Below are 69,452 nucleotides of genomic sequence, written 5' to 3' on the forward strand. Positions count from 1 at the left end.
AAACTTCTAGGTTTAATTTAAAACATGTTTTCTCATGACGAGTTTTAAAATTGAGCGAAAGTCTCCAAATAATTTCCCCAAAATGAAATTTTTTGTTCAAAAGATCTTATGTTACGTGTTTAGGATCTCGTTAACAGAAACAAAGAAAAATTGGAGAAAAAAAGCTTTGTAAAATTTAACAAGCAATTTATTTCCTAGGAAAAACGGTGAAAATGTAATATGAATAAACAAATACGGTTTTAAGAATCAAATCCAAAAATAATTCAAGAATAATCCACGAATTAAGTTTTAGAAGTCCTAGTAATAAAATGTTCTAATGAAATTTGAGCTCGAGTCCCAACGAAATATCCAAATTGGAAGGCGATGATTTATTCTCTAGCTAATATAGTGCTGTTGTGTCTACAGTTCTTTGTTATTCCACAGACAATAATATTGCGGTGTTTGAATTCCAATACAATTTAAAGAAATGTCTTTCTCAGGAATTCTATATGAGCATTCAAATATTTCCAGGGAAACAAAATAATCTTTTAGAATACAAATAATTTGAATAAAAATTAAAATGTAACTCCAAACTGGTCACAAAAACGAACACCTTGACATCAAGTGTTTAAAGCTCAAACTGACTAAATTCTCTATAAACATCGGAATTAAACATGAGTACTACGCAATTCCGGTAAAACCAGAATTTCGAAATAGAGGCTGTTTACACCTAAAGTCTAAAGTCACGTATGACCCTGACAGAAGTCAATCATTTTACTCCAATAATAAAATAAAAATAGAAAGTTGTTTACTTGACTCACTGGTTTCTGAATCAAGGTCGGGGACTAGGCCAGTATTAAGTGTTTACGGGAAAACATTCAGGTCAAACTAATTTCTAGAAAATGTCAAATTCCAGTAATCAAAATTACATTACACTAACATGCAATGAAATAATATTTAAAAAAAACAACTTATAAACAGACAAATAATTTAAATCAAATATAAATTAAAACAAATATACATAACACAGAACAAATTGAACAGAATGGTTGTTAAGCTGTAATCACTTGCACATCAATACTGTCAGGCATTCATTACATTCATTATTACGAGGCTTCATTACATTCATTATTACGAGGCAAGTATCGAAAGATGAATCTTTAAGACATTCCGTCTGATTATTAGCAGCTGCTGGATTACAGGAATAAAACGGTATCGATCACCTCCACCCTTTTCGTTGTTTCGGCTTTAACTATTATTTTCATTGCCGTTTCGTAGAAATGTTGCCGGTTTTAATTGGCCATTATGACTATATAATATGTATACATTTAATATTTAGTAACGTTATTACATATCATTCGAATTCAATGAATTTGTCTCTTATCAACTAAAAGTATATCTCTACTATAAGTGATGACATTTGCACACACAAAAAAATTTAAACGACGTGGTTTTGTTCTTTATTGTACTGAGTTTTGTTGATAATTGCAAGACATATTGACGGATATATACACATATAATTTGCATGTGAACGAGCTAAGCTATAGGTATAACAACAATTCTGAAAAATAGACTTCAGACGGGATTGATATGTGGGAAATGTTTACATAGCTATGTATATCTGACCAGAAAATGCTGCTTTATCTCAATCATGTAAGTTTCAATCAATAAAAGAGCGAGGAATAATCTCTGATACATGGTATCGTTACCTTTTACATTACTTTAATTCACTTTCATATATGATCAAGTTGTGGTGTTGGATAGGGTGGGTGTTTGCGGTTGACTGTTTTCACATTCTGTTCAAAGTTTTTATTCCATGTAAGCTGAAAAAACCCCCACCAGAAACCCCTACAAAAAAGCAGGGATTTTGTTCCCAAATTAAATCCCTTTTCAGGTTACATGAATTAGTATATAGATACATCTTCTGGTTTAGATTTTAATTTTAATTTTTTACTGTAAGCAGCGCTAGTTTATAAAATAAAATATGTTCGTCACTTCTAGATTTTGCATGGCTCCCCAATCACTAAATTTGTATATTTTGCAGTCAGTTGTAAGTAGAAGGTAGGTATTTTATTGATCATATCTTGATTTTTCCAGTGATTATTATTCCTTACGGCACGTCATGGATATACTTCTATAGAAAGAGAGTGAAAAGAACGTATATATATCTTGTTAAATGAAAATGGTGGTCGAAAGTAACGTGTAAGTATCATAGCCTGTTTAACATAAGACTTAAGAAGCGCTATAGGTACCCGTCAGGGTTGTATGATCAGTTGTCTGTATTTGCTATTTAATAGCAATTTTAGTATACAATTTTTAGAGACACCGTCTAAAGATAAACAACATTATTATGTCAAACAGTAAATCGGAATGAACCATTATAAAATAAATCGATCTTATTGAAATTATTTGTAACAATACTGAAGTGAATGCAAACCATAACAAAACAAAGATCATTGTATTTAGGACTGGTGGTACAAGGTATAAATGTGGAAGATGGTTGCATTAGGTACTTAGGACTGGTGATTGGATGAGTAAATGTCGACGATGGTTACATTAGGTATTTAGGGCTAGTGGAACGATGAGTAAATGTGGAAGATGCTTGCATTAGGTATTTAGGACTGGTGGTAAGATGAGTATATATGGACGGTGGTTGCATTAGGTATTTAGGACTGATGGTACGATGAGTAAATGTGGAAGATGTTGCATTAGGTATTTAGGACTGGTGGTACAGTAATTAAATCTGGAAAATGGTTGCATTAGGTATTAGTACAGATGGTACATTGAGTAAACGTGGAAGTTTGTTGTATCAGATATTTTGGACTTTTGTTACAATGAGTACATTTGGACGATGGTTGCATTGGGTATTTAGGACTGTTGGTGCGATGAATAAATGTGGAAGATGGTTGCATTAAGTATTTAGGAATGGTAATACAATGAGAAAATATTAAAGATGGTTGCATTAGGTATTTAGAACTGGGAGTACCGTGAGTAAATATTGACGACAGTTTCATTAGGTATTTAGGACTGCTGGTAATGTGAGTAAATATGGATGATGGTTGCATTAGGTATTTAGGACGGGTGGTATAATGAGTAAATGTGGAATATGGTTGCATACGGTATTTAGGCCTGTTGGTACAATAGATGAACGTGGAAGATCGTTACAATAGGTATTTAGGACCAGTGGTACTGTAAGTAAATGTGGACGATGGTTCTACTAGGTATTTAGGACTGGTGGAACGAGGAATAAATGTGGAAGATAGTTGCATTAAATATTTCGGACTGGTGGTATAATTAGTGAATAAGGAAGATGGTTGCTTTAGGTATTTAGGACTGGTAGTAATGAGTGAATGTTGAAGATGGTTGCATTAGATATTTTGGATTGGTGGTACGATGAGTGAATGTTGACGATGGTTGCATTAATTGTTTAGGACTGGTGGTACGATTAGTAAATATGGAAGAGTGTTGCCTTATGTATTTGGGACAGGTGGTACAATGAGTACATGAAGGCAATGGTTGCATAAGGTATTTAGGACTGGTGGTACCATAAGTGAATGTTGAAGATGGTTGCATTAGGTATCTAGGACTGGTGGTAGCAAGAGTAAATGTTGAAGATGTTTGCATTAGGTATTAGGACTGGTGGTATTGTGATTAAATGTGGACGTTGATTGCATTCCTTAATTAGAACTGGTAGTACGATGAGTAAATGTGGAAGATGGTAGCATTAGTTATTTAGGATTGTTGGTACTCTGAGTAAATGTGGACGATGACTGCATTGTGTATTTAGGACTGTTGGTACAATAAGAAAATGTGGAATATGGTTTAATTAGGAATTTAGGACGGTATTTTGGACCTTTGGTGTAATGAGTAAATGTGGACGATGATTGCATTCTATGCTTACATAGAGCTCGTGGTACAATGAGCAGATCTGGAAGATTGTTGCATTATGTATTTAGGACCGGTAGTACGTGGCGTAAATGTGGAAGATGGTTGCATTATATTTTTAGACTGGTGGTATAATGAGCTCATGTTGAAGATGGTTGCATTAGGTATTTAGAACTGGTGGTATGATGAGTAAATATGGTAGATGGTCGCGCTATACATTTAGGTCTAGTGGTACGATAAGTAAAGCTGGAGATGGTTGCATTAGGTATTTACTACTATTATTTAGGACTGGTGGTACGATGAGTAAATGTGGACGATGGTTGCATTGGTACTTAGGATTGGGGCATAATGAGCAAATGTGGAAGATGATTGCATTAGGTATTTGGGACTGTTGGTAGGATACTGAATGTTGATTATGGTTGCTTTATATAGTTAGTACTGGTATTTAGGATGGGTGGTACGATGAGTAAATGTGGACGATGGTTGCATTAGGTATTTAGGACTGGTGGTAAAATGAGTAAATGTGGAAGATTGTTGCATTAGGTATTTAGGACTGATGGTGCGCTAATTAAATGTGGAAGATGGTTGCATTTGAAATTTAAGACTGGTGGTACAATGAGAAGATCTGGAAGATGGTTGCATTTGATATTTAGGACTGGTGGTACGAGGAGTGAATGTGGTGGTACTGTGAGTAAGTATGGACGTTGGGTGCACTCGGTATTTAGAACTGTTTTGTACAATGAGTAGATCTGGAAGATGGTTGAATTAAGTATTTAAGACAGGTGGTAGGATGAGCCTATGTTGAATATGGTTGCATTAGGTATTTAGAACTTGTAGTATGAGGAGTAAATGTGATAGATGGTTGCGCTATATATTTAGGACTAGTGGTACGATAAGCAAAGGTGGAAGTAATGTCCTTCAACTGGTGGAGATGTTGCATTAGATATTTACTACTAGTATTTAGGACTGGTGGTACGATGAGTAAATGTGGACGATGGTTGCATTGGTATTTAGGACTGGTGGTAAAATGAGTAAATGTGGAAGATGGTTGGATTATGTATTTGGGACTGTTGGTAGGATAAGTGAATGTTGAAGATGGTTGCATTAGGTATTTGATACTCATGGTACGAGAATTAAATGTGGAAGATGGTTGCATTAGTCATTTACGACTAGTGGTACAGTGAGTGAATATAGAAGATGGTTGTAGTAGGTATTTAGGACTGGTGGGACTGTGAGTAAATGTGTATTTAGGACTAATGATGCGAGAATAAAATGTGGAAGATGGTTGCATTAGACATTTAGGACTGGTGGTTCGATGATTAAATGTGGAAGATGGATGCATTAGTTTCTTTATGACTTGTGGTGCGATGTGTGGTACGAAGAGTGAATGTTGATGACCTTCACATTAGATATTAGGACTGGTGGTACAATGAGTAAATGTGGAAGATGGATGTATTAGGTATTTAGGACTGGTGGTATGATAAGTAAATGTGAAAGATGGTTGCATTATGTATTTAGTACTGTTATTTAGGAATGTTGGTACGATGAGTACATGTGGACGATGATTGTATAAGATACCTAGGAATGGTGGGGAAATGAGTAAATGTGGTAGATGATTTCCTTATATGTTTAGTACTGTTATTTAGGACTGGTGGTGCGATGAGTAAATGTGGACGATTGTTGCATTAGGTAATTAGGACTGGTGGAACGATGAGTGAATTTGAAAGATGATTGCATTATGTATTTATGACTGGTGTTACGATAGTTAAACGTGGAAGATGGTTGCGATAGGTATTTAGACTGGTGATACGATTAGTAAATGTGGAAGATGGTTATTTGGTATTTTAGACTGGTGGTACGATGAGCAAATATGGACGATGGTTTAATTAGGTATTTATGACTTGTGGTTAAGTGAGTAAATGTGGAAGATTGTTGCATTAGGTATTTTGGACTGGTGGCACTGTGAAAGAAATATGGACGCTAGTTGCATTCGGTATTTTGATCTCGTGGTAGGACGAGTAGATCTGGAATATGGTTGCATTAGTTATTTAGGACTGGTGGTACGACGAGTAAATGTGGTAGATTGTTGCATAATATATTTAGGACTGGTGGTACGATAAGCAGAGGTGGAGACGATGGCATTAGGCATTTGCTATTGGTATTTAGGACTGGAGGCAAAATGAGTAAATGTGGAAGATAGTTGCCTTAGGTATTTAGGAATGGTATTTAGGACTAGTGGTACAATGAGTAAATGTGTACGGTGGTTGCATCATGTATTAGGGACTGGTTGTAGGATAAGTGAATGTGGACGATTATTGCATTAAGTATTTAGACGATGAATAAATGTGAACGATGTTTGCATTATTTATAAAGGACGGGCGGTACAGTGAGTTGTTGTGGAAGATGGTTGCATTAGGTATTCAGGACTGGTGGTACTGTGAGTAAATGTGGACGTTGGTTGCATTAGGTATTTAGAACTGGTGGTAAGTTGAGTTAATCTGGAAGATGGTTGCATTACGTATTTGGGACTGTTGGTACAATGAGTAAAAGTGAACTATAGTTGCATTATGTATTTAGGACTGGTGGTACGATGCGTGAATTTGGAAGACGATTACATTATGTATTTAGGAATAATGGTGCGAGAATTAAATGTGGAAGATGGTTGCATTAGGCTTTAAGGACTGGTGGTTTGATGATTAAATGTGGAAGATGGTTGCATTAGATTTTTTATGACTGGTGGTGCGATGTGTGAATGTGAAAGATGGCTGCCTTAGGTATTTAGTACTGGTATTTAGGACTATTGGTTCAATGAGTAAACGCGGCCGATGGTTGCAGTAGATATTTTGTACTGGTGGTACTGTGAGTAAATGTGGACGTTTGTTGCATTCAGTATTTAGAACTGTTGTTAAATGGGTAGATCTAGAAGGAGGTTGCATTAGGTATTTAGGACTGGTGGTACGAAGAGTGAATGTTGACGATGTTCACATTAGATATTAGGACTGGATGTAGGATGAGTAAATGTGTAAGTTGGTTGCATTATTTATTTAGGACTGGTGGTACGAAGATTATTATTTAGGACTGTTATTTAGGACTGGTGGTGCAATGAGTAAATGTGGACGATTGTTGCATTATGTATTTAGGACCAGTGGTACAATGAGTGAATTTGAAGGTTGATTGCATTATGTTTTTATGACTGGTGTTATGATAGTTCAATGTGGAAGATGGTTGCGATAGGTATTTAGACTGGTGATACGTTTAGTAAAAGTAGAAGATAGTTATTTGGTATTTAAGACTGGTGGTACGATGAGCAAATGTGGACCATTGTTTAATTAGGTATTTATGACTTGTGGTTGAGTGAGTAAATGTGGAAGATTGTTGCATTAGGTATTTTGGACTGGTTGCACTGTGAAAGAAATGTGGACGTTAGTTGCATTCGGTATTTTGAACTCGTGGTACGACAAGTAGATCTGGAATATGGTTGCATTCGTTATTTAGGACTGGTGGTACGATGAGTAAATGTGGTAGATTGTTGCATAATATATTTAGGACTGGTGGTACGATAAGTAAAGGTGGAGACGATGGCATTAGGCATTTGCTATTGGTATTTAGGACTGGAGGCAAAATGAGTAAATGTGGAAGATGGTTGCCTTAGGTATTTAGGAATGGTATTTAGGACTAGTGGTACAATGAGTAAATGTGTACGGTGGTTGCATTATGTATTAGGGACTGGTAGTAGGATACGTGAATGTGGACGATTGTTGCATTAGGTATTTATACCTGTTTTACGATGAGTAAATGTGGAAGTTGGTTGCATTTGGTATTTAGGACTGGTGGGACGATGAATAAATGTGAACTATGTTTGCATTGTTTATAAAGGACTGGCGGTACAGTGAGTTATTGAGGAAGATGGTTGCATTAGGTATTTAGAACTGGTGGTACATTGAGTTAATCTGGAAGATGGTTGCATTAGATATTTCGGACTGGTGGTAAGATGAGTAAATGTGGAATTTGTTTGCATTAGGTATTTATGACTGGTGGTACGATGAGTAAATGTGGAACATGGTTGCATTATGTATTCAGGAATGGTGGTATGCTGATTAATTGTGGAAGATGGTTGCATTAGGTATTTACTGGTGGTACAGTGAGTAAATGTGGAAGATTGTGTCATTAAGTATTTAGGACTGGTGGTACTGAAAGTAAATGTGAAAGATTGTTGCATTAGGTATTTAGGAATGGTGGTACGATGAGTAAATCTGGAAGATGGTTGCAATAGTTATTTAGGACTGGTGGTACGATGAGTAAATATGTACGATGGTTGCTTTAGGTATTTAGAACTGGTGGTACGACGAGTAAATATGTACGATGGTTGCACTAGGTATTTAGGACTGGTGGAACATCGGATAAATGATGAAGATGGTTGCATTAGGTTAGGAAAGGTAGATGATGTCATTTTACAGATATATGGAATTATTTTTTAGCCCAAAATTAGCATGGACAACACTAAGGAAATCTTAGCAACACAGCCAAGTCAATGATCGTATTGAAATATCAAATTAAGTTATGGTAATTTGATTTTAAAAACTCTATCAAAATATTTTATGTAACGACAAATAAAATATATTATCATTAGTATTCATAATGGAAGTAATACTATTATTCGTCATATTATTATTTATTCACTCTCCAAGCTTGTGTTCTTGATGGCAACGTTTGATTTGCTCTCTTTACAATATTGTCTTCCGGTCTTATTTTATGACATTCTATAATGTTGATTCTACAGGGTTTATTTGTCTGCACAAGGATCAAAACATATGTTCAAAACGTTTACCGTCAATGATCTATCTTCAGGTATTTGAGGAATGTATGATTATATCACCTGTGACAGGTAACGGTACATCAATCGTTTTCATGTCTACATCTTATAATACCCTCCGCTCAGGGGCTCTTAAATCCATCAAAAAAAGTATTCCGCGGTATCCCATTCATCTCTACAACTGTACATTTTCTCAATCATGCCCTTCTTTTATGAATTGGATGCCCCTCGGGGTTCCTATGTATGTATGTATGTATGTATGTATGTATGTAGGTACGTACGTACGTACGTACGCATGCATGTATGAATCGCATTTTACACAAAATAATCATTAGTTTATCATTGTAAAAGTTAATGTAATTTGCTATAGAGAGACGAATGTCGCTGGAACAAGTCACTAAATTATAATAACGTGCTTGGAATATAACACAGTAGTTACAGTATATATGTATCCCATAGTCTCCGGACGGAAGCACAGTAACAAGTAAATATTTTCTTGTTAATTATCCACAGAAGACTTTTGAGCGTTATTTAAACAATTATATTTTTTTGGAGCTACTCCTCGCAACAGTGGACATACAATACGTTACATAAAAGTTGGAGATGGGTTGTGAAATGCTTACGGCAACAATCGCTGCTGCGCTCATCGGTATCCAGTCATCAGGCAATAATGTTAATACGGCAATAAATGTAAATCGTATTGACTGATTATAAATTATATTGCAAGACACACGGATTTGGTACCTCAGACTAAAACTATCACAAAATCAGCATTTATTCTGTCGTCCCTCCATCTCAAGTGTCAGATATAGGCGATCAGCTTCTGTAAGCCATTAAAGGACAGTACCAAATAAACTTTTTTTTTTTTTTACAAGGAGGTGTTTATGAGAAAGAAAGAAAGAAAGAAGTAGAGCGCTAGAACACGACAAGCTCTCTCTTTTCCTTTTCATCCAAAACCTAGTGCAAAATACGTGTTTTAAGTGGTATTTTTATTATTGTTGTTGTCGTGATATTCGTCATAGTTTTCACCACAGCAATTGAATTTTAATGCTCATGTTCTCCGGCCCGGCCCCGCGCGTTAGTAATTTTATATATATATATATATATATATATATATATATATATATATATATATATATATATATATATATAGAGAGAGAGAGAGAGAGAGAGAGAGAGAGAGAGAGAGAGTAATTTTAAAGTGATGGAAGAAAATTTCATGTTCAGTATCATATAAACTTGTTTGTAATTTTTTTCCAAATGCAGTTTTCATAGGTCGCCCCGCACGTAAATCTCGGATGTGGGGTGGGGGTGTGGTGTGGGCACCAAAATGATCAAAATCGGGCCTCGCGTTTGCTAAAGCCTCTACTGCATGTACTACAATGCACTTAAAAAATGCATGGGTGACCGAGTGGTCTAAAACGCTCGCCTTTACCGATCACTGCTTTCTTACGTCTGTCCGCCTGGGTTCGATTCTCAGGCTCAGACAATATGCGTATGTGATATAGCTTGACAGAACCATCCCGTGGGTAGATGGTTCTTACCGAGCTTTTCCATGGTTCTTCTTCCACCAGTTATGCTGGCCGCCATGTATAGTCTATCCTGAGCTGAAAATGGCGTTAAACTAACAACAATGCGCTCATTACTTTCATTGTGCAAACGTGGTCATTTGCATTGTTATAATAATTCAGCTTGAAATCTCTAGCCTTACCGTCTTTACTAGCGGGTCACAGCAATGCTTAAAAGGGAGGAATCAGGATCAGAGAAATGGAGATAGGATTAAATTATATATAACTTCCCATCTCTGATCACATTGAAACAACGAAACAAGAACCTACTGAAGAAAATAAGTTCTTGTTTTCATGTCAATCATCAATCAAGTACCGATGCAAATCTCTCTCATAATTTACTAAATGTGGACCAAATTTACTTCATAAGAGTAATCTTGATTCAATTGTTATATTTTCTACCATTTCTCTAAATTTTAACTTTTAGTCTTTAATTATGGATGAAGAGGTTCTACTATTTTCTTGATATTAATTTTACTACTTAAATCAACATCTTAGGTTAGCAACATATTATTGCATTTAATCTACAAACTGCGTTACTTGTAGTGTGTGAGCGCGCCCGCACAAGCGTGTATTTGTGTATGTGTTAAAGCCTTGGAAGATTCATGACTGATAATCTATGACCCATGTATTTGTTTAATATCCATGGAAATTTATGACTGATAATCTATGACCCATGTATTTGTTTAATATCCATGGAAAATTCATGACTGATAGTCTATAACCCATGTATCTGTTTAATATCCATGGAAAATTCATGATTGATAGTCTATGACCCATGTATTTGTTTAATATTCATGGAAAATTCATGACTGATAGTCTATGACCCATGTATTTGTTTAATATCCATGGAAAATTCATGACTGATAATCTATGACCCATGTATTTGTTTAATATCCATGGAATAGTCATCAGTAAGGAACTGTATGACCCATGCATTTGTTTAATATCCATGGAAAATTCATGACTGTTAGTCTATGACTCATGTATTTGTTTAATATCCATGGAAAATTCATGACTGATAGTCTATGACCCATGTATATGTTTAATATCCATGGAAAATACATGACTGTTAGTCTATGACCCATGTATTTGTTTAATATCCATGGAAAATTCATGACTGATAGTCTATGACCCATGTATATGTTTAATATCCATGGAAAATTCATGACTGATAGTCTATGACCCATGTATATGTTTACTATCCATGGAAAATTCATGACTGTTAGTCTATGACTCATGTATTTGTTTAATATCCATGGAAAATTCATGACTGATAGTCTATGACCCATGTATATGTTTAATATCCATGGAAAATTCATGACTGTTAGTCTATGATCCATGTATCTGTTTAATATCCATGGAAAATTCATGACTGATAATCTATGACCCATGTATCTGTTTAATATCCATGGAAAATTCATGACTGATAGTCTATGACCCATGTATCTGTTTAATATCCATGGAAAATGCATGACTGATAGTCTATGACCCATGTATTTGTTTAATATCCATGGAAAATTCATGACTGATAGTCTATGACCCATGTATTTGTTTAATATCCATGGAAAATTCATGACTGATAGTCTATAACCCATGTATATGTTTAATATCCATGGAAAATTCATGACTGTTAGTCTATGACTCATGTATATGTTTACTATCCATGGAAAATTCATGACTGTTAGTCTATGACCCATGTATTTGTTTAATATCCATGGAAAATTCATGACTGATAGTCTATGACCCATGTATTTGTTTAATATCCATGGAAAATTCATGACTGTTAGTCTATGACTCATGTATATGTTTACTATCCATGGAAAATTCATGACTGTTAGTCTATGACCCATGTATTTGTTTAATATCCATGGAAAATTCATGACTGATAGTCTATGACCCATGTATTTGTTTAATATCCATGGAAAATTCATGACTGTTAGTCTATGACTCATGTATATGTTTACTATCCATGGAAAATTCATGACTGTTAGTCTATGACCCATGTATTTGTTTAATATCCATGGAAAATTCATGACTGTTAGTCTATGATCCATGTATCTGTTTAATATCCATGGAAAATTCATGACTGATAATCTATGACCCATGTATCTGTTTAATATCCATGGAAAATTCATGACTGATAGTCTATGACCCATGTATCTGTTTAATATCCATGGAAAATGCATGACTGATAGTCTATGACCCATGTATTTGTTTAATATCCATGGAAAATTCATGACTGATAGTCTATGACCCATGTATTTGTTTAATATCCATGGAAAATTCATGACTGATAGTCTATGACTCATGTATTTGTTTAATATCCATGGAATAGTCATCAGTAAGGAACTGTATGACCCATGTATTTGTTTAATATCCATGGAAAATGCATGACTGTTAGTCTATGACCCATGTATTTGTTTAATATCCATGGAAAATTCATGACTGATAGTCTATGACCCATGTATATGTTTAATATCCATGGAAAATTCATGACTGTTAGTCTATGACTCATGTATATGTTTACTATCCATGGAAAATTCATGACTGATAGTCTATGACCCATGTATTTGTTTAATATCCATGGAAAATTCATGACTGATAGTCTATGACCCATGTATTTGTTTAATATCCATGGAAAATTCATGACTGATAGTCTATGACTCATGTATTTGTTTAATATCCATGGAATAGTCATCAGTAAGGAACTGTATGACCCATGTATTTGTTTAATATCCATGGAAAATGCATGACTGTTAGTCTATGATCCATGTATCTGTTTAATATCCATGGAAAATTCATGACTGATAGTCTATGACCCATGTATTTGTTTAATATCCATGGAAAATTCATGACTGATAGTCTATGACCCATGTATCTGTTTAATATCCATGGAAAATGCATGACTGATAGTCTATGACCCATGTATTTGTTTAATATCCATGGAAAATTCATGACTGATAGTCTATGATCCATGTATTTGTTTAATATCCATGAAAAATTCATGACTAATAATCTATGACCCATGTATCTGTTTAATATCCATGGAAAATTCATGACTGATAATCTATGACCCATGTATCTGTTTAATATCCATGGAAAATTCATGACTGATAGTCTATGACTCATGTATTTGTTTAATATCCATGGAATAGTCATCAGTAAGGAACTGTATGACCCATGCATTTGTTTAATATCCATGGAAAATGCATGACTGTTAGTCTATGACCCATGTATTTGTTTAATATCCATGGAAAATGCATGACTGTTAGTCTATGACCCATGTATTTGTTTAATATCCATGGAAAATTCATGACTGTTAGTCTATGACCCATGTATATGTTTACTATCCATGGAAAATTCATGACTGTTAGTCTATGACCCATGTATTTGTTTAATATCCATGGAAAATTCATGACTGATAGTCTATGACTCATGTATTTGGTTAATATCCATGGAATAGTCATCAGTAAGGAACTGTATGACCCATGTATTTGTTTAATATCCATGGAAAATGCATGACTGTTAGTCTATGACCCATGTATCTGTTTAATATCCATGGAAAATTCATGACTGATAGTCTATGACCCATGTATCTGTTTAATATCCATGGAAAATGTATGACTGATAGTCTATGACCCATGTATTTGTTTAATATCCATGGAAAATTCATGACTGATAGTCTATGACCCATGTATTTGTTTAATATCCATGGAAAATTCATGACTGATAGTCTATGACCCATGTATTTGTTTAATATCCATGGAAAATTCATGACTGTTAGTCTATGACCCATGTATTTGTTTAATATCCATGGAAAATTCATGACTGATAATCTATGACCCATGTATTTGTTTAATATCCATGGAAAATTCATGACTGATAGTCTATGACCCATGTATTTGTTAAACAGCCATGTAATATTCATGACTGATAATCTATGACCCATGTATTTGTTTAATATCCATGGAAAATTCATGACTGATAGTCTATGACCCATGTATTTGTTAAACAGCCATGTAATATTCATGACTGATAATCTATGACCCATGTATTTGTTTAATATCCATGGAAAATTCATGACTGATAATCTATGACCCATGTATTTGTTTAATATCCATGGAAAATTCATGACTGATAGTCTATGACCCATGTATTTGTTTAATATCCATGGAAAATTCATGAGTAAGAAAATGTATGACCCATGTATTTCTTTCAACAAAGTTGCAATAAAATATCCACTGCACAATGCATCGCGATTCATTCTAAGACAAAGATCAATAAATAGTATCACACGTATCAATACCAAACCAATCTTAAGCTGTAAAAATCCGTCGCATGCAATCGTTTAAAAATTCAAAACAAATTTGCGGTCGAGAATCAGTTTAATTGTCGAACACGTTTTTAATAATTTTTTCAACCACACGGAACTTCGAAGAGATTTTAAACAATACATCAGATTATAAAACTCTAATGTCAATAAGACATATCATACGTCAGACTGAACTTTTGTCTGTCATTCTGATACCAATCTATATAACGATTAATCTCTCTCTCTCAATTGACAGGTGTCATGTATACTATTATTGACTAATCTCTCAAAGTTGGGCCCTTTTACTATATATTATATCTTAATTTTAATTTTCAGTGCCTCAGTTAAAGTCCTAAAACCTTTTTGTATAAATATTTGACGATTGATGCTCAACAATAATTGCAATTAAAAGGGTTAATTAAAATTACAGAAAGAGGTTTCAAATCATTTTATTGATGATGTAATGAATAGGAAATTCCACTAGCAAATGAACATACTCTAGAGCAGCCCATCTAGTATGCTCTTTGCAATGTTAAATGTAGGTGATAAAGGGCTATAATTGTAGCACTGAAAAAAAATCATGAAACCTGTTTAGATTAAGAGAATGTTCACTAGCTCAGCAGCTGACCCTTGAGTGAAGAAAACATTTAATCGAATGAAGGCTTCCGCTAAACATAATGCACTAAATGCAGCATAGGGTATAGGTAAAACATCATTTTGTAACAGTTATAGTAAATTATGTCGCTTGGTCTACGCGTAACGCATGTGTTTACAGATCGAAAGGTCTGTGGTTTGAAACCAGACTAAAGAAACAGATTGAAAACGGTATATTACAAATTCTTTTCATCATAAGAAAAAGTGAACACCGTTACGATTTTTTAGTTAAACATCAAATAAATCTTCGGCATATTTCATGATTCATTGAACCGTTAACACTTGTGATCATATCATAATAACGTATATTTAAGCCTAAAATGGGAATGTAAAACACTGCAACTTATGCATATGCAAAATGGTTAAATATATATACAAAAATCCATGCATATACATGTTTTGTTCGGAGTCCAATTTTGATATGACGCAGGGAGATATCGAAACTTCGGGCCGAGACGTATTCGTATGCCATATCAGAGCTAATTCTTTCCCCTGACTCAGTATAAAACACAACTGCGGTCTTGTATTTATTACATATCCCCTATTTTGCGCTTTCTAAATGTTTTTAGCTCTACAGTATGAATGAAAATTATAACCAATTGGGAGTTATACAAGTTCACTCCATTGTCTCTAAAAATATCTACGTGTGGATATCAAAGAAGATACCTAATGAGTTCGAATCTGGCTATGCGATTCGTAAATATGGACTGAACAGCTGTCTCAAAAGCCAGATCAATTATTTAAGGTTTAATGGATCCAGTACTTGCGTTGAAAACAAATGTTGATATCTGAAGGGTTTCGTACAGTCGGTATGAAAATTTTCAAACTATACTCTGCTAGTTTTTACAGTTTTTCCGGACCAGTACATATGAGAAATTTATAGTTTTGAGGTATTGAATTATATCTGTTGACATATTCCTGACTTGAACACGCGGTGGAGCTAGCATGATTCTGACAAAAGATAAGCAAGAATTCTATTTTGACATAGATAGACAAAGTGTAATGGAAAGATAAGTTCAGAGTGTGCGTCATCCATTATGTATCTAGATTACAACAATATTTACTACGAATGATGTTCCAATTAAAGAGGTTTTTTTTTAAAAAAAAATCTCTGCGGTAAGCTCCATTTCTTTAAAAGTGACCAAGATGCAATGTAAGCATACTAAGTATTTTTAAAATGTGCTATTTAAAATAATTGAAAATTCGAAATATACCAAAAATGTCCGTTTGATCAGATCAAATAGAATGAAATGAATTAACACAGGTCCAATATACGTGTCTGACCTCACCCATAAGTACACCCCATCTAGAAACTCATGCTCCTCTTTCGCACAGTTAATACGAAATCACACCGAAAGCGTTCTTTTGCGTACCAGGGCCCAGCAACGTGGAACGAATCGCCCATAGATCTTGGACAAAATGCCATTGTGATTTCATTCATGAGTGATTTTGAAACTCACCTATTTCGACTACATGAACAGACATATAGACTTAATGTTTACATCCTTAAGTATTGTCAGCATGTTTTTATTTGTAGTTTTGTGTGTTTGTTTGTAATATTGTCGTTGTATATGTTTTCCTGTCTAATACAATTTTGTACGGCACTTAGAGCTTCTAAAGATTAGACACTGTACTCAATCCACATTATTATTATTATTATTATTATTATTATTACATGCCCATAACAAGCTTAAGATGGGCAGCTGATGAACAAAGGTGATGGCTAGAAGAATATCTGTTCAAAATGGGAGACTATGATGAAACCAGTTGCATTTCAGAAGTGGGTTGTTGAATTCATTACATTTACATGGCTGTTTTACAGACTACCCATTGTTCCAAGAAAATAATTCCATATCAAAATGATTTTTTAGATTGACAGAGACGTTGATAAATGATTATAAGCAAAATTACCAAATTTTCAATATACATTGAAATAAGAACCAAACAAATACTAAATAAAACCTATCAAACAATATGCATTTCGCTTAATAATGACTTCGACCTTTACATACATTTAAATTGCAATTAGAAATACAAAATACCCTACTGAAAAATAAAAAACAGCGCTCTATTTAATACACGGATGTAATATCTCAGAAAAAGAACAATATTTAAAATATATGCAGATAAAAATGCATGCTTTTAATGCCAAATATATCAATTCTATGCAAGGATAACAACAACTGACTACCAATTTGTACTGGTCAAAAATAAACCAATTTAAGACGGATTTACTATGTTAGAGTTAACTAACTGGCCAAGGTGTGAATGTTAATATGAAAGAACTTGCATGGTGATGGAAAGAGACTTATCATGACTGATGATGATTTTTTTCCATCAATATTGCAACATAATGTTTCATCGTTGACAAGAAGGATAACAACAAACATTTCACACTACCCTTTGGAAATATGTTTGGTATTCCACAAATCATTTACTAGATACACTGCATTTCCAAGGATGAGCTGAATGTGATCCAGTCAGAGATTATTTTAGTCTCCTTTCAACTGACAAAGATGCAATGTAATTACGCTAAGAATTCTTAAAGTGTTATTTAAAAGGACTGAACACCAGAAATATACCGGAAACGTCGTTTTGAATAGAAAAATAGCAAGAAATGAATTTACATTGGTCTTAGAAAATTGGTATCTTCAGTATCAAAATTAACAAGGCTACATTTGTAATTTCGGATTACATTTCTTAGGTGAGTTTCCTTAAAAATACACATTATAGTTTATGCAAATTGTATTCATGCCAGATTTCTTATTTCAATGCCATATAAGTTAAATTAAGCAAAACGTAATGGGACATTCAGAAGTGTCAGTTGATATACAGAATGTTAGCTTCTGAAAGATCTAACAACTCTTCATAACGCTACCGTTCAGCATGATTATCTCAGTAAAATCATTAGGATTTTGTAATTTTGGTTAAGTCATGTATTTCTGTGTTACACTCAATGGATGCTTTGTTTCTCGAAGGTTTTGTTGGATTTCATAATTTATGTATTTCTCAAACTGATTTGTCGATGTAAATTGGTATATTTTCGAGCGATTTTTATTTTCTCCTTATTTGTCTCTTAAGGATATGTCTTGATATTTATTATTCGTTCAATTGGTTGTCAATATTGCCAAATGTTAATCATTTCATCTATTCTTTATTATACTGTTTTTATAATAGATGGCATTAAACTGTGTTGAACTTTTATTTAAACAAGTCTTCGGCATCTAAAAATTTTGCTTTGTTGTCATTATTTATGTTTCTGATCCAATATTTTGTTAGTTATTTAATTGCCAACAGCTCAACAGCTATTAATTTATTATTTCCTCTTTCTCTATTATTATCTTTAAAATTATAATCCTTCCAAGCTTTACATATTGGGCTGTCAACTCGTCCCTGCATACATTTTCTAACATTTGGCATCACTTAATTTAATGAGTTCATCTAAATTTGTGATACGGTTACTTGAATTGAGGTAAGTGTTAATTATATCTTCCATTGTGTAGTTACTGTTTCTAATTTCGTTTTAGTGCATTAAGTTAAACCAAAATACCTTGGTCCTTTCAGAGATATTTCTCTCATCATGATCCCATTATATCACGTATACTAAATATACACGAAACAGAGAGAAAAGTGCAATACCTGGATTCTAAAAGAGGATGCTTGATAATACTAACACATTTTTATAAATACGAATAAATAACATTATCATATAGGTAAGAAAGCAGCAGGGAAGTTGTACAGACCAGCGTGAACAGACAAAATAAATCTTCCTACGAGAACATTCTCCGTAGAAGCCTCGGATTTCACTTTTACAGCCTTCTACGGAAGCTAATTTTCGTGAATTTCAGACCAAGTGCATCAGGTGGTCGCGCCGGTGTGTTAGTAAATATAGCGTCCAGGACAGGAAAAATAAATGAAGGGAATAATATTTTGTGTTAATTTTTTTGTTGCATGGTTGGGCTGCTTTTTCATGAATAAATTTGATCAAGACCAATTCGATACCGACTGCGTGGATCGTGAAGATTTATCGTGATAAAACCGTGCGGTGTCGCCTGAGCGCGGCTGAAGAAATTTTTAAACTTGTTTATGTCCATGTCGCCGTTGCACCAGGTCTGATCAATATTTCTCAGCGTGTGTGTGTCCACGCCGTTGAACACCGACAAAATATTACAATTGTCCCTGATCACCTTTGGAATCTGCGTATATCTCTGTGTTACGTAAATAACATCGGTGTTCTTGTGTCTGCCACGCGAGAATATCCTAGCCGGGTTAGTTTGTTTATCTAGCATAACATCATCGAAAACAACAAGATTATTAACATCACCGTCCAAATTCTCCACGGATGGAGCTTCATTGATGTCTGTGATGAATTCGATTGTGCCTTCGTCGGTATTATCGCTAAATTCTTTTAACACCTGATAACATCGTTGATCGTCCACGGATGGTGCAACCAGATACAATTTGTCCCATTTTAGCCATCGCATAATCAAATTTAGCAACAATTGCGTCTTACCAGATCCGGATGGGCCAATGATTATCATTCTTATCGAATTCGGTAATACCGCATTATGTTTTTTCTGCTCGCGTCGTTTCGTGGCCGAAAAATCAATTACATTCATGTTACTAAAATATATGGACCTATATTGTGTTAAGTGCCGCACGCACACAGCTACGATAAATCCGACTGAAATCGTTACACGCAATAACAGGAACGCAATTGCAGGAGAATGCAAAGTTTGCAAGACACGCAAGTTCAGATTTGTAAAAAAAAAAATTAGAACCGGAGGAGACATTGCCGCCTCCATGAAAAATCTACCCGGAACTCCCTGGGCAAAATATCCCGGAGAAAAGCATCTGCCAGGATACAATTACTGCGGACCCGGAACAAGACTCGATATCAGACTCGACGATAATAACCAACCAAAGCAAGGTGAAGATCCGGTAAACGCCATCGATAACGCTTGTTACTACCACGATCTCGCGTATCGCAGCGGGGATTTACAACAAAGGCATCTCGCTGATATCAGGCTAATTCACGCACTAAACGCGATTCCTGACAAAAGTTTCAAAGAAAAATTGGCAACTTGGTTGATAAAAGGCGCAATGAAAAGTAAATTAGTACTCGGCGCTGGTAAATAATAATGGAGCAGATATATTATTCTCCGCGAGGATTCTGGCGAGGAAAATCAGCAATTGCCAAACTCGCTAAAGCCGCTAAAGTAAAACAATCCACCGCTGAATCGTGGTTATCGAAACAGGCAATTTGGCAAATATATCTTCCTCCGCCTAAGAAAATACCATATGCAAGTTTCACCGTCAGTGTCCCTAATGAGGTCCATCAGGCTGATCTTATGTTTCTTCCTTACGATACCGTTGACGGCGTCACATACAAATATGTTCTGACAGTCGTTGATATCGCCAGCAGGTATAAAGAAGCCGAGCCATTATCGAATAAAACAGCAACGGAGATTGCTAAGGCGTTTAGCGAAATTTATTCACGATCCCCGTTGACATGGCCAAATCTTCTTCAGGTTGATCCAGGTCGAGAATTTCTTGGCGCGGTTACTTCATTAATGAATAAAAATAATGTTAAAATCCGTCGCGGTATTGTAGGTGTTCATCACAATCAAGCTATCGTCGAAAGATTCAACAAAACGCTCACAGAACGATTATTTGGATACCAATACTCGCGTGAATTTATTCAAGATAATCGATCTCACGATTGGGTATCAAGATTGCCTCATGTAATCAACGCGTTAAATAACGAAGTAACTCGAACAATAGCAATGAAACCTGCAATTGCAATTACAAAATCGAATATACCCCTAAAGCGAGATTCCACAATTCAACCTGTACTAGGTAGTGTCACAGTCAGATATTTGTACAAGGAAGGCGAAGCTGAAGGAGGAAGAAAAAGAGCAACCGACCCAACCTGGAGCGTTACAACACACAAAATATCCGCCGTAACAAGATCGTCGGGAAGACCAGCGATTTATATCCTAGATTCGTTAGCGCCTCAACGCGGATTTACCAAGGAAGAATTACAATTAGTACCAGAAGATACTCAACTACCGCCAGCGTCACTGATGTGATTTACTCGAATTCGTCCTAGTTGGGATAATTTTCTTACTCTCGACACGGCTAAATATACCAAATTTGACCAAGATATTCTGTCATCGACGATCCAAACTTGACCATCTACGGTCAATCCCTGCGACGAGTGTATCGTTGTTGCGTATCCTAGTTTCCATGGCGATTTTTCTGCATTTATCGCGTCATTAACAAGATTAATATCAACAAAGATAATATCATTTAGGACCAAAATCTTTTTCTCTCCGCATGGTAAAATAATATTAATATTTTATTTTCTAGTATTGGCGGGCCTATAGCATAACGGTACCTGCAGCGTTGGAAATTTCTCACAATGCAGCTTGAATAACATTTCCTGGATAATATCACGAACAACTTTCCTACTAGCAACGATCAAATGATCGGGACGCCACAAATTTAGAAAATCGCTCATCGGAGTCTCGTCGATTATTTTTCTCATGACGTCACACTGAATCTTATTCGGTTGTAATCTAATCAATTTTTTGAATTCGGTCAGTAAAGTATCAGTCGATCTATAATCAGCGTCGATTTCCTCGTAATAATCAACGAAGTTTCTGAGCCATTCGTGAGGCGATTCACCATCGATAGGATCAGGTTGGCCGTGATCTCCGCACATTATCACGGCGGTATTTTTTCCCTCCAACCAATCTAATATCGATTTTAAAATATCTAGATTCACCGTGCAAATCTCATCAAATATAATAATCTTGTTGATATATTTGTTTCCCATACGAGCCGAATCCCATGATCCACCACTGTACTTGAAATAACTGTGATACGTGCAAGAATTAACTCCGCGCTGCTTTATTTCTCGCGCTAATCTGTGAGTCGGAGTCAACACAATCATATCGGAGTTCGCAAATAAATTTATTGCTCGTGTTGTTTTACCGCTACCGCCAGGTCCATTTAGGTAAACGAATTTACTGCGTGAAATTGGGTCAAATGCAGATGCGGCTGTCGATATTTCCTCAAATTTATCTCGATGAAATTTATCACAATCTTCAACATCGGCATCTTCACAATAATCTAGAATATCCTCGTTTTTTATCCTCCAAGTTCCCCAGGAGCTACCGTCGGTGATTAAATTTTCCAGCCTGTATTGGTATTTTTTATCGATATAAAATGAATCCGTCGCGACTCTTACCGCGATATCAGAAAATTTATTTATCATCGAGAGTAAATTTATACTTACATAAGCGAGCATCGACGACCGTAAATGCGTATATTGCGCTGATTCTCCTTCAAGGTAGCTAATCACGGTACCTAACTTCGCTCCGTCAATGATAATATTCTCTCTGTTGCAAAATATTCCTCGTGATACCGTATCGGCGATTATAAAATCCATCTCGGCGTCGTTGATAAATAATCTAGCGTGCCGGTGTTTATGATCAACGGATCCGCCTTGAGTAAATTTACCAATTATTTTTCTTCCTATATCTTTTGCGTTGTCACAGTCCGTCGGCAACCACACATTAGTTTGTTTTCTGTAGGATATAATCGCCTCGCTCACTGTCAACGATACTAACATCGACGAATCTAGCATATATCTCAACAACAACGTAGGAACCCAACGGCGCTGAGAGAAATGCCTGCCAAACCAAATATAGCAAATTTTATGCAAATTTTCAGCAAACTCGAATGACGTAACACAAGCGAATCCGGTTATGGCAAAATCAGGTAACGGCCCGTTAATCGCTACTCTTGTCATCTCGCTGGTAGGATGGCCGAATTTAGCAAAATAATCTGCACAATCGCCATATCCAAGAAAACTTCCAGGATAACACGCGCTCATGTCAACGGAAATCATATCTTCGAAATAATATTTGGTATTCCACAATCCGCCATGGCCGTATTCGATACAACTAAGTTGAATATCAGCGAGATATTCGTTTCTCGTAGGCTTCCACGAGTTTTTCTCTCTAGCGGCGTGAGCGGCCACAGACGGAATTGTAAAGCAATTTGTCAGTAATTGATCGGGATTCGACGAATATTTCACCGCGAGATTTTTCATCGACTCGTGTAATATTTCATCCCGGTAAATATCGCCGCATGGCAGAATAAATTGATCGTATCTTTCTTCGCTCGAGAATAACCATATCGATATTGGATCAGATGCGCTTAATTTTTTGATAAATCTAAACATAGCATCGGAATTATCTTTCGCGGCATCTACCGTGGAAAATTCCACGGGATAAAATTTGACAGTACGATCTCGTGGAAATATCATTACCGATTGCGACCACGCGTGAGAATTGTGATCGACAATCTCGATTGGCGCTCCTCGAGATCTATACGGTGATGAGTATAATATTTCTCCCGATAGCGTTTTCACCGTGATAGGAAATTTAAGTTTTTTACTCAACGCAACTACATCGTCCACAGATGCACCATCAGCGACAGTCTTCGCCCATGCGTTAATTTTATTCAGCCTCAACTGGGTCAAACCAGATCCACGTCGAGCGTTTTTCATATGTTCGATTACGCGCTCGGCCACGCAGTTTATCATTGGCGATTCTTTCATCGCAGGTAGATTTTTCACATCCGGGTTGTTATTTAGCCGATAAATACCGTAAACAACTGCACTAGATGGATATGCCCTAGCGTAATAGGGACCGTCGATCCCCAGTAACAATCCCTGCTTAGAGTTTTTATCGAGAATAACATTTTTCTTACCGCCACGCACTGGATCTCGTTTATCACGAATAATCCAAGTATCGTCGGGCATTTGTGCGATAAATTTTATTCCAAAGATAAATCGCTCTTCCTTATGCTCGGTTTTTATGTGCTCGGTTATTTTCTTGGCTCGCTCCAGATTCATCGTGGCATCGACAGAATTCGTTTTCCAAGTCGACCAAGTGTGAATCGCTCCATCATCGAAGAATTCTTTCTTGGCTCGGTCAACCTCAGGTATAATATATTCTGCCTCATCAAGATCAAATGCATCCATGATTATATTTTAGACAAATGTTTAAATTATAATAATGCATTGCAAATGGATACTAATCGGTTCAACAAATTTCTGTGATAAATCCTGCAGAGGCGATTATTGCGGCGCTCATATACACGCGATTCGGCGTGGTAGTAAAGGACCACAACGTTGCTTAGTTTGTCAAGTTGGCACGCGAGGAAAAACTCGATTGTGTTTAGCCTGCGGAGGAAAAAATTATCGAGAATTGCGTCGGTATTATGAAAAAAGATCCTCGTCGGTTATAACATGTGAAGAAGATTATATTAATCGATTCAAGGCAAATAACGATTTAGACATATAATTATTATATATGAATCCAAAATCAGCAACTCCAGAAACAACAATGACATGCGAGTTTAAATCTCATCCTACGATCATGGGATACGAGGCATCATCGGATGGTATCGTCAGGCATATTAAAACAAAGAATCGTGTTGGTAAAGTTGATAGATTTGGATATCTCAGATTTACCATCAACAAAAACAAAAAACGAAGATGTACAAGCTATTGTAATCACAGATTTGTATTCGAGATTTTCAACGGACCAATAGAAATCGGTCTCGTTATCGATCATATCGATGGAAATAAAGCTAATAATAAATTATTTAATCTTCGAGCGGTAACTCAGAGTGAAAATTGCAGATCCGGCAATACCGGCGGACCGCGAATAGCTAAGGCGGTTAAATCAATAAATAAAGAAACAAGCGAGGAACTTGCATTTACATCGATGAGGGCCGCTGCAAGATACTTCGGTATTAATATAGTCTCGGTGTGGCGAGTGGCAGAAAAAATTCAAAATGCAACATTCTCATATCTATTTGGCGAGTGGATTGAGTTTTACTATATTCCGATAATTTCAGATTCAGAAAGTGAAATCGAAGATTTCTAAAAATTAATTGAATATTACAAAAATTATATAATGAACGAGGATAATATAAACAACATCATCGAAGCCATCGAGGATCTGAAAAACAAAAACATAAATTTATCCTCAGATTTGGACACAGGTAAAATCCGGTCCGAATTTGAGACGATTGTTCAAGGAAAGCTCGAATACAGATACACGCTACCGTCAGAATATAAATTCATAAAGAAAATCCAAATTGCGATGTATCAATCGCTTGCGACTGTCAACGATGATCAAATCGAGAATTTTGTTAAATTATCGACGCTGGTAGAAAAAGTTAGATCGATTTTGTCCGACGAATATGAGTCAAGAAAAATTACAAGCTCACGTGTCAGGCAGCTAAAAAGCTGGTCGATGAAAGCAGAATCAAGGAATCCTCGATTTCTGATTTTAGAGTCAAAGACTCTAGAGTCAAGGAATCCTCGATTTCTGATTCTAGAATTGGAATTGGATTCGAAGATTCTAAAGATTCTAAAGATTCTGAAGATTCTGAAGATTTCAGATATTATCAAAATTGGAATCGAAGATTTTGAAGATTCTGAAGATTTTTGATTCTTACCACATAAAAAAAAAAAAAAACTGATTTTATTTTTTTTTTATAATATTTTAGTGAAATTGTACAATTTTCTTATTTCTGACTACCATTTACCCCAGCGGATTTGCTAAATTATATAAATTACTCAATTTAACGGGTATTTACCCGAGCAGATTTACGAAATTATATAAATTGCTCAATTTGACGGGCATTTACCCCATCAAAAACATAAAATTACACAAATTTCTTAATTTCTCTGATTTTTATTAATTTTTTTTTATTATTTACCGAAATAATTTATTTACTGAAATTGTACAATTTTCTTATTTCTGACTACCATTTACCCCAACGGATTTGCTAAATTATATAAATTACTCAATTTAACGGGTATTTACCCCAGCAGATTTACGAAATTATATAAATTGCTCGATTTGACGGGTATTTACCCCATCAAAACTAAAAAAAATCTATTAATTTTGAAAATTTCCTCGGGTTTTATTTTATTTTTGGGCATTTTTTCTTTGGTGGAAAGATCAAGAATCTTTAGAATCTTAGATTATTTCACGATCTCACCAGCAAATTGATACTCAGCGTTTCTCCGCGTATATCAAGCAAATTTCCATTCTGGTCCGTCAGTTTGAAATTTATCTTCGACAATAATCGATTGTGACATCGCAGATAAAACGGATTTACTGGCTCTTTTATTATCAAAAAAACCCGGAGATGCGCTAGGTGAAAACGAATATAAGATAAATCCCTGCTGTGCCTGCTCTGACACAGACGAATCCACGTTGTAGCTACCTTCGACGACATCCGCGTGAAGATAAATCGCGATAACCTCCGTTATATTGACGATACCCGGCGAGATATGCCGCCCTTGCCCGGCAGGATCATTATTATGTTTGAGAATTGATTCTGATTGTATTTTTTTAGTCCACGCGGCATGTAATTTCGGAAATAAATCATCGATGGTATCAGTGACGGATTTTCTGATTTCATCAACATCATAATCGGGAAATTTGAAATTTGGTAGCGTTTCCTCGGTTAATCCAAATACTCTCATGAATTTTTGTTTTTCTCCTGAATTTTTGATCAACTCGAATTTGCTAATAGGAAGAACATAATCGGCAATTGATATATCGTCGATCATCGCCCGAATGAACATACCATGATAAAATTCAACATCATTCGCGAGTTGATTTAAAATCTTCACGCGTCCGATAATTTCGCTACATGAGCCTGATTTATTTAAGATGCATTCATGAAAGGATTCCCGCAATAAATTTAATTGTAATTTATGTTCTTGAATAAATTCGTCGAGGGTTCTTCTTACCAAGATACCGTCTATGGGGGCTATTATCCTGTTAATGTTGGTAGCGTCGAAGATTTTCACACCCGGGGAAATTTTAGGAAGAGGCAACCACGAGAGAATTCTTTCGTCCCTAAAAATAAAAGCGAACATTACCAAGTTAAATTTGTGGTTATTCATGAGATTAATGGCGCTGTGGATCAGAGGCTTGTGTTTGATATCTCCGTACCATCCTTCGTCGGTGGTAAAATCTGATTTTTTTGGCTCCGGTAGCTCTGGAGGAGCTTCTTCGTGCCAACCTGGAATAATAAAATCTGGTTTTTCTGGTTTTGCCAGAGGTGCGATTTCGGGCCAACCTATAACTGTCCTAATCGATGACTGGTAAATATCAACGATATATGGCGATTTTACTTCGATTATCGACGACAACGTTGGATCGTGCGAGGATATTTTTATTCCTGGAGTAGCATCGCCGGTTATATTTGATATTCTACTGGTAAGTTCCTTATCTAGTTGCTCAATTTCGTAACTGCCTGTTGGTATGCCAACGACGATCCAATCGGGAGTTCCATCAGGACGGTTTTTATTGGCAAAAACAAGCGAATTATTCGACGATAATCTACCGAATGATTTCGATCTAACATTGGGCCAGCTGTTATAGACGCGTAACTGTGACAGCGCAATTTCCTTGACGCTGATTGGTATTGGAAAATCGATACTAAATTCTGGCCTGGTTGAGCTTGCCGATATCAGCGTTGTTATCGGCGGTGTCGTGTTTGTCACGATTTGAGTTAGTTCGGACATTATTGATATTCATTTGTTCAATCTCGGAGTAGATATTTACCATCACAGAAAATTCTAGATCGGATATAACGCCATCGTTGAGACTCTCAGAAAGCAACGATGATAATTTCGAATACGCCTCGTTGACCTGGGATAGTTTACTCGTGTACAGAGACAATTTCTCATTCGTGCACGAGGATATTTTTTTCGCGATGATATTGAGAACACCAGCGATTGTTGTTGTCGACGAGATTATTATCGTTGCTACGATTGGCGCGATTGTTGTTACCGCGGATAAGATTATTCCCGCACCGGCGATTATTGCACTTACCGCGTACACAGCAACATCGATGGCAATTAATCTGCGTTGATATTTTTTTATTTTTGTTTGATATTCGTCGAGAAGTTTTTTTAGCGAATCCTGCCATGAACGCGCCTGATTGTAACGGTAATCCGATGCGGTCATTTATTAGTTAGTTTATCTGACCAATTGGATATATTCCGGATAAATATTCGAAAATTGCTTGACAATCGGCCATCATCATGGTTCTAACTTGTGGTTCTAGCATAAAGGTTTTTGTTATATTTTTAAATATGGTCATAACAAAAAACCCAGGACCAAATTCACGAAAATCATAACCATCGTCTATTATTACATTGAATTTTGTCGCTCCGGTGATATATACTCGATATACGCCAGTAATTGGCGAGGTAAAGCTAAATGTGTTATTCTCAGGTGTCCACTCAATATCTTGTATTTTTACCACAAATGGTACATGGCAGGGAAGATTTTTTGTTTCTACCTCCGCTGGTATCGAAATACGCGCTAATCTTCCAAGATTCATTGACGATATTTTTGTGTTAATATCGCTAATTTTTGTAGTTGCGTCGAGAAGTTTCGTGTTTAAATCTCGAATTTCTCCGCCGTACACTGATGTATCGAATTTTTGACGCGCTAATTCACGTACCACGTTAATTTCATCGTTGATTTTAGTAATATCCTCGTTGATTTTTTTCGTTTTCTCGCTGAGATCATCGTATGATGTTTTATCGCTTTTCTGACTCATTACGATATTTATTTCGGTAATATCGGCGAGAATATTAGTAATATCCTCTTTAATTTTTCTTACTTTATCGCTAAGATCGTCATGCGATGCTTGATCGGCTTTTTCTTTGCTAGTTCGTTTGCGGCGGAGGAAGTATCGCTGGATGTTTTTATATCTTCCTCAAATTTTTTGCTAAATTTAGTCAAAGTATCGTCGAGTTTTTTAAGATCGTTATTTAGCCTGTTTAATCTTTTTGTCACTCTGTCCTGAAGATCGTCGTGTAATGCTTTATCAGCCTTCAGAAGCAACGTTGCTGATAACTCGTTGTCCTTTTCTTCCACATCCGCGATATTAGCCTTCAGGGGTAACTTCGCTATAATATCGGCGATATCAGCGATGGATTTTGATACCGAATCTGACAGGCTAGTAAATTGATTAATGCGATCGTTATATTCGTCTCGCTTGATTATATCAGTTATTTTGACGTTGCTTGTTTGTAATCTTCCTTCGCGGCTCTGAAAAATAGCAACTTCGCCAGGATCTACCTCTGACAGCGATAGAAGATTATTAATATCATCCCTGGTTGCGAATTTTGATAGATCGACGTCAGTCACTTCTGCTTCCTTCTTCCTGTAGATAAATCTACCGTAAATATCAACCATGATATTTATCTATGGCATATTCAAATACGATTCTATGATACGGACCGGATGATTTTGAAATTGCATCGAGGACGTTAATTGATTCAGGACCGCATATCGGTGGATCCATTAACGTCTGCGTCGGAAGTGTCGAATACCAAATTGGAATATTTAACTTTGACACGTAATCGATAAATTCTTTTGGTGGCGCTAGTCCGTATGAGTCAAAGTAAACAACTTCGCGAGGATTAATCGCGTAGGCGACCCAGTGTGTGCCAGGGCCGGTATTTGAATCGAGATTTATTATTCCTGTCTCGGTGGGGTTTGGTTTTTCTGGTAGTTGATCCCGCATAAATACGCCTCTGAAAAATTTTATTTTTTTATTCTTTGCTTCGTTGAATAAATCTAAATTTGAGGCTGGTAGGCTAATTTCAGACCGGATCCGTACGGGGGTCGTCTTAGATAAAGGCCTGATCCGTACATGGGAGGTCGTCTTAGATAGAGGCCGCTTCCCTTTTTTTTACCGTATCGCCCTCCCATTACTTTATGCGCTAATTTAGCACCTGCGGCTCCAACCGCACCTAACCCTAACGCTTTTGCACCTGCTATTAACGCGGGAATAGCGGCTAGCAGAGGGAAAATTCCGCCCGTTTTGACCATGTCTCTGATGGCACCTATACTAAGATTCACATGAACGCCAGAATTCGCTGATTTGGCTTTGGTGAAACGTTCACGTTGATTTTTAGTTAGCGACAGTTTGTTAGGACCGCCCTGAATTTGATCATTTTTCAGGGTTAATTTCGTACCGCATCGCTTTGCTGTTGCTGTTTGGAGTTTTTTCATCTGACCCGGGGTCAGAGTTACGCTGACGTGTTCGTATGGCATATTAATAATCGTTTAATCTAAATTTAGAAATCTTAAAATCTTCGATTTTAAAGTTACATTTTCTCGACAGGAGCGTCAATGACTCTCATTCTGCCACTAATTCCCTCCAAGATCATTGTTCTATCGCTGAGAATCACCGCGATTGCTTTATATAAATTATTTCCCGTGCGAATTCTGGCTTTGAAATGGATATCGACGACGGATTGTTTTACCAGATCGAGATGCTCCAGGGAAAAATAGTAGATCGGATAAAGTTTATTAAAATCCAGCTGCGATATTTGCAATCCGGTATCGATATTTTGATCACGACCCATGAAACACAACAAGCGATGATACGCGCGAGCTGTCGAATAATTTTCAAAATTAATTGATATTTCCTCTGATGGTTCTTGTTGGCCATTTACTCTCAGTGATACGTTTGTTGCGTGTATGCTATCAAATATCATGTGGCTGTACATTTGATGATATCTTCGCGTGTGCAAAAAAGCAATAAAGATATGCCTAGGTGCAGAGGTACCTTGCTGCGATGCAATACGCCAGGTAAAATCACCATCAATATCGGTATTTGTGGAATCTGTTGTTGTTGTCAGCCATGACATGACAGATTTACCGCCTTGGTTCATGAATGATAATAATTTTTCTTCCTCGATTATTGACGGGGTTATTGCTGGCATCCACAAAGTAAATTTAAGCAATTTTACCTGGCCGCCATTATTCGCGGCATCATTGGCATGTGGCAAATTAGTAGCGGGATCAATAGTACCTTCTCGCCAGATAGCATCATCGCTATTTCCTTTTCTGACAAATGTTACGGTGTGTTTTGCTCCGTAGATGGTTTTCCTGAAATGCCTGCAAAATCCGAATATATGGGATAACGGAATAGCACAAGAGACTCTTCTGCGACCTCCTTGCAGCATAGATTTTCGCGTGGCAAATCCGAGATTATGATCATTATTAGCACTAATAATCATATCTTCGACATCAGCGAGAACATTACCAGCGTGATTATTTGGTTGTCTAACGATAAACGGCCTACTATCGGGGAGATCAGAATTATCTTTGGCGAACATCATACTAGGGCCAGCTGATCTAGTAAAATCATCCGAGTATCTAGCTAGGCCTATTATCGTTGTTGCTAAGTCAACATCATTGGTAATTGACTCAATTTCTCTTCCGTCGATCATGTAAGTGGCGCTCTTGAATAACGCCATAATGCCGTTGTTGACAAATCCGACCCTAAAATTTGCTCCATAGGCGGTATTATCCGTTTTAATAACTTCCCCGACAACTTCGATATACGCCTCAGATGGAAGAAAATATCTTGTTGTGTCGTGAACTTGAATTTCCAAGCGATTAGATGTATTCGGTTCAACTGCGTCATACGAGAAATACTGGAAATCTCGCAAGGATGTGTCTCTGCCTACAGGCTCGTCCATGTCGAACACTTCATTTGACACTTGTGCGAACATTTATTAATAAGAATTTCATCTAAAACGAAGACCACTGCCTGAAATAAAGCTTGTATTTGCGACTTCCTGTGCTAGATTTGCGTTAGCAACTTCCTGCGCTAGATCATTTATTTTTTTATTTGCTGCGTCGTTTATAGCTTTACTGACTTCGGGTGGCATTTCGCTGGTGCTAGGTAATTTGACAGGTTGTTTTTTACGCATTAAATTTGATATTTTGCTTTTGACAGCATCGAAGCCTTTAGTTGCCAAATTACCAATACCAGAGATGACAGTCTCGCCGATCTTTCCTGTTGCTTTTGATGCGATTTGCTTAGCTGCGGGTCCTGGTTTAGGGACTACCCGCGTGACGAAACTTTTAACGATAACTCCGAGTCCATTGCCGTGAATATATTTATATACAGGCAATCGAGAGTTAACTATGCGGACCTGTCTAGGTCTGCGCTGATGTTTGTGAACAATCATGTTATTTCAATTATGTTGTTTTAATCGATGAGTTCATTACTGAGCTGCTTGTAAATGTAGGAGTCGATGACACCACCACGGAATAATCGCTGACAAATATATGAGGCCTCGTTGATTATTTCACGAGAGTTATTTCCGGCTCGTTTTCCTCCGATTAATATTTCGAGGCGAGATACATCGTTGACAACGCTGTCAGGGCAAACAGTATATCCGCTTCCTGTTTTTGGTTTTGGAGACATTTGCGACGATGGCGATAATACATCCTCGAATTTCTCCTCTTCTTCTTCTTTTTCTTCTTCTTCTTTTTGTTTTATTTTTCCCATAAAATTTTGGTAACCCGGGTCATCAAGATTAATGGATTGTTTTTTTGAAGCAAAATATACCACGGGAGCCCAATTTTCTTTAGTAAATTTATTAGCACGCCCAGATTTCAAATATTTGCTTCTTTCATCGAAGCCAAATCTGGCAATGTTGATTAAATTATCCTCGTTTTTGTTGAAATAATCGATGGAACTTTCTTCGAATTGTGTGTGAAGAAATTTTCCTGCAATTCTGGCTTTCGATTCTGTGGAAATGGATGCAGAAGGTTCATCGATGGATTTTATTTGTGGTATTTTCTCTGTTTTCAAAGATTGTGGCGTCACCGAAGATTTAGGTTTTCCTTTCCCCCTAGGTTGACTCATATTATACACAAATCTATCCTGTGCAGATTTGTAAAATCGATAAAAAATCTGGTCACCCCCAGCTATCCTGTGTATATTAGCTCTAGCTCGGTATATATTCCTGTACCAAAGATCTCGCGATTTAATTTTATTTAATCCATCCTTCGTTAAAAATTTCGCCCTAACGCTAAAAGAATCTTCAGCAAATGCACCAAGTTCATCAATATTATCACCAGATATTTTAAATTGTTTTTCCATCGTATTCCAACCATCATCAGTAAATTTATCTTTTATTATTTCCCAAGGTTCTCTATCGCCTCTCTCTTCTTCTTCTTCTTCTTCTTCTTCTTGCTGTGGTTGTTCTTGTACTTGTTTCAATTGTTCTTCTAGCCTTTGTGTTTGTGCTCGTACTTGTGCTCGTATTTGTGCTTTCCTCAATTTTTCTTGTAGATTTTTTGTTTGTGCTCGTACTCGTTCTTGTGCTTGTCCTTGGTGAATTTGCTCAAGTTGACCTGGAACTACTCGAGTGTGTTCCTCAATATCTTTCACCATGGGAACAATTCCACGCTTCCTGAGTTCCTTATCGTCTTTTTTCTCACCATATGCGACTCTCTCGACGGTTTCGGTGACTGGCTTTAGCCACTTCGACGATATCTCGGTAATTCCATATTGCGTATCTTCGTAATCACGAACATTTTTCTTAAATAATTGTTTTGCTGGAATAAGTTTCTTTAGTGACGCTAATTGCTCTCGCGCTAATCTAGCAGAATGAGGCTCTCCAACTGTGCTAGTTTTCCGACTCATATTATTTTCAAGTATATTATTTTAATGCGACGTAAAATTGGGAAAAGCAGCCCCCAGAGACAACAAAAAAATTAACACAAAAAACTCTCTCCGTAGATTATTTTTCCTGTCTCGGGTGCTATATTTACTAACACACCGGCGCGACCAACCAATGCATCCGGTCTGAAATGCATGAAATTTGATCTCCGTAGAAGGCCGTAAAAGTGGAATCCGAGGCTTCTACGGAGAATGTTCTCGTAGGAAGATTTATTTTGTCTGTTCACGCTGGTCTGTACAACTTCCCTGCTGCTGTAAGAACATTTTAGTTGGTACTGTACAGCGATTCGAACCTAGGTCAGTTGGCAAAAGGCACTCATTGCCTTGCCTGTAAGCACCGACCCTTATACGATCTCGACCTTGCACACATAACAGAAAAATCATGTTACACAATCGGTGGTATAAGTATCCGTGCGTAGCAGTCATACCCACACGTCAAGCTAGTAATTATTCTCATCTGTACAGTCATTTCGGATTCTTAACACTAAAATCAAGGCATATAGAAATAATTATATAAGATTACAAATATACACCAAATAGAAAGTAAAGTAATATCCCTGGAATCTACAGGAGAATGCCTGATAATCATCACCATCATCATCAGTCCCGTGGTCTGGTACACCGATGGGGCACCGCACAAGACCGAACAACCAGCTCCCTCCATTCCTCTTGATTTTCCGTCTTTCTCAGATAGTCGCGCAATGTCAAGCCTGTCCACCCTCGAATGTTATCTTCCCACCTCTTCCTCTTTCGTTGCCTGCCTATCTTTCCTCTTCCTTGTACAGTGCCTTGCAGGATTGTCTTGGAAAGTCCTGATGATCGTAAGACATGTCCATACCACTGCAGTTTAAGTTTTTTCACTATGATCAGGAGGTCATCTTGAGGCCCAATGACCTGTTTTATCCTTTGCCGTATTTCTTCATTGGTGACATGTGACGCAGAGGATCTTTTGGAAGCATCTCATCTCTGTGGCCTGTATCCTTTTCTCTAAGTCAGCTGTTATTGTCCTTGATTCGCAGGCGTAAAGAAGTATGGAGATCACCAGTGAGTGCATCAGTCTGACCTTTGAACTGAGTGCGATGTTCTTGTCCTTCCAGATGGGCTTTAGTTTTGTCAGTTCTGTTGTTGTCTGTGCAATCCTGGAGAGTATTTCAGGCTTTGATCCTGCATCTGTTACAGTTGCCCCCAAATACTTGAAGCAGTGAGTGGACTGTTTCTAGCTTCGTACCTTGGACCCAGATGTCAGTGCTGATGTCCTTGGCGCTGTTGGTCATCATTTTAGTCTTCTCTGCACTGATTTTCATGCCGTAGGCTGCAGATGTTTTGAAGAGGATCTCTACTAAGCTAGATAATTCTCGCTCATTTCCTGCTAGTCCATCAATGTTGTAGGAAAACTTAAGTTGGTGATTGTTCTGCCTCCGATTATGACCGTCCCTTTGTTTTTCAAGCGCGTCGATCATGATTCTCTCCAGAAAGATGTTGAATAGTGTGGGAGAGAGCAGACATCCTTGTCTGACTCCGACTGTCGTTCTGAACCAGTTCCTTATGCTGCGTTGAAGTATACTGCACTGGTGGCCTTGTCATAGAGGTGTTCTATTACTGTGATGATGTTGGCATTGATGTTGTACAGTCGTATGGTCGCTCACAAGGCTGCATGCCTACCCTGTCAAATGTCTTCTTGAAATCCACAAAAACGTGGTACAGATCTTGTTGGTGTTGGAGGTACCTCTCACACAATATCCTGAGATTGAAGATCTGCTCTGTTGTGCTGCGCTCTGTTCTCAACCATGCTTGCTCCTCGGCAATGATCCTTTTAGCCTGCGACTTTAGTCTGTTCAGCAGTATCCTTAACATGACTTTGCTTGGGTGGCTTACAAGACTGATTATACGGTGGTTTTGACACTGTCGTAAGTTGCCTTTCTTGGGGAGGGTGATGTCAGTGATTGGGTCCACGGCGATGGCCATAATCCTGTTGGCCAGATCTTGATGCAGATGTTTGTGAAGGCGCTAATCATTGGTTCTCCCCCAGCTTGGATCAGTTCTGCTTTGATGTTGTCCACTCCTGCTGACTTACTCTTTTTCATTGATCTCACTGCGGCTTCTACTTCCTCACGTAGGGTAGGGTGATTGTCGTTGTTAGTTGATGCAGGGACGTTCAGTACCTCTGGATCTATTGTGGCTCGGTGGTTGTGAAGTTCTGCGCAGTATTCTGTCCATCTTTCCAGAATATATGCTTCTTCTGTGAGGCAGTTTCTGGCTTTATCCTGTAAGGAGGTAATCTGCCGTTGTTTTGTGCTTGTTAGACCACGGATCAGTTGGCATGCTTTCCTGCTGTTGTTCCTTTTCAAGTTTCCATTAATGTATTTGGACTGTCCCTCTATCCAGTTCTCTTTTAATTTTTGCATGCTTTTCTTGACTGCCTTGTACTGCTCTGCCCCTTCTGAACCCTCCTCTTGTCAAACAGGTTCAGGACCTCAGCTGTCACCTAGAGCTTATTGACTGGGCGATGTCTACCAAGGATCTCGCTGGCTGTTGTATTGAAGGTGGTGATCAACAGGTCGATATCGGTATTGTCAGCATCGAGAATGGTTAGCGGTGCAAATTTCCCACCAAACATTGCCCGAAAGGCTTTTGTAACATCGGAATCCTTCTATTTCTCGAAATCAAATTTTGTGCTTGTGTGGCTCTCTTTCTTGACATTTTTTAGATGTAGCCTGAAGGTCATCATCACCAGATCACTGAACAGCGATTCGAACCCAGGACGGTTGGCAAACGGCACTCATTGCATAGGAAGTGACCATGATCTGGTGATGATGACCTTTAGGCTACATCTGGTGACGATGGTGACTGATAATACATACAGAATATTTATAAATACGAATAAATAGCATTAGCATACCATGTGCGTGTGTGTGTGATTTTTAATTTTTGACGTAGCTTAACAATTTTTCAGTCATATCGTTACAATGTTTGCAGTGTGGCAGTTTATAGTGATGTCTAGCACTGGGGCATCATGCCACATGCATGTATCATCATGTCCCACCCAGTCACATTTTCCTGACACCAGGTCGACCAGTCCTAATACTACCCTCTTAACGGCGAGCGCCAAACGAGGCAGCTGATAAAACGATTTTTATGTCTTTGGTACGATTCGGCCTGGTTCGAACCCACAGCCTCCCGCATCCGAGGCGGAGGATCTAGCTACTTAGTGAACATTTATTTGAAAATCAATTGTGTACAAAAAAAGGGATTTCAAAACCTTTTCCAAAATGTCAAGACCAAAATGATGAAACTGAGTTTTACCCAAATGTTCATACCTAAAATCGTATCACAAGGAATGCACAAATGTGCAAGAAAATAAACAAAAAGATAAAAATTAAAGAGCAAAATTGAAAATACATGAAAAAGTGCAAGAACGGCAATTTGACAATAATAAAAACGTAAGATTAATTAAAACGACAAGAAGTAGAATATTACAACCATTAAAACGATATAATCGTGTTCCATCGGCTGACTATTATTGTGGTTGGCAAAACTTTAGAAAAACCTAAAGACGCTTATGTCACAGATCACATCATACCATTTTTAAAATCATTTTACCTATCCCATCCAGTCCAAGAAAAGGAAATATGTTCAAAACAAGCTAAAATGATACGGGCAAATGACACAGAAGTGCAAAATAGTGCCGAAGAGCAGAATAGAAAAGACGAATCATTCAAAATGGCAAATTTTTATAACAAATAAAATTTAAAAAGTGTCTTTTTTATTCTTATTTTCGTCCGTCTGTTTTTGCTATTAAATTTACTAAAATAAGATTTGACATAACAATGGTTTTAAGAAGTACAATGTACCAACAATGAAACATATTCATTTAGTATGCTGCTTTTAGTATTTTCGATTCATTATTTTTTAAATTTTTTGTGTTGATTTTTGCTTGGAATGATGTATACCTCTCTCGACGGTCTGTATATATTTGTGTGTTATATAAAGAATTTATTTCATTAAAATAACGTGTCAAGAGAGATAACGTGGGTCGCAGGGATAAAAGCTTTTCTCTTTGGTTTATATGTGCCAATTGATAAGTATAATTTCATGTATATACTTTCAATTTCTAAACCGAAATCCTGCTGGTTAGTGCACAGAGCTGAATGCTTAATTCCACTTACATACTAAATGAATTATTTTGTACCTCGAGTCCTTATCTTCGACCATCCAGTTTTGGGGATGAGTGCATTGCGCGGAGTGTTCGGGCGCTGGTACGCGAGTGGTAGACAATATGTGCCGTTACTTGTGGCACAGGTTCGATTCCTGCTTGGAGTGAATTATAACTCTAACCTATTTGATCCTATTAGTTTCAATGTATACACATTTATTTCAGACAACAGTGTCTCTGAAGATATAATGCAGGATCCAGGAATAGGAACTATCCTCTGTATTTATAAGTGTCACATATTGTGGAGAGAATGAATCAGAGCTTTCACCTCTCCTTAGTAGGGGTCCTGAGTGACCTATTGATCTAAAGCGCTTGCCTGTACTTGTCACAGTCATCTCACCTCTGTCCTCTTGGATTCGAGTCTCGGGTTTGGATTATGTGGATATGTGAGAAAGCTTACTGTTAATTTCCCGTGGGTCGGTGATTCTTACAGTGATTTTTCCGGTTCTTCACCTACCAGTTATGTTGGCCGCCATGAATATCCTATGCCTGGTATATAGGCGTCAATATATATATATATATATATATATATATATATATATATATATATATATATATATATATATATATATATATATATATATATATATATATATACACATATTATTTTTAATTGTTTGTCAGTTTTAAATTTTTCTTTTTCTTACATGCTATTGTAATGTAAATGTATTCACTAGAGATGATACTTTTTCAGAAAATTGTTTGACCTTGACTGTTAGTTTATAAACAACAGGTGTTGATCTAAATCCTGACCTGGATTCAGAATTACTAAACAAAGTTCTATTTTATTTTAAAATGATTGGTTGTTGTCAAGGCCATGATGGGAATACGTGGGTTAAGAAGTAAACACTTTTTTGTATTCTGGGAATACAATCATTGGTTTAATTAAGGCCATATTCTGTGTATGTGATATAAATATAATCATGTGACCCACCATCTCTGATTTCGCAGCTTGGGGTAATTTCGAAACTGCGTCGTATGATACAACATAATCTTTGTTTTCAGAGAGATTTCTCAGTTTTGGGCTTTTCATACTGATGTCAAGTTAATTTGTTGTAGCCAGATTTGAGCTATAATAATGCTCCAGATCAGGTGGATTTCAAAAAGATTATTCTTTATTCTCTGGAAATATTTTGGGGAGTGCTCACACAGAACTTTTGGAAGACATTGCTTACAAATTTAATTTGTATTACCAACATCGGAGTGCCATTATTTTTATTTCTACAAGGAACTGTGGATAAGCACAGTACTGACTACAGCATACGTCATCGTCATCCATCTTGGATTTTCCATCAGGATTCGAATTTGAAATTATTAGAACATTTATTACAAGGACTTTTGCAATTTAATTCGTTGATTATTCTTAGATTATATTTGGATTTGATTCTTTAAACCGTAAGTTCTTCTCCTTTTTTCATTTTTATAGAATTAGGAAAATAAATTATTTGTTAAATTTTGAAAAGTTTGTTGTTTTCACTCTTTCTTTGTTATTGTTTATTCCAGCCTATGTGTATATATATATATATATATATATATATATATATATATATATATATATATATATATATATATTATATATATGCGCACGCGCATATATAAGTGTACTAAACCTACCTTAAATAGAAACTTTTAATTGGCAATCAGAGGAAGAGTACATGCCTCCTCTACCATACGCAGCGCTCTATGGATAAGTAATAGCTTTACAAAAAATATACGTCCTTTATTTTCTCAGTGTATATCTTCTCTTTCTCTTCTTTCTTTTCTTATTCTTGTTTGCTTCCTCTGTTTTCATACTTCATTTTGCGCCTTCATTTCATTTCTGTATTCAAGTGCGTTTGTTTTGATGACAACAATGTTGTTTTATTTCAGCTACCGGTGCGTTATATGAAAAACAAACAAACAACAAAAACATTTTTATAGACCATCTAGGCAGACAAAAGGTGATCTTGTCACCATATATAAACATTTGTTATATATGTTGGACAATAAAATGTTGGCAACAATCGATCATAACAATGCTGCTCGGCAAAGATGGCCATCATCGCCAGTGTTGTAATAAAAATTCTTTATATGTTCCATTTGACAGATCTGAACCCTTCAACAGTTCCTCGCATCATTGATTATCGGTGACTTCAAACATGTAATCTCTAACAGCAGTCAAATCTTTAATATCCTTACGTTCATCTCTTTCATTTAATGTCGATATTTTAGTGGGCGTCACTTCTATTGCTCACTTCGAGTACAGAGATACAAAGTAGATAGCTAGTAAGACGGTAGTAAATGCCAAGATGGACGAAGAGAGGGCGATAATGTTGGGCATGCAATCAGTGGTGTGATAGCAATGTTGAGGAAAACAAACATCCAAGAATAAACTAAATCCATCAAACTTTCTGGGTCCCCATAATGACATGAAATATAGAATGAGAACTTCAGCTAGTAGAACTTCATGATGTACAATTGGTTTGGCCATTTTTCTACTGAGATACCGAATTGGTATGCCGTCGCTGGGTTGTAAATAGACACCGTCCTAGTGAGGATACCAGGTGGGTAGGCCGTCGCTGGGTCCTAAATAGACACCTTTCTACTGAGGATACAAAATAGGTAGGCCGTCGCTGGGTCGTAAATATTCACATTTCTAGTGATGATACCAAGTGGGTAGGTCGTCGCTAGGCCGGAAAGACGGTAAATACTTGCTCTTCTACAGAAGTGTCTAGGGTAAAGGAATGAATTTTCCTCAAAGGTTTAACTATGTTTGTATAGACTTGAAATGGCGATTGATAATATAAATAATTTTGATCTTTTTTCATTGCTTATCTCCCTTTCACCATATACTATTATTTTACGTCTGTCGTCCATTGCACTCACTGGTGCCTCTAACTGGATCCCTCGGAATTTTAAGTAACAAAATTCTGGTGATTTACATATTTTAATAGAGACACAAGCTATAAATGGATAGGATTTAATATATCTGAATCCCTGTGTATTGACATTCCTTTAGTGATATTGTCCGCCTTTATGAAGCTTGTAAAATCTAAACACTGTTGCTCATCAACAATGTCAGTACCTGAAGGTATCTGACCAGTGATTATTATACAGCCAGAGAATCAGTCTACTAGTGGTGGTGGTGTTAAGGTGGCAGGGTCCAGTTTCGTAAATTGGCCCCTGGCAAATTTCTTAACGTAAGGTTATGGTGTGACTTTTTCAGCCATTATTGTTTATTATTTGAAGATATGGATATATTCGTGAACTGGGTGTTTCGGGCTTGTGTTATTCTTGAAATTGATGTCAGGCATGTACACCTTCCATAGTTACTCTGCAGTATGTTGATAGTGAAATACCAATAGTCGGCTAGGAAGAAGAGTTAGCCTCCCATATCAGTAAACAGATGGGTTTAGAGAAAGTAGAATATCTCAAAAACGGCTTCGATGGCAACGATTTTCTGCTGCATCAGCCTGTTTAGTACATACCGTTTGGCAGAAGCGTCATCTAGGAAAAAAGCTTGTGTTTGCACTGTGAGCATCACATGGTGTCAAAAATGATCTTCGGACATGAACATTGCAGGTAGAAATTTTGGGTCGGGGTGCATAAACGTCTTCTGCTATGAACTGCCATTGACTTCTGTGGTCAAGTGGATACTATTCTTATGCTTTGTTTTGATATAGGTATCCAAAAGTATGGACCTTTTTGACCTCACTTGTGTATTTGACTTTTTATGATTGCGGTATTACATTTGTACATAAAAACTGGCCCCTGTCCCCTAAAGAAAAGGGTGGGTGGGAGGTACTAGGTATTTTCTTTTGAACTCCATACACTAGTTAGTAATGGATCAATTTTTTTCCATTATTACTTTCATAAACTTCAACCGATGTACTACGACTGAAAGTTTTGTTTTTATTTTTACATCCTGCATTTCATTTCTTACTGGCAAAATAGCATACGAACTCTTGGTGCTAGACTAAGTTATTAGGAATGGAACGGGATTGGATACCCCTGTTAACAACACAGGGCTCTATACAAATATCCCAGCACCTGTTTTTAACAGTGAAAACAATTCTCTAACTTTAGCAAATGGAGGCATATGTGGTTTGTATACTGATCTAATGCAGAAATTGTTCACAATTTTTAATAAATTGACATTAAATTATATGGGAAATGAATTTTGGTAATGGTCTAATCCTGAAAGGTAGAGAGTGAACAAGATCAACGGATTCGACTCGGTGCTATCTTACAGTCGCATCTGATGGTTACTTTTGTCCACATGATCTTCATATGAGAAATAGTAGCAAAAAGTGTGTGTGTGTGTGTGTGTGTGTGTGCTTGTGTGTGTCTGTAAACATAAATCGTTCAATGTTCTGGGTAAATATACACTGTAAACTGGATGTATTCAGATTACTAAATTAAGGTTCCCTTAATTGTAATTTAAATAAAATCGTAATTTATATACACTATAACTGATTATCACATCCATATTATTATTATTATTATTATTATAATTATTAATATTAGTAGTAGTATATTTTGTTAGTGACTTTATACAACATTTATGGTACAAGTGTGCGATTCGTACTGGAGCAAGCACGAACAAGCTACATAATGAATTTATTCTACCGAAAATCCTTTTTCATTTGACTGAAATAATGGCGAAACCAATGAACTTTTCATCTATGTATCGAGTCCTATCAAAAGTTTTAAAACCCGTATCTTGTTTCTTTCTGGTAACATATTCACGCAAGGCATACGCAACAAGATTATTCGTTTTGGGAGTTTTGTTATAGATTATCTTCCTTCTTTTCGCGATTTTTTTCGCTATAATTACACATCTTTCTAGCCCTGTGTTTGGCTTATAATGAAAGGGAGACAAATCAATTTGGCAGAATCTAATGTGGTGGACGTACGCTGGATACAGAAACAGACGCAGAGGGTATAGGGGATTAATTCTGTCTCCCTGTGACCTATGTTATATAATTATGTTCAAAGGAATTTGGAAGAAGTGGTATTATTATTATTACTATTAGTAGTAGTAGTAGTAGTAGTAGTAGTAGTATGCAAATACAGTTCATATACATGCAATCGTATATTGATCATAGATTAAACAGTAATGTTATAGTCGATCAACGTAGATGACGAAGAGAACCAATGTCACATCTGAAACACAGCAACAAAACCATGACATGTTTATAACTAATTTGGAACGTATGTCACATAGAAAGAAATCATCCAATGAACGTATAGAAAATTCATTCGAACGATTTAGTTCGATAGTAAGGCAGTTCAAAGAAACCATTAAGCTGATACTAACTCATGGACAAATACTTCATCATTTAGCAAATACACACGTAATGTTAGTACATTCGGGCATTGTTGTAAGGCATGCACGCCTCTTAAAGCTGCTTAACAGTGTGTGTGTGTGTGATTTAGATTTTTAACGTAGCTGTAACAATTTTCCAGGCATATCGCTACGATGTCTGCAATGTGAAAGTTTATAGTGATGTCCAGCACGGGGGCATCATGCCACAGACATGTCACTCAGTCTCATTATCCTGACACCAGGCCGACCAGTCCTAACACTAACCTATCATTGCTGAGCGCCAAGCGAGGCAGCTGTTAGTACTATGTTTGTAAGTCTTGGTATGACTCGGCCGGGGTTCGAACCCGCGACCTCCCGCATCGGAGGCGGACGCTCTAACCACTAGGCCATCGGAGCGGTCGTTTAACAGTATCTGGACACTAAATACAAACAATCGGTTAGAAAGTAGACCTGGCCAGCTGTAACAGAAGAAACACTGGTTTAAGACATGCAGAAAATACTCAGAAAGAGCATTGCCTAAACCGTTTTTAACTGCATCAAACTGTTTATTATGCACTATTTTTCAAAATTATCACACGTGGAAAGGGACTATATTTGCACGGTGAGCATAGTTTAGCATCAAAAGTGACATTTGGGCATGGAAAATGTATTTGTGGCTTTGAAATGTACTGCCTGTGTTTGGCTTGATGTCGTTGTTTCACCTTTTTTCATAGACGTTACGACAGCGGATGCTGTAAGTGAATGGTCCAAAGGCGCTAATATCACAAATAAGCTTCCCCATCTGTTCAAGTTTATAAGGAGCACACTTTCATGAGACTCCAAGCCACCGGTATCGTTTTTCCTTGCTCCACATCCATATAAAAGATCAATATAGATTATGAAATGTACATCTGCCATGTAGGAACGAACGTGCCGCAAAATACCTAATACAAAAAATTATTCCTGACTCTAGTTACTAAGCTGTTATGGGTGTGAGTATCCCATAAGCTGTTATGGGTGTCAGCATCCCATAGGCTATTTTGGGTGTGAATATATCATAAGCTGTTATGGGTGTGAGTATCCCATAAGCTGTTATGGGTGAGTATCCCATAAGCTATTCTGGGTGTGAATATATCATAAGCTGTTATGGGTGTGAGTATCCCATAAGCTGTTATGGGTGTTATGGGTGTGAATATTCCATAAGCTGTTATGGGTGTGAGTATTCCATAAGCTGTTATGGGTGTGAGCATCTCATAAGCTGTTATGGGTGTGAGTATCCCGTAAGCTGTTATGGGTGTGAGTATTCCATAAGCTGTTTTGGGTGTGAGTATCCCATAAGCTGTCATGTATGTGAGTATGTCATAAGCTGTTATGGGTGTGAGCATTCCATAAGCTGTTATGGGTGTGAGTATCTCATAAGCTGTTTTGGGTGTGAATATCCCAATACGTCCTATAAAAATATCTTGCTATGGACAATTTAACACAAAAAACCGTGAAGTCCTGTGAATATGGTTCAGTATAATGGCTGTACTACTATTTGACCAAATTACTTGGTTTGATAAATATCCTCCTAACAATGATACCCTATAAACAAAAAATAATAATTATTAAATCTATACACGGAAAGTCTCTATACACGAAAACACACACACACACACACACACACACACATATATATATATATATATATATATATATATATATATATATATATATATATATATATATATATATATATATATATATATATATATATATATAATGGAAATATAGCATATCATATAATATAAATTGAACGTATTTTTTACGCTTAACACATGTCCATTAGTGTTAATATTTTAGTGCCAACTGAAAATGTCATGCAAAATGGTTAAACAATGTTTAAGTTACTGCGTTTTGAATTTGTTGTAGCCATATAATGTCCAACAAGTTGCCACTTCGCCTGCAAATCTCGTGAAGTAATTTGACTTTTCTAGCGATAGTAATGGTCAGCGGTCCATAGGTATCGACACACATTTGACCTAAGTAACAGATATGTTAATTCAAAGCTGAAGATAGGTATTTTATACCAAATACCTCAAACAAGACCAGAACACTTACTACAAATACTTATTCGTATATTTAATTACCAATCTCTTATAAGTGAGAATATCTTAAGATATCCTTATAATATGGCATTTCTTACATACTACAATAAAGTTCCTTGAATTCAGTATGACTCCCAAATGTACTAATTGACTAATTAATCAATTTATGAAGAGTCTTAAAAACTCCAATTTTCTATTATCCAATATAACCACTAAATTTATCGATTTATAAACGTAAAAAGCATTCACACACATCTGTCTCTGTCTGTCTGTCTCTATATAAATGCATCCGTGTCCGAAATGTTTGACAAAAATGTTTGTTTAAAACCAATTATTTGAAAGATTTGTTTATAATGCACTCAACCTCGAAACGAGAAAAATCACTCCTTTGATTTCATGACATGTGTTTACACTGAATATACGTAACCGCTTTCTTTGTTGCTTGCTACACGTCGAGTAGAATGAATGTCTTTGTTATTCTACACTTCAGCATGACGAATATATATATATATATATATATATATATATATATGAGTGTTTATTAGTTTTTCAATTTTTTTAATTTCATTATATGCTATGGATAATTTAAAACTGTATAGATAACCTTATCCAAAGTCAGCGACACTTTTGCGCAACATCATTGATTACATTTTATGTCTGAATGATAAATGTTAGGATTATTATCTTGATATGAGTCAAATACATTGTTTTTAACTTGTCCTTTATTATAATTGTAGCAACATACCTCTAATTATAACTAAGATTTAATCTTGGAAACATTTGGAATCTTCTAGAATGAAATTTCCCATCGGTAATAGTTTTGGGGAAAGTGCTAATTGTGACATAGCCAGGTAGAAGATATACAATCGTGTTTATGGGAATAAAAAAATATTCCTTCAATAAATTCTGAGAAAGAAATTAGTCTTATTGCTGTGTCAAGTATTATTTTTGGGCTGGAATTTATTTACTCAAATTATTTATTCACTGGAACTACAAAGTGCTCACCTCAAATAATATTCTTGGAAATAATGACTTGGATGCATAGTGAAATTCGAATAAAGACATACTCTTGGATATTATTGTGATTCAACAGAAGACTGTTGGCACATCATTGATATTCATGTCATCACTGGCACATGAACACTTTCGAAGCTGGTTTTATTTTGGAATACCACAAGTTTATTCAGAAATTAAATCATTAATACTTGTGTTAGAAATTCTAGGATTATATGGGATTTTATTCACAGTACCTTACGTCATGTTTTTATTTTCCATTTTCACTTTATATTTTATGGAAATGAATTATTTATTAAATTGTACAAAGCTTTTTGCTTTTCGCTCTTTACTGTTATTTTGTTTAAGACCATAGATTCGTTATATATATATATATATATATATATATATATATATATATATATATATATATATATATATATATATATATATATATATATATCAGTGCAGTGACAACACCGTTTCCCAACATTTTGAACTAATTAATCAAGGTCCATGTCAGAAGAAGACACAACATTTACATTCACAAATCAATATTTTCCCTCTTAGTTCCTCTTTTACTGCTTGTAATCGAGTTTAATATCTTATTGAACACTATGGCATCTACAATGATGTATTATTTAGATGCCATGAAATACAAGTATTGATAAAGCGAAATTCCGTTTGAAACTGTCGTGTTTCTTCTAATGATTTATTATCGGATTTCAAGAACGATGTATTACATTACAAAAAAAAAAAAACAAAAAAAAAACACAAAAAACCCCCCAAAACATCTTTCATCAAAGTTTGAAGATCGCTCTAATGTAGATAATTAACCTCCACCAAATATCTTGTCACTTGGCGATCACATTCCCTCGGGGTATCCATCTATCAAACTGACGCATCCAAACTCAGAGGTGTGAATCTTATCGGTGTAGTCCATAATTTTGCCCTTTGGCAATGATATCCCTATCCATGAAACCACTGATCTAAAAGAAATGAACGAGCAATGCAAATAAAAAATGCGAGGGGCTCATAAACTTTAAATTGTCTCATGTCCCTGTTTAGAAAATTGTCATTCAAAAACTCTGTTTGACAAATTAGAGTAATGAAGAAAGTTTCATACGTAGCGTTCAACGAGGCATTAATTTCAGTTTGTTTTTTTTTGTTTTAATACAAAAAAAAAAATCTACCGGAGCCTCGTTTTATCCCAAATGCGCATAGCCCCCAAAAAATCATTCAAACTTGTCATGAAACTGATTTTAAATGCATGGAAGGAGATAATATCTAAATACAGTGCTCCGTGGCTGACAAACTAGTCAATTCAACCACTGAATGCTAACAGTCGATCAAGATCCTAATCCTTGAATAGTAGTTTAGAAATTAAACACTGATTTTAACTGAGGGAAAAATATCCGTGAAATTTCAAGTTTTTCTACTTTAGCGATGAGCAAAAGAGTGGAAGAAGAAGTTGGCTCCATCTATTTATATGCGGATAATGACAGCCATATGATGAAAAGCAATATTCCATTCCTAGACCTCTTCCGCCGTAAATGGAACCGAAGTAAAACGATTGAATACAAGCGTCAAGCTCTCGTTAAGAAATGTGGAAGTTATCGCATACGTTATACTGGACTTGATGGCCACAGACGTAAGTTTTTGTCTGATCTTTATACCAGTCTAATAGACCTAAAATGGCGATACGCCTTTGCATTCTTTTTCATTGCCTTTCTTATCTGCTTCTTGTTCTTTGCTGTTATTTGGTGGCTTATATGCTACAGTCATGGTGACTTCGAAGCACACAATCTTGATAATCCAGACTGGAACGCATGCATTAGTGGAGTAAAAAATTTTGACAGTTGTTTGATGTTTGCCATTGAAACACAGGCGACGATCGGATATGGCACTGCTTACCCAAACACAGACTGTGATGGCGGTGTACTATTGATTTTTTTGGAAATGACAATTGAACTTCTTTTGGAAAATCTTCTGTTAGGTTTTATATTCGTAAAGTTTGCTCAACCACAACGAAGGCGAAACACATTGAAATTTAGCAAGAATGCGTGTGTCTCTCAAGAAGGAGGAATCTTGGTTCTGCAAATTCGGATTGGAGATATGCGACAAAGTCATCTTTTGAACGCAAGGGTCCATGGCGTGATGGTGAAACGTCACGTAACGGATGAAGGATTTCTGTACCCTCTTTATCTACACAATGTAAAATTCCAAGCTGATGCTATGGATGATAAGCTGGTTTTGATGTGGCCAATGGTTGTGACGCATAAAATTACAGAAGATAGTCCCTTCTGGGAAGTTAAGCCTGCAGATTTATCAAATGAGAAAAATGAATTGATAGTCTACATAGAAGGAACACTGGAAACAACTGGAGAATTCTACCAAGCTCGGACATCTTATACGCGAAACGAACTTCTATGGGGCCACCGGTTTGACAGAATTGAAGAGTTTGATAATGGAAATGGGGTCTGGGAAATCGATTTTGCTGGCTTCAACGACGTAATATACTACGAAAACATCCGCCATAGCGCAAAAGAACTCAATGCTTTTCCGTCTGGAGAATTGAACTTACCGAGGAGAAATGTGGAATCGGAGGGAACCGAGATGGAAATAAAGGCACCACCGACAGCATTTATGAAGACCATTCCAACGGAATTTCAGCCACCTGAACTGCCTAAACGTGAACATAAAACTTTTTCAAAAAGTGATACCAAGACCTTTTATGAGCGTGACCCGAAGACGTGTTCTGCATATAACACAAAGGAGATGAAGCTAAAGACACGCAATGAAGGACCGTCTTTTCGGACCAGCGTTATTTCCGCTGACTATCATACCGCCGATGACGAACTGTCCCTTGACGAAGAGGACACAGTTGGAGCAACCTCGGCCTTTTCTGACAAGCCAGAAGATATCTCCTATGTTTAAGGCCGATTAACTCCCCCACGTTGGGGAGGTAAAAGAGCAACACAGGTTTCTTGCACAATATAATAGTACACAGTCTCAGTTCCTAATTGTACAAGCAACAGGGGATGAATTTTCCAGAATGTTAGAATAAATAAAAATGGAATGTCTTCTACATAATTCGAGTGTGCTGAATCTAAAAATGAACGCATCGTCATGATAAATTCGCCAGGAAGCATTCAAACATATGTACCGTCCAACATTTGTAATATTGGTCTTGATCACATTTTGCAAAATCTTGATTTCATGTTATTTCTAGGTGACATCTGCATATTTCATACATATGGTTATATAGAAATGTTGGGTGAACATCAGCAATATGAATAAATGACTTTTCCCATGTTCCAGGTACGTCGGAAGCTTTCTGGCCCCTCCCCCACATCTTTGTATGAAATAATATATTCTTGCTTCATCCATGTTGAAGTTATAGGAAGCTCTAACAATTTAATGTTTTATGCATAATTCGTGTGTGCAGAATTCAAAATTGAACTCGTCTTTATGATATTGTTTCAAATAAATTCAGAGCACGCATTGAAACACATGCACCATCCACCAATGTCATATTGGTCTCTGGTAACTTTGTTTCAAAATCTCGACCACTAAGTTATTTCAAGCTGAAATGTGTATATTTCTTACATATGGGGATATCGAAATCATTTGTGAACATTCAGTTATAATAATAAATTTGCTTTTTCATTGTTTCGGGTACTTCTGAAGTCTTGTTTGCCTTGTGTAATCGCTTTCCCCCAATAAGTTTTTACATAAAATACCATAATGACTAGTCAAACACAAGTTAAAACTATGTCATACTCTTAACATAGTGCATAATCAGTATAGAATTCTTGTACGTGTATATGTTCATCTGAAATCACAATTTAGCAAACAATAATTGCCACTTTAGAATCAAATTATTATAATATAGTTTTGGTCAATTTTCATATCTTTAAAATTAATAACAAAAGATAATCAAACGGAAAATAATTTACATTGAATAATTCCACAATTTTACAAGGGATGTCAGTCACATGAACAAAATTTGTGAAAAATCCTTCATTCACTTTTTCATATTATACAGGTTTTCCACTAATTTAATATCACTGTAAATTTGCATTTCTATGGTGTTAATTGTGTATGCAATGCAACATTAAATTTGGTATGTTAGTGTTGTAAATACTTCATAATTGTAATCAATTTTGACTCATGAAGTAGTATTAAACTGTGAAATCTGAGAATGCGGGAGAAGGAACATGCACTGCGTTCTTATGAAATATTTATGGTTATTTTATTTTTTACATATATTTACATGGACCAGATCAATAGTTTGTTCTTTATAATGTCAATGTTCAGAATAGATTGATGATCACCAAAAATGCTATGAATTGGATTTCTTTTCTTCAAAAAAAAGTTAAATTTTATTTCTTTTTGCCTAAACTAGAGATGAAAATTTTAAATCAAATGGGCTAGCATCTAGACATCATTGGTAAATACAAACAAGTCGAAAATACATTTCACACCAAATATTGTACCCAACGTTTTTAACACATTTAATATAATAAATGGAAATACGTGTGTATAATCTGATTCCTTGGTACAAATGTCAGCTTTGTCATAAAATGAGTTTTGTGTGTTCCTGAACTCAATATATGTTGTGCTGTTGTCATTATTTGCATGTTTACGGACCCACTTGCCGGGAAGAGTTACTGTTCTTGCTAGCATGGGTGACCTATTAAAAGACATAATTCGGGATTTTGTGACCTATGTTATATAATTATGTTCAAATAAATTTGTACGAGTTGGTATTATTATTATTATTATTATTAGTAGTAGTAGTAGTAGTAGTATGCAAATACAGTTCATATACATGCAATCGTATATTGATCGTAGATAAAACAATAATGTTATAGTCGATCAGCCTAGAGGACGAAGAGAACCAATGTTACATCTGAAACACAGCAACAAAACCATGACCTGTTTATAATTAATTTGGAACGTATGTCACATAGAAAGAAATCATCCAATGAACGTATAGAAAATTCATTCGAACGATTTAGTTCGATAGTAAGGCAGTTCAAAGAAACCATTAAGCTGATACTAACTCATGGACAAATACTTCATCATTTAGCAAATACACACGTAATGTTAGTACATTCGGGCATTGTTGTAAGGCATGCACACCTCTTAAAGCTGCTTAACAGTGTGTGTGTGTGTGGGTGTGTGTGTGTGTGATTTAGATTTTTAACGTAGCTGTAACAATTTTTCAGTCATATCGCTACGATATCTGCGGTGTGACAGTTTGTAGTGATGTCTAGCACTGGGGCATCCCGTGAATATGGTTCTGTATAATGGCTGTACTACTATCTGACCAATTACTTGGTTTGATAAATATCCTCCTAACAATGATACCCTATAAACGAAAAGTAATAATTCTGTTAAATCTATACAAGGAAAGTCTCCATACACGAAAACGTAAATATATATAATGGAAATATAGCATATCATATAATATAAATTGAACGTATTTTTTACGCTTAACACATGTCCATTAGGGTTAATATTTTAATGCCAACTGAAAATGTCATGCAAAATGGTTAAACAATGTTTAAGTTACTGCGTTTTGAATTTGTTATAGCCATATAATGTCCAACAAGTTGCCACTTCGCCTGTAAATCTCGTGAAGTAATTCGACTTTTCTAGCGATAGTAATCGTCAGCGGTCCATAGGTATCGACACACATTTGACTTAAGTAACAGATATGTAAATTCAAAGCTGAAGATAGGTATTTTATACCAGATACCTCAAACAAGACCAGAACACTTACTACAAATACTTATTCGTATATTTAATTACCAATCTCTTATAAGTGAGAATATCCTAAGATATCATTGTAATATGACATTTCTTACATACTACAATAAAGTTCCTTGAATACGATTCAGTATGACTCCTAAATGCACTAACTGACTAATTATCAATTTATGAAGAGTCTTAAAAACTCCTATTTTCTATTATCCAATATAACCACTAAATTTATCGATTTATACACGTAAAAAGCATACACAAACATCTGACTCTGTCTGTCTGTCTCTATATAAATGCATCCGTGTCCGAAAAGTTTGACAAAAATGCATTTCAAACCAATTATTTTAATGATTTGTTTGTATTGCACTCAACCTTGAAACGAGAAAAATCACCCCTTTGATTTCATGACATGTGTTTACACTCAATACACGTAACTGCTTTCTTTTTGTTGTTTGCTACACACAGAGTAGAATTAATGCCTTAGTTATTCTATACTTCAGCATGACGAAAAATGGTCTTTACGCGCCTTTTACATATACAATATATATATATATATATATATATATATATATATATATATATATATATATATATATATATGCATTGTTTGTTCCTTTTTAAAGTTTTTATTTCATTATATGCCATGGATAATTTAAAACTGTATAGATAACCTTATCCAAAGTCAGTGACAGTTTTGTACAACTTCATTGTTTACCTTGTATGACTGAATGATAAATGTTAGAATTATTATCTTAGTATGAGTCAAAGACACTGCGTATACCATGTCCTTTATTAGAATTTTAGCAACAGACCTCTAATTAAAACTTAGATTTAATCTTGGAAACATTTGGAATCTTCTAGAATGAAATTTCCCATCGGTAATAGTTTTGGGGAAAGTGCTAATTGTGACATAGCCAGGTAGAACATATACAATCGTGTTTATGGGAATAAAAAATTGTTCCTTCAATAAATTCTGAGAAAGAAATTAGAAATTAGTCTTATTGCTGTGTCAAGTATTATTTTTGGGCTGGAATTATTTACTCAAATTATGTATTCACTGGAAATACAAGTGCTTACCTAAAATAATATTCTTGGAAATAATGACTTGGATGCATAGTGAAATTCGAATAAGGGCATACTCTTGGATATCATTGTGACTTTACAAAAGACTGTTGGCACATCATTGATATTCATGTCATCACTGGCACATGAACACTTTCGAAGCTGGTTTTATTTTGGAATACCACAAGTTTATTAGAAATTAAATCATTAATACTTGTGTTAGAAATTCTAGGATTATATGGGATTTTATTCACAGTACCTTACGTCATTTTTTTATTTTCCATTTTCACTTTATATTTTATGGAAATAAATTATTTATTAAATTGTACAAAGCTTTTTGCTTTTCGCTCTTTGCTGTTACTTTGTTTAAGACCATAGATTCGTTATATATATATATATATATATATATATATATATATATATATATATATATATATATATATATATATATATATATATATCGGTGCAGTGACAACACCGTTTCTCAACATTTTGAAGTAATTAAGGTCCATGTCAGAGGAAGACAAAATTTAATTCACAAAACAAATTTTTCCCTCTTAGTTCCTCTTTGACTGCTTGTAATCGAGTTTAATATCTTATTGAACACTATGTCATCTACAATGATGTATTATTTAGATGCCATGAAATACGAGTATTGATAATGCGAAATTCCGTCAGAAACTGTCGTGTTTCTTCCAATGATTTACTATCGGATTTCAAGAACGATGTATCACATTGCTGAAAAGACATCTTCCATCAGTGTGAAGATCGCTCTAATGTCCATAATTAACCTCCACCAAATATCTTGTCACTTGACGATCACATTCCCTCGGGGTATCCATATATCAAACTGCCGCATCCAAAATCAGAGGTGCTAATCTTGTCGGTGTAGTTCTCTATTTTGCCCTTTGGCAATGATATCCCTATCCATGAAACCACTAATCTAAAAGAAATGAACGATCAATGCAAATCAAGATATGTGAGAAGCTCATAAACTTTAAATGGTCTAATGTCACATTTTAGAAAATTGACATTCAAAAACTCTGTTTGACTGTCAAATTCGAGTAAGAAAGAAAGTTACATATGTAGAGTTCTGGGTTACTCAATTGAAAGGCATTAGTTTCAGTTTGATATTTGTTTGAACATAAAAAGACCTACCGGAGCCTCGTTTTTAGCCAAGTGCGCATGCCCCAAAAAATCATTCAGACTTGTCAAGAAACTGATTTTAAATGCATGGAAGGAGATAATATCTAAATACAGTGCTCCGTGGCTGACAAACTAGTCAATTCAACCACTGAATGCTAACAGTCGATCAAGATCCTGATCCTTGAATAGTGGTTTAGAAGTTAAACACTGATTTTAACTGAGGGAAAAATATCCGTGAAATTTCCAGTTTTTCTACTTTAGCGATGAGCAAAAGAGTGGAAGAAGAAGTTGGCTCCATCTATTTATATGCGGATAATGACAGCCATATGATGAAAAGCAATATTCCATTCCTAGACCTCTTCCGCCGTAAATGCAAGCAAAGTAAAACGATTGAATACAAGCGTCAAGCTCTCGTTAAAAAATGTGGAAGTTATCGCATACGTTATACTGGACTTGATGGCCACAGACGTAAGTTCTTGTCTGATCTTTATACCAGTCTAATAGACCTAAAATGGCGATACGCCCTTGCATTCTTTTTCATTGCCTTTCTTATTTGCTTCTTGTTCTTTGCTGTAATTTGGTGGCTTATATGCTACAATCATGGTGACTTCGAAGCACACAATCTTGATAATCCAGACTGGAACGCATGCATTAGTGGAGTAAAAAATTTTGATAGTTGTTTAATGTTTGCCATTGAAACACATGGGACGATCGGATATGGTGCTGCTTACCCAAACACAGACTGTGATGGCGGTTTACTATTGTTCTTTTTGGAAATGACAATTGAACTTCTTTTGGAAAATCTTCTGTTAGGTTTTATATTCGTAAAGTTTGCTCAACCACAACGAAGGCGAAACACATTGAAATTTAGCAAGAATGCGTGTGTCTCTCAAGAAGGAGGAATCTTGGTTCTGCAAATTCGGATTGGAGATATGCGACAAAGTCATCTTTTGAACGCAAGGGTTCATGGCGTGATGGTGAAACGTCACGTAACTGATGAAGGATTTGTATACCCTCTTTATCTACATAATGTAAAATTCCAAGCTGATGCTATGGATGATAAGCTGGTTTTGATGTGGCCAATGGTTGTGACGCATAAAATTACAGAAGATAGTCCCTTCTGGGAAGTTAAGCCTGCAGATTTATCAAATGAGAAAAATGAATTGATAGTCTACATAGAAGGAACACTGGAAACAACTGGAGAATTCTACCAAGCTCGGACATCTTATACCCTAAACGAACTTCTATGGGGCCACCGGTTTGACAGAATTGAAGAGTTTGATAGTGGAAATGGGGTCTGGGAAATCGATTTTGCTGGCTTCAACGACGTCGTATACTACGAAAACATCCGCCATAGCGCAAAAGAACTCAATGCTTTTCCATCTGGAGAGTTGAACTTACCGAGGAGAAATGTGGAATTGGAGGGAACCGAGATGGAAATAAAGGCACCACCGAGAGTATCTATGAAGACCATTCCAACGGAATTTCAGCCACCTGAACTGCCTAAACGTGAACATAAAACTTTTTCAAAAAGTGATACAAAGACCTTTTATGAGCGTGACCCGAAGACGTGTTCTGCATATAACACAAAGGAGATGAAGCTAAAGACACGCAATGAAGGACCGTCTTTTCGGACCAGCGTTATTTCCGCTGACTATCATACCGCCGATGACGAACTGTCCCTTGACGAAGAGGACACAGTTGGAGCAACCTCGGCCTTTTCTGACAAGCCAGAAGACATCTCCTATGTTTAAGGCCGATTAACTTCCCCACGTTGGGGAGGTAAAAGAGCAACACAGGTTTCTTGCACAATATAATAGTACACAGTCTCAGTTCCTAATTGTACAATCAACAGGGGATGAATTTTCCAGAATGTTAGAATAAATAAAAATGGAATGTCTTCTACATAATTCGAGTGTGCTGAATCTAAAGATGAACTCATCATCATGATATCTCTTCAGATACATTCGCCAGGAAGCATTCAAACGCATGTACCGTCCAACATTTGTAATATTGGTCTTGATCACATTTTGCAAAATCTTGATTGTTATTTCTAGGTGACATCTGCATATTTCATACATATGGTTATAAAGAAATTTTGGGTGAACATCAGCAATATGAATAAATGACTTTTCCTATGTTCCAGGTTCGTCTGAAGCTTTCTGTGCTTTTTATCAATGCCCCCCCCCCCATCTTTTTATGAAATAATGTATTCTTGAGTCATCCATATTGAAATTATATGAAGATCTAAAAAAATTAATGTTTTATGCATAATTCGTGTGTGCAGAATTCAAAATTGACTCGTCTTTATGATACTGTTTCAAATAAATTCAAAGCACGCATTGAAACACATGCACCGTCCACGAATGTCATATTGGTCTCTGGTAACTTTGTTTCAGAATCTCGACCACTAAGTTATTTGAAGCTGAAATTTGTATATTTGTTACATATTGTAATATCGAAATGTTTTGTGAACATTCAGCTTTAATAACAAATTTGCTTTTTCATTGTTTCGGGTACTTCTGAAGCCTTTTTTGCCTTGTTTCAGCGCCCTTCCCCAATCTTTTTTTCTCTCCATAAAATACCAAAATGACGAGTCAAACACAAGTTGAATATATGTCTATCTCTTAAAATAGTGCATAATCAGTATATAATTCTTGGACATATATATGTTCATCTGAAATAACAATTTAGCAAACAATAATTGCCACTGTAGAATTAAATTAAAATAATATTATTTTGGTTAATTTTCATATCTATAAAATTATGATCAAAAAACAAACAAACGGAAAATAAATTATATTGGATAGGTCCACAATTTTACAAGGGATGTCAGTCACATGGACAAATTGGTGAAAAATTCATCATTCACTTTTTCATATTATACAGGTTTTCCACTAATTTACAATTACTGTGGTGTTAATTGTGTATGCAATGCAACATTAAATTTTGGATGTCAGTGTTGTATATACTTAATAATTCTAATCAGTTTTGAGCAATATTATACCACTCATGAAGTAGTATTAAACTGTGAAATCTGAGAGTGCCAGAGAAGGAACTGGCACTTAGTTCTTATGAAATATTTATAGTTTATTTTATTTAAATAAAGTTATATAATGTCAGATCAACATTATTGTTCTTTATAATGTCAATATTCAGAATAGATTGATGATCACAAAAAAAAAATGCTATGAATTGGTTTTCTTTTCTTTAAAATAAGTTAAATTTTACTTCTTTTTGCCTATACTAGACATGAAAATTTTAAATCAAATAGACTAGCATCTAGACATCGTTGGTAAATACAAACAAGTCGAAAATACATTACACACCAAAATATTGTATCCAACATTTTTAATACATTTAATATAATAAATGGAAATACGTGTGTATAATCCTATTCCTTGGTACAAATGTTCGTTTTGTCACAAAATGAGTTTTGTGTGTTTCTGAACTCAATATATGTTGTGTTGTTGTCATTATAAGCGTTTTTATGGACCCAATTGCCGAGTAGAGTTACTGCTTTTGCTAGCATGGGTGACCTTTCAAAAGACATAATTATGTTGTTTTGCGCAAATATCCTTGCATATTGTAGCATTATATTTGTAAAATGATCTCCAAAGTATTTATAAAGTAGCCGTAGGTCAATGTATATATTCGTTTATTTAGTTTTACTGCATTTTGAAAAATTATATTCTCGTTTTTTTTCCGCCGATTCTGTTGTACAAAAGGCCCAATGTCATATACGCTAAACATAGACAGTTGACCTCTAAACCATGAATACATTCTGATGTAATAAAATTAGCTTTTTACATAGGAAAGTGGAGAAAGTACCAAGGGTAATGTAGTTGACATTTTGAGAAAATCTAAATATTGATCGCCATTGCCCTCTAGCGTCGTCCCCAGTTGCTAATCGTACGTGGGCTAAAGTCAGGTCAGTTCAACCACAGCAGTCTGACGTTTTCTCAATAAAGTACGATGAAGTCTCTGACAACACGAAATCACCTTATCGGTACTATATATGAACACAAGGAGTGCAAGCGTGACCCAATTCATCCGCTCAATTCAACTTTCCTCACGCGTCTTTTATCGCTTCAAAATCGCAAGAAGACTGAAAAACTACACATATCCATTCAAAAGACAGTAACGTATTAACGCATAACAATACGTGTTAGTCACCAATATGCCTTTTGTAAAAATGAGTTCTTTCTGTACTAAATATGAAGTAGGCTATATACATTTAGTAGAATGTCAAGTCTACAGATTCATAATGAAAGCATTAATTTGAAAGAAGACGGAATACGACAAGTAAAAGGTACAAAATACAAATTCAAAATAATGTATTTTTCGTCATCACAAAAACAAAAACAATTTAAGTAATATGGATAGTTTATGGTTTAAAATTACTTGCTTGTATCATTATAGAATTATATATTTTATCGTCTTGTAGAACTCCTGACTAACAGTTGAGAGATCTACTACATGATTCAAAACCTTTTACTATTAAAATCCGACATTTCTTAGAGAAACCAGCCCGTGATATTACCAGCTGGAAATCCTACATATGAAAATATTATATGTAAAAGGCAACTCGCCTTCGTAATCGCACTCCAGCGCCGTGCAGAGGATTTGGGGGCCCCGAGCATCATTCAAATTTTGCCCCCCCCCCCCAAATAATAGCCGATTATAAGAAGTCCAGCTTTCTTTTGATACAAGGTCATTTTTCTTGCACTTGTTTTTGCAAATTCATCAATGATATCATGGAAATCAAGTTTTCTCGCTAATTCACACTCAATACTTAGCATGGCAAAATCACTATTTCGTTCTTGTCCAATAGCTGAGCGCAAGAATTTCTTGATGAGTTTAAATTTACTGAATGAACGCTCACTTGAGGCAACTGTTATTGGTATTGAAGAGAAAATACGCAGCGCTATCACTACATGTCTGAAGAGTTCACAAAGCTTCAGTTTGACATCTTGTTCAACAAGTCAAATGGAGAAAGAGGTTTTGTCACCAAAATTTGCTGCATGAATTTGTTTCATATGAAGCAATTCTTCAGACAATTCACTTTCAGTTACGTCACATTAATATTTCTTCGAAAAATCAGAACAGGCACTCTTAATTTCATCTTCAGACTGTTTTTGATACTCCCACAAGAAAGAGAATGTAGCCAAGATTTTTTTGAATGGCTGTGAAACGAACTGTAAGTCCACCAATAACTGAATCAATAATGTGATGAAAAAAACAGTTCTCCGAAAAGTTGCCTCTTCTTCTGATTCCATTTCCGTTGAATCGGTGATATGTTCGTCGCCTTCAACTTGTTCTCCAGCAAAATGTTTACTCTTCACTTTCCGATGGACAGGAAATTCAGAACTGATTTTTGCAGACACTGCCACTGTTTTGGCTTCTTTCAAAATTGTTGGCCAGTCATCCCGAACAGATTTGAGGTTGACTGATCAATGCCTCAATATTTTTCACCTCAGCATCAATGGTTGCCATTCTTGCCTGAATGACCTGGTTGCAGCGATCAATCAATGTGAGGAATTTCATCCAAATGCCTGCCATGAGAACACATTTGAAGGAGTATATATATTATATGGCAATTTTCACATCAGTTCGTGTTTTTTCCGTCATATTCAAGCTCTGAACTTCTTCCAAAGAGGCAATGATTCCACACAAGTTATTAGAGAAGGGGCGAATGCTATCAAGTCTCTCAGTCCATCGCGTCCCAGATTGCCCATGCAGAGACACACCATGCAGCTTCTTTTGTAATATTTCCTGGGGTGTTGTGGACTAGCAGAGAAGATGGTATATGTTTGAACAATTCCAAACAAGGTCTCAGCATCTGTGCAGCTTGAGGCATCATTCAGTCCACACAAATTCAATGAATGACAGCCACATGGTGAGAATATAGAAAGTGGGTTCTTCTTTAGGAAAACTGCTTGAACACCTTTGTACTTTCCTGACATGTTGGCCCCATTGTCATAGACTTGGCCACGGCAGTCCTCAACGCGAATTTTCAAAGTTTCCAAAGTCTCCAGGACTAATCTTTCATTATCAGATACAGTCTTTTTTGCACAATCTGCAAAGATCAAAAACCGCTCTTCGATGGAAAATTTTCCAAGTTCTTCATGTACATATCGTATGACTAAAGTAGTTTGTTCAGTATGATTTACATCAGCGGTGGCATCAACCATAATTGAAAAATACTTTGCAGATTCACACTCTTCTACGATTCGTCTCCGAACTTCAGCAGCACAAAGTCCAATGAATTCATTTTGAGAACGATTTGAGAGATAATGCGCTTGAAGCCTTTGACTCTTTTCATGTGACAGTTTAACTTCATCACATGTTTCTTGAGAATTGGATCATAATGCGAAATCAGTTCTAGCAATCCTAAGAAATTTCCATTATGAGGGTCTCCAATAATGTCGGACTTTCCGCGAAAAGCCAATCCACGTTCACCAAAAAACAGAACCACATCCTAGATTCGTTCTAGAATTTTTCTCCATGTAGCTGCTTCGGTGAGGATTTGGCGATCCAGAAAATATTCAATTGACCGATCATTCTTCACTCGAACTTCTAATTCACGCCACTGAATGTAGCACTGTTTATGGGCTTTTGAATGCTCATTGTCAGGAATACGATTGATAAGATTCTTCCATTTCTTTCCAGGTCCCCATCCTTCCGTCATTGCAAGTGATGAAGTCAAGTGTTGAACCTGACTTTCAGGTGAAAATAATCGACATGGCAAACAAAATAGTGCCATCTTTGCTCGGCTAAATTCAAGCCAATCTCGCGAAAATGGTTCCCCATTTGGCATCTTACCTTTCAAAACAGACATTGGAAATATGTGATTTCAAATATCTTTTGGCAGCTCCAGTGGAAAGGAAATGTGACCAGCCTTGACAAAATGTTCCAGCTGAGTGGGTAAGAATATTTTAGTTTCAAATTCCCCAATGTCAAATGGCTGCAACAAAACTGATCCAGTTGGCCTTGCATAAGTATTATCACTCTCACCAATTTCTGTGATTTGACTGTCCTCAAAAATGGCCGGTGCACTTTTATTGTCACTGTCAGCACTGTTACCAGTAACAGATGCACCTGCACTTTGGCTTTTTGCTGAATTTCCTAAGTCATGACCAGTGGTATCAGCTTCTGAACTCTCTATAGCTGCTGGAACAAAAGAGTGGATGTCAGGGTCATCTTCTTTCTGAGTTGATAAACTACTGGAAGGGGCATCTGAGGTCTTGGGAGTCCTCGTAATTCCTACATCAAATAAGGTTTGCCTCCCTTTTTGCACAGCTGCTTTTTTCGCTTTGCTGATTTTTAGCTTTGACGCACCTGATAGACATGTGCGTTTCATTTCAATTCTTTCCACGTGCTATGCAATGCTTTGACGACTTCAGGGGTATATCTTCCAACTAGAAAAGTAACGTACTGAAATGCAGTATTTGCTGAGTACTACTGTATAGTACTGCTGAATCTTCAACCAAAGCACTCATTTCTCAGCAGTATTTCAATATTTTCGTTTTTAAATACGGTACACGTGAATTATTTTCAATTTGGAAGACATCGGCAGATCACCGCTCACAGATCCTTTTCATGCAAAATATATGCCTGACGACTGACTTTTCAGACCAAGAGAAAGTGACGAACTGACGAAGTCATATAAAACTCACGTCAGTCAAGAGAGTCGCATTACCGGTAGAAACTATATAGCAGGATGATTTAACCCGTCATCCCACTTCCTTTTTTTCTTCCTATCTCACACTGTCATTAGTTACTTCGTGCTGTAGTGCATGCTATAACTGGTTCTCTTTCTAAAAAAAAAATCAACAAAAAAAAAAAAACGCAAGCTTTCAGCCGGCAGAATTTACCGTGTTTGACTGCGTGTGGGAGGCGAGGGCCCCAAGCAAATCGCTCGGATATCTCGGGCTCTGCACGGCCCTGCCCCCCCCCCCCCAATACAAAACAACCACCTTAAACTACTAAACCCTCCAGAACATACCATAATTTTACTACACTTTCGTTCTGAATATTTTTTGCTTTATTTAAACTGCGTTGGCCCGCTATCGTTGGTGCACAAAAACGACAAAATTATACTTTTTTCTGTTAGCCTATTTTTTTGAGATTTCTCAACAATTTCTTAGAAAGGAGTATTTTAAGAATTTAGTTCCTTATAGTTCATCCCAAACTGCTTAAAGGATTTTACTGAATTAGATTAGATATTTGGTTAGTGCACACACAAGCTAATGTTTTACATTTTGTTTCTAGTCCATTTTGAGGATATTTTGTTAACAAAACTTAAATAAATAGAATATGAAAAAGGAAATAGGAAATTAGTTTGTCATTGCTTTTATATGCGCAGTATGGTTTTGCCTATTTCCTCCGATTACTTCTAAATTACTAAACGGACTTGGCTGGATCTTTGTAGATTAGATATGTGCAGAGAAGCATTAAAAAGGTTCAAAACGTTATGCCTCGTTCGTGGAAAAGTTTATTTTTTGCTATTAATATTTGAGGATAAAATATTCCTTAAGATAGTGATTGATACTAAAAATTTATATATTTCTATGAATGTCTGAGGCAATTGTTCAACATATATAGTTGAGTTTTATTACTTCACCGACCAAGGATATCAGATTTGATATATTTCTTGTCAAGATGATGAGTCAATAGACAGGTGTTTATTAGTTTATATCCAGTGGGTCTCCAGAATGGAAAAAAAATACAGTAAGACAGATTAATAGAAATGTAGTTGTTCCTGTGCACAATGATCGTCCTACCCATGATCTTATTTATGAACGCTCACTCACACCCAAACACGCACGCAAACACAATGAGCTGAGACTTTTTAAAAGGGGCTGTGCACGCAAAGATAACAATTGTGCACGAGTGGTGAGGCCTGAAATCAAACTGTTTGCTTATAATTTGATTTGAAAAAATGAAGCAGCTATGGCCGACCATCTCGTCCAATGTTGATGATCTACACGTGCATATACAACACATATATACGTTTTAAGTTATATACCATATATGACATTCAAAATCTAGCAACTGAACGCTGGCAAAGATGAGAATGAGAGAGTCCAAAAAGACTCCGTCCTCTCTAGCTTGTTTCTTGACATGGCCGTTCTTACTGCATCTCTCTCTCTCTCTCTCTCTCTAACACACACACACACACACACACACACACACACACACGAAAAGTCACGAGGAAACGATTTGCATATGTCAGCTTCAGGAAGCAGTGGAACGATAAACAAGAAAGAGCGAGATAATAGCAGATGTAAGCAACCAGTTGAAATAACAGTATTTACAAACAAATTGCGTTCAGAGTTATATTAAGCTCATTAAATTCTTTGGTAAGATGATACGAAACAGAAAGACAAAGAAATGCAAGATGAACAATCTTAAGTCACTGAAGGAAAAAAGAAAAGAATATATATATATATATATATATATATATATATATATATATATATATATATATATATATATATATATATATATTTCATATGAGACTCGAACTGATTTAGTAGTCATTGGAAGCAGTCACGCCTTTTACCTCTGCACCAAATAGATTCATTAAGATAGTGATAGGAAATTATTATTATTAGTATGATAGATAGATAGATAGCGCGTTGCCGTATGGGGCTCTATTGGATAAGATCCACCGCGTCCCAAAATATTGTTCTCCCTTTAAAAGTAAGAAAATAAAACAGTAAGTAATATTTTATATATGTCTTTGCATTAGATGTAAGATAAAATCTATAAGATTATGATATGATCTCTTTCTGCATTAAATGCTTCTTCGATAACTAATGAAGTCAATTTGTTCAATGATGTTGTCAATACTTTCATAGTTTGTATGTATATCATTCACATTATTTTTTCGTAATGTAAAGAGGTTTGTCAGAGTCTGGGATTATGAATTCATGCAAGGGAAGGGTATAGTCTACAAAACGAATTGGGGTCCCGAGTGGCCGAGTGGTCTAAAGCGCTCTCTGTTACGGATCACTGCCCTCTCACCTCTATCTGCGTGGGTTCGAGTCTCAAATTTCTTTTAATATCCCTCATAAGGTTATTGCAATTGGGATTTTTTTTACATATGTGTGTGCGCGATTGTAACTCGCGTACTCCCCCAAACGAAGTCACAAAGAGGTATCTCTGTATTATATTACAGTAGATCAATACCTTGCTCCAAAAAGTTACTCAGTGTTTACTGATTGTAAATCATCTATCTATTTTGGATTTCTGAATGTAAATCAGCTGTATGTTTTGGTTTAAGGAATAGAAATCCGCTACCTGTCTTGGGGTGTTCGTATCTGTACACAGTAACGTCGGAAGTTTTCCATTTCTACCAATACGGTCTCAACTCTGCCATGGTAATGGTTTTAACTTTCATAGTTACCTAGTAGTTTACTAACTGTATTGAGACTACTTTTGGCGGCGGCAAGAATTTCCGAATAAACACGGACTAGCTGATGTAATCATAATGAAATTATTTTACCAGCACTACCAGCTACGCAATACGCTATCGTATAGTCCTGATCAAAAATATCCAACAGGTGTACCAATGATTTCCCATCACGCCAAAAGTCAGCCTCTGTTTCCACGCCGATTCAACAAATCGCAGCCATGATAACACACGCGCGTTTATATTTCATAAGTACAGTAATTCTCTTGGTGATTTCATCGCGCAGCTGTTGTTCCGCTTCGATTATTTTTTCAAGTGGGTACCTTTCACGGTCCTTCAATTAATAATGAGCAGCAGCAGAGGGGGTGAACAGACCACTTTAGGGAAGGGTCACCCTTGTTATACAAAAAAAATAGTGACCCTTCATAGAGGTCAAATACCACGTCTACGATTATTGTTTGTCCCCAACATAATTGTAGACAAGGCCCCTCTGCTGCTATAATTAAATCATTATGTTATAATAAAATGGTACATCCGGAATCTCATACTGCAAGGATAGCTCGAGAACGATTAGAAGCAATTAAAAAATTTCTTCCTGTTAGAGATTCATTTAGAAAAAATCTACAAGCGCAGCAAGAAGCACGAGTTGAATACGAAGAGGACACTAAAAAACTGTTTAAGCCCGTCACCGCAGCTACTGAACAAGTTGCAACAGTCATCAAAGAAGATCTTCTTCCGGTATCAAAACAAACTGCGGCGCAGACTGAAAAAATAGCACGAAGAACTAAACAGACAAAAAAGATTTTACGAGATCTTCCAACTGATATAGCTGCAGCTCAACCTCCACCTGTCGGTGAAGAAATACTTGAAGGTATTGGTAAACTTCGTACTGAAGTCGCCGATGTGAGAAAAAAAACATGCATCTGAATCCAAACCAGTAGGAGAAAACTTAGAATTGATTGCAAGATTTAACGAAGGGGTTGTTGAAGATATTAGAAATACTGAAAGAGAAAAATTACCTGAAATGATATTATTTGGTATATTTAATAAATCTGGTATTTTAAAAACCAGTCATGAAAAAGTAAATGATGATAATTTTATTAAATGGATATATCGCGTATATTACAACAAAAAACAAGCTAGAGGTCCAGAATACGAAAGTCTTCATGAAGAAGTAAAAAGACTTTATAAAGAGAGAATGAAACAACTAGAACAAGAACAACTCTCTCAGGATCGACTTCCTCCACCTCTGCAACAGATAGAGCAACAACAGTCTTCTTCACCGCAGGAAGAGATGATGTTGAAATCACCTATGGAGAAAATAAAAAAGGTGGCGAGAGAAGTAAAGCAAAGAATGAAGAAAGGATTGAGAAAAAAAAACTAAACAGAGGGGGGAATTACGTTCACTGGGTGAAGAAAGAGATCCTGACGATGATCCTCCTGGCACTGTAGGAAGTGTTTTTTTGACTGCATCAGGAGAAAATAATTTTGTTTGTCCTGATAATATCCTCAATGACGTGTCACGGTTAGAAGTTCTTATAGGGGGAAAACGTGCAGGAAATAACTCAACAGAAATAACCAATGAAGCAGCTGATATTTGCTGGCGACTATTTCAAGGTGGTATCATGGATATCGGCGTTTACCGAGAACTTATTGTTGAGCTCGTTGATGATTAGTCACCGCGATTAGATAAATGGTAAATAAAATAAGATGATCGTACACAATAATCATCGTAAATTCGTATCGGTCAGAGCGGTAAACTCACGATTACCAATCTATAGGGTTATTTACGGAGATGGACTTGGTGATGTCATTCAGAGATTATTTACAAGGTTAGCCCCAAAAGCAGCGCCTATTGCAAAACAATTATCGATGAAAGCTATTGATATTGTTCGTGAAAAAGCTCCTGGTGCAATTGTCAATGTTGCTGGTAAGGCGTTCTCGGCGATCAAAGATAGACTAGTACGATTATTGCGACGAAAACGACAACCACCAGTGAAACTGGCAAGTACTGATATTATGCCCGCAGACGTAAGTAAAATAATAAATCAAGCTGCAAACCAAAAACTAGCAGCGTTAGCAGATCAGGGACTCGGTGAATCGGGAAATAATATCTCAAGTTTGATATCCGGAAGTGGAATTTTCCGAACGCGGTAATCAACGTGTTAGACGAAATAATTATAATAAAATGTTCAAGCGCGTATCCGACACAGCATTTGACATGGAAGCACCTGTTCTTAAAGATGAATCGGTACGTGATTATCAGTTTTATTCTTATGAAGCACGAGTACCAGATCAACGTGGAAGAATTGAACTACAAGTTCATGACACAAGTAGATACTTTTTACCCGCTGAGGCCTTTACTGAGGTAGAAGGTACAATTATAAAAACGGATGATACTAATTACGCAGGTGCAGTAAAAGTTGGTTTTGTCAACAACGGGATCATGGCATTATTTGATAGTGCCACGTATATGATTGATGGAAAAAATATTGAATCGATTGAGAAAGATGTAGACGTTGCTACAACAATAATTGGTCTAGCAAGATATTCTGATGATTATACAAGATCAGCAGGTCCTACAATGATGTTTGTGAAAGATAACTCCAATAACCCTGAAAGCGATCCGTATAATATAAGACGACCAAGAAATAATGCCGATGACAATGATGCTGATGTGTGGCCAGTGGTTCATGGTGCTAACCCAAATTTCAACTTGGGATTTGCAACGCGTAGAAGTATGTTGTCAGGAGACAATAGAGGTTTTTCATGTACAATTCCACTATCGCACATTTTTGGATTTTGTAGGAATGTTAAAAGGGTTATTTTTGGAGCTAGACACACGGTTGTTCTTGTAAGAAAGATTAATGATGACGACGCTCTGTGGAGACCTGTTGGTGATGCTGGTAAAGTAATATTATCGAAACTTTCACTGTGGATGCCGGTAATGACTCCAACGATCGCAGAAGAACAAAAATTGATTTCTTTCATGGACACAGGTGGTAAATCCTTGTTGTCATGGTTGATAACAAGCACAGATAGTATGCAAACTAACGTTAACGGTCAGTTTACATGGCATATAGCATCACAACAAGGTGTTTCTGCACCACGGCATATTTTTATTGCGTTTCAGGAAACTAATCGTTTAAACTCACAAACTCACTCTCATATGATATTTAACCAACTAGGTCTCACAAATATTTCCTTGCGGATAAACGGACAACAAGAACCAACAGAAAATATACAACTAAATTATGCACAAAATCATATAGGACGTGCATATCATCGTTTGATGTCATTTATGGGACATGATCAAAATGTAGATACTGGGTTGCAAATATCACAATATGATTTCAGAACCTTGTATCCGATTTATTATTTCTCACTGGAGCATCTTGATCTATCAAAACAATCTGTCGTTGATATACATCTCAAAGCAACATTAGATACAGGTAATGTTAATTATAGAGCAATCGCGGTTATTCTCAGCGATAAAGCCATGTTACTTGAAGGTGGTAGTGGTCGAATGAGAGTCGTTGATGCACCAGTGGAAAATCTTTAATCGTGTTATTTAAAAACACGAGTATTATCATAAAATGCCATATCAACACGTTAGTGTCAGTCTGACTCACGGTCAGATTAAAAACCTTCAATCAAATTCAGCAAAAAACTGCGGAATGAAAATATCACTAAAGCGAGATCAGATCACGGGTGGTCAAAATAAACTAGCATTATCAGAACGCCAGCTTAAACATTTCAACGACGCTAAACAATCAAAAATAGGCGCCAAACTCAATCTCTCTGCGGGTGCGGTTAAAGACTCAATTAAAACAGGCGGTATTTTTCCACTTCTCGCGGCTATTCCAGCGTTAATAGCTGCTGCCGCGCCAGCCGTAGCAAAGGCAGCCGCGTTAGGTGCTGTTGGAACAGCTGCTGGAATGGCTCTAAAGAAAGCAACAGGGCAAGGATACAAAAAAAAGGGACGCGGCTTAAGATTGCCAGGATCTCGTTGGGGAAGAGGTCTAAGGCTTCCACGTTAGACGTTCCAGCATCAAATTTTGATTTACTTGATGCCGCTAAACGATTAAAAATAAAAGCCTTTAGAGGTGTTTTCATGCGAGATCAATTACCAAAACAACCAAACAAACTCGAAACAGGTATTATTAATCTCGACGAACGTTTCGGACCTGGTACTCATTGGGTATCATACGCGGTTGATCCACGTGGAATCGTTTATTTTGATTCATACGGGTTAGCTCCGCCTGTTGAATTTATCAAGTATGTTGCACCACTTCACGCAAGAACCTCTGGTTCCAAAGTTTGGTATTCAATGTTACCCACACAAACAATGACAGATCCGCCAATATGCGGCCGTGAAGTAATTAATGTACTCGACGCTATATCAAAATCATCCAGGCCGCCACATAAAGTCGTGCATGATTATACAAGCAACCGATTCGTTTTAAACAACAGGTCTTATTATAATGGTTGATATTTACGGAAGATCTTCCTCACGCGTTAAGAAAAAGCCCGGCGACGTTGATCTATCGAAGTACGCGACTAGGGATGACCTCGCTGATATTATGAACCTGGCTGGAGTTGACCCAGATGAGGTTGTTATTTTTCAGGATCGACATGGT

General features: G+C 36.3%; 3 protein-coding genes across 3 annotated transcripts; 2 read left to right on the forward strand and 1 right to left on the reverse strand.

Annotated features, from left to right (window-relative positions):
- Positions 1-35,715: 35,715 nt before the first annotated feature.
- Positions 35,716-36,237, reverse strand: LOC149775428 (uncharacterized). Its single transcript, XM_089943477.1, has one exon. The coding sequence runs from the start codon at positions 36,235-36,237 to the stop codon at positions 35,716-35,718; it is 522 nt and encodes a 173-aa protein (XP_089799603.1).
- Positions 36,238-47,789: 11,552 nt separating this feature from the next.
- LOC149775429 (G protein-activated inward rectifier potassium channel 3-like) lies at positions 47,790-49,733 on the forward strand. The gene has a single exon (XM_089944055.1). It carries the CDS (start codon positions 47,859-47,861, stop codon positions 49,347-49,349), a length of 1,491 nt encoding a protein of 496 aa, XP_089800181.1. The 5' UTR covers positions 47,790-47,858; the 3' UTR covers positions 49,350-49,733.
- Positions 49,734-54,655: 4,922 nt separating this feature from the next.
- Positions 54,656-56,175, forward strand: LOC149775430 (G protein-activated inward rectifier potassium channel 3-like). Its single transcript, XM_089943479.1, has one exon. The coding sequence runs from the start codon at positions 54,656-54,658 to the stop codon at positions 56,144-56,146; it is 1,491 nt and encodes a 496-aa protein (XP_089799605.1). The 3' UTR covers positions 56,147-56,175.
- The last annotated feature ends 13,277 nt before the right edge of the window (positions 56,176-69,452 follow it).

The sequence above is a fragment of the Sinohyriopsis cumingii genome, chromosome 19 (assembly GCF_028554795.1).
Source record: "Sinohyriopsis cumingii isolate HCF-2022 chromosome 19, ASM2855479v2, whole genome shotgun sequence".
NCBI lineage: Eukaryota > Metazoa > Mollusca > Bivalvia > Unionida > Unionidae > Sinohyriopsis > Sinohyriopsis cumingii.

What these genes read in the sequence shown, in the direction of transcription:
- LOC149775428 (XM_089943477.1), bottom strand. Translation starts at nt 36,237, where the DNA reads ATGCAAAAATTAAAAGAGAACTGGATAGAGGGACAGTCCAAATACATT.
- LOC149775429 (XM_089944055.1), top strand. Translation starts at nt 47,859, where the DNA reads ATGAGCAAAAGAGTGGAAGAAGAAGTTGGCTCCATCTATTTATATGCG.
- LOC149775430 (XM_089943479.1), top strand. Translation starts at nt 54,656, where the DNA reads ATGAGCAAAAGAGTGGAAGAAGAAGTTGGCTCCATCTATTTATATGCG.